The sequence below is a fragment of the Argiope bruennichi genome, chromosome 4 (assembly GCF_947563725.1).
Source record: "Argiope bruennichi chromosome 4, qqArgBrue1.1, whole genome shotgun sequence".
NCBI lineage: Eukaryota > Metazoa > Arthropoda > Arachnida > Araneae > Araneidae > Argiope > Argiope bruennichi.
The window spans coordinates 63,359,788-63,431,876 of record NC_079154.1 but is presented as its reverse complement, the minus strand read 5'-3'; the positions used below and the strand labels follow the sequence as shown (position 1 = coordinate 63,431,876).

The 72,089-nt window shown below is 29.4% G+C and overlaps 3 protein-coding genes across 7 annotated transcripts; 2 read left to right on the top strand and 1 right to left on the bottom strand.

Moving 5' to 3' along the window:
* Positions 1–17,420: 17,420 nt before the first annotated feature.
* Positions 17,421–32,522, top strand: LOC129967153 (uncharacterized). 3 transcript variants are annotated; one of them, XM_056081847.1, is made up of 4 exons: positions 17,421–17,550; positions 22,900–23,110; positions 25,093–25,396; positions 32,298–32,522. In XM_056081847.1, exons 1-4 carry the CDS (start codon positions 17,429–17,431, stop codon positions 32,381–32,383), a joined length of 723 nt encoding a protein of 240 aa, XP_055937822.1. In that variant the 5' UTR covers positions 17,421–17,428; the 3' UTR covers positions 32,384–32,522. The 3 variants fall into 3 exon arrangements, with proteins under 3 accessions (XP_055937822.1, XP_055937821.1, XP_055937823.1); XM_056081846.1 differs by lacking the exon at positions 32,298–32,522 and adding an exon at positions 29,090–29,790; XM_056081848.1 differs by lacking the exon at positions 32,298–32,522 and adding an exon at positions 29,090–29,790 and having other exon boundaries at positions 17,455–17,550; positions 22,883–23,110.
* A 1,752-nt stretch (positions 32,523–34,274) lies between these two features.
* On the top strand, positions 34,275–49,694 carry LOC129967154 (cuticle protein 10.9-like). 3 transcript variants are annotated; one of them, XM_056081851.1, is made up of 4 exons: positions 34,279–34,445; positions 46,134–46,358; positions 48,394–48,682; positions 49,423–49,694. In XM_056081851.1, the coding sequence occupies exons 1-4, from the start codon at positions 34,428–34,430 to the stop codon at positions 49,611–49,613; spliced, it is 723 nt and encodes a 240-aa protein (XP_055937826.1). In that variant the 5' UTR covers positions 34,279–34,427; the 3' UTR covers positions 49,614–49,694. The 3 variants fall into 3 exon arrangements, with proteins under 3 accessions (XP_055937827.1, XP_055937826.1, XP_055937825.1); XM_056081850.1 differs by having other exon boundaries at positions 34,280–34,445; positions 48,394–48,697; XM_056081852.1 differs by lacking the exon at positions 46,134–46,358 and having other exon boundaries at positions 34,275–34,445; positions 48,394–48,697.
* A 3,993-nt stretch (positions 49,695–53,687) lies between these two features.
* Positions 53,688–66,241, bottom strand: LOC129965350 (uncharacterized). The gene is made up of 4 exons (XM_056079179.1): positions 66,158–66,241; positions 62,797–63,015; positions 60,240–60,429; positions 53,688–53,891 (listed from the first exon to the last, which is right to left on the bottom strand). Exons 1-4 carry the CDS (start codon positions 66,170–66,172, stop codon positions 53,716–53,718), a joined length of 600 nt encoding a protein of 199 aa, XP_055935154.1. The 5' UTR covers positions 66,173–66,241; the 3' UTR covers positions 53,688–53,715.
* Between the last annotated feature and the right edge of the window lie 5,848 nt (positions 66,242–72,089).

Here is a 72,089-nt window from a genome sequence, read left to right as displayed (position 1 = left end):
CTACAACTTTCGAAAATGAAACTTGTAAGGGTAATTTTTTTATTATTTCTTCTTTTCTCTCATATTTGTATAGTACATAGTTTTTGATTATTTACACTAATATTCTGAATATGCAATAATAGTTAAATAAGAAATTAGGTTTTTTTTTGTTTATTTAAAACTAGTTTAAAAAGCAGAAAATCTGTTTATTTCAAAAAAATAATTTCGTAAACCATTGATTTTCGGATATTATGATGATATAGTAAAAATGCAGATAATATATTTTTAAAAAAATATGATATTCTTTTTCAGATTGCATGAAACTTGTTAGGATAAAAAATTTTATTCGTCAATTCTCACATATTTAGATAATACATGGTTTTTGAATATTTATACAAATATACTAATTTAATGTACAATAATAATTAAATAAGAAATTAGCTAACTATTGTTTAATTAAAATTAGTTTTAAAAGCACAATAGCTGTTTATTTAAAAAAATAACTTCGTAAACAATTGATTTGCAGGTATTATGATGATCTAGTAAAAAAAATGCAGATCATTTTTTAAAAATATGCGAGTCTTTTTCAGATTGTTGATTCTGCATTACGATTTTATAATAGACTTTAGTTTAAAATTAATCTTTTGAGTCTTTATTTTATATTTTATACGTCACAAAATAAAATTTTAATGAATTCAAGTCAAAATTTGCTATATTTATATTTAACCCTTTAAAAGGACCATTTTTTTCTAGTCATATTATGTTAAAATATTTTTAGACTTGAAATTAGAATAAGAATAGGGATTCATTTAACTTATTAGATAACTTTAATTTGATTGATTAATTAATTTGGTTAATTAATAATTAAGTAACAAATCAAGACACATCTTTTTGTTTAAGATAAAGAACTGAAACATCTAAGTTTCTGCCTTTCTAAAAAAATTGTCAGAACTTATAACTTGCATAATTTCGTACAAAGATTGATAAATTTGGTGGGATGCATACATCCCACGACCCTAGAGAGAGTTAAATGGAAAGAAAATAAATAATTTACTTTGAAACAGAAATTTAATAACTGGACTGAATCGAATGAAAAATCTATCTGATCAAGATATCAAGCAATTGGAAATAAAGTGAAAATATGTTGATATTTCTTTGAATTTTAAGTGAATTCCAAGAAAGGGAAGAAAATTTGAAAATATTATCGTAATCTTCGTTTGCCAATGTTATGGGACATTTCTGATTTAAAATCGCTAAACATTTAATTTCTGAAGGACTCTTATAAAAAAAACTTACGTTTTTCTAAAATAATATCAAGCTTATTAAAACTTTTCTCGTGCATGAAGAATACATTGTAAGTCAAAAACTTTGAACTCAAGATGACGAATCTGTTTTTAACTGTTATGTAAAAATATGCTTTTACAAAAATATTTATTCAAACATTTAACTTCTCTAATTAAACATTATTATAAGAAACTTCGCCAAGCTTATTAATGTAAAGATACACACCAATTAATATTCTAAAAAAACATACGATTTATAGTAAATAAATCACTCGTGAGACTTTAGATGGATACACAAATTGTTTAGTTGTAAGAGGCCAAAACTTTCACATAAACCATAATGCTAGATGTTCGAAATAACGCTTGTTTTAAGTTTTTGTTTAAACAAAAAGATTTACTCGGAATATATTTATATAATTTCTTATATTTTCCTGGAAGTTTTCAGTGATTGTAATGGTCATTGTTGGTCAAACTGTGGGTACTGGAGGAAGGAGTGGATCACAAGCGACATATTATAGATCGTCGTCTGCTAATTATGAAGCAGAAAAAGCATCTGCTGCCACTTTCGAAAATGGAAAATCAAATGCTTATGAAAGAAGAGACAATAGTATCACTTCAAGTGGATTCAGCCGATCTACAACATCGGCGGGTTTTCCTCGAGAAGTTTCACAAGATGTAAGTATGTATCAAAATTCAATTTCAATATTTACTAGAAGAAAATGTTTGACCTAATTACCAGAACACCTACTTCGCTGTAACTTAAATTTTTGAGTTTCGAGGGCTCTGAGTTTCCTCGCAGAAACAAAATGGTATGTTAAGAAATTCCTTTTTAAAACTCGCTCGTTTTTTTCCCTAACATCCTGTTTTTGAAGTTATATCACATCTAATTATGCCATCACATCTATTTTTTTCCGCTTTTTGCTTTTCTGGTCGAAACATCCTATTTACTGTAATATATTTAACAAAAAAAATCTTAAATTTTTGATGAATATTGAAAAAAAAAAACTATCATATATATCTATACTTATAATAAAGCTCAATGTGTGTGTGTGTGTGTGTTGGCGCTCTACAGGCCAGGTCATTTGACATACAGCTATCAAATTTGGTACATGTATACCTTAGAGGTCGGGAATGTGCACCTGGGGTCCCTTTTTTTGAAATTTTAATTAGAATTTTAATTATTCATTAAAAATTAACTTTCCCGCCCAAAAAATCTTCCATTTTCCCCACCGCCAAATGAGTAAGGCTTCAGTTTTTTTTCTCCCAACAGTAATGAGGCTAGGGTTAACATTTTTCGGCGGATTATTTCAAACGATTCTGTTTATTTTCTTAACGCTTTATGCATTTAAAATTAAACATTGTTAATTAATCCCTGTTTCAGATTCATTCTGAAGTACTTTTGAATTAAAATAACACAGAATAAAGGAAATTAAAAATGTATAATCTGCATAGCGTTACCCCAACTGACGTAGAAAAATTCACGCAGTTGCGTGACCGTAACAGGCGAAGAAAATTCACGCATGCGCATTATGTTCTGATTTTTGCCATGACAGCCATTATAAACGGATGATTTAAATTATTTTTTGGTTAATTGCCTGCTTTTGTAATTAAATTGTATTTATGTTAGTTATATATTTTTTTTGTATATGCTTATAGTTTTAAGTACATCGTTTTTTAAGTAGTTTCTTAAACCTGTTTTCGACCGATTATTTTAAACGATTCATTTTATTTTCTTAGTGTTTGATGCATTTAAAATTAAACATTGTTAATGAATCGATCTGTTCATGATGAATCTGAGAAAATTTTGTTGACAAATTCTTGAGATATTACATAAATTAAGAAAGATATTCTTTAGTGCCCATAAAGTTTAAACGCTCAATGACTCTATTATCATAATCATATTATTAAAAAAATGCTTTGTTTCAGTAAAAAATATTATATTAATTGCAGATTAATCATTTACACTTTAATTTAAAGCATAATTTCTACGAGGGGTAACAGAAAATCAGAGAGATACATATCACGCTATGACTGAAGGCCTTTATAATATTATGAGTGAATTATATGACTATCAAAATGTGAAGTTTTAAAATATTTTGCTGAAGAATCTATTAAAATTGGAATTGCGTAAAATATTTAATGGTACGACCGGAGTTTAACCCCCTGCTTTGGCGCAATTTTTAAAAATTGCCAACAATGGCCTTGCGAAATTTTCAAAAGCAAAGGAGCAGATGTTCAATTATAGTGCATAATAAAGATTGCCAGCTTTGGCGCGTTATCGCAACTTGGCAAAGAAGGGGGTTTAAACTACGGTTCAACCTATTTAATTATTAAAATTTAAACGAACATTAAGATTGGCGAACCGGCTGGTCGCCAAAGGCGGCTAGTATATATATAAATTTAGAGTTTTGAAATACATTTTACTCATATTATTTTAACGCCTTATATTGTTAAATTTATTATGCTATAAGCTTTCTGGTTTTTTTAAAACATTTTTCATAAAATATTATATGGTAATATAGTACTAGGCATATAACTACTGTTGCAAAAACCTTATACCTTTTTTGATAAAATAATTAAATATTAAAATTGAAATTAGTGAACATCGAAGTCTTTAAGAAATATTGAATAGTTTGATAATTTTTATAATTTGATAAAGAATTTCGTTTACTGATACGTTAAAAATTTCGTGCTCTTTAATAAACAAAATTTCAAATTAAAAAATAATAATATATTTTAAGCATTTTGTTACATAATAGAAAAGCCTTAGCATTTAGAAGTGTAACAGCTATGAAAACACTTAATTGCTTTCTTTTTAAATTGAATCTCATATTTAATAAGTGTAAGATTTAGAAAATGAAACGCTATACTTAAGCGTTTTAATAGAAAATTATTCACCAAGAAGAAAAATATTATTTATTTATATTTTGGCTATAAATAATCGAAGTAAATATTAAAAAAATATAATTTTAATGACAATGAAAATTATTTGAACTTCATTATTGTATAGAATTATTGTGAAATGTAACGAAATATTTTGACAACAGTAGGTTCTAAAATTAGCGCAACAGTTATATGGTAGGAAACTGGTATGATAAGAAAAGTAATCTTTGGAATTTTTCAGATGATGTAATATTTTTTATTCTACAGTATTTTCAAAAGTTATCATAGGAAACATTAAAATTTCATTTCATTTCATTTTTAATTAATTGCAATTTTTCAACAAAAATAAAAATATAATTTCATATACCCCTCTCCCATTCTTTTGAATTATGCATATGCTGCATTTCACAGTTATAGGTCCATATATATGTGTGTGTATTCTATTATAATACATGCAAAATAATGCATATTTGCAAAATAACTGAATATATTAATTTTGGACGAAAAACTAAATAATTAATAAAATTAAAAAAAATAAATTTTCCATTATTTTGAACCGACTTACATTCATTTAATTAAAAAACTGTAACGAATAATCGTAATAATTATTAAATTATCAATTTTTCTATTAGCACGAGAAATAAATGAGTATGCAAATTTTATATTTTATATGCATTAACCCTTTAAAGGGCCATCTTTTTCTAGTCATATTATGTTAAAATATTTTTAGGCTTGAAATTAGAATAAGAAAAGGGATTCATTTACCTTATTAAATAAACTTAATTTGGTTAATTAATAATTAAGTAACAAATCAAAACACATCATTTGGTGTAAGATAAAGAACTGAAGAATCTAAGTTTCTGTCTTTCTAAAAAAATTGTTAGAACTTATGAAACCTACATAATTTCCTACAAAAATTGATAAATTTGGTGGGAAGCATACTTCCCACAGCCTTACAAAGGGTTAAGAAAGTTTTAATTCTCATAACAGATTTCTTACAGATAATTTAACACAGCATAATTATAACGTAGCATCTAAAGATTTTAATTGACAGAATTTAGATAAAATAAATAATATTATTTGATCAAGATATTTTAAGTGAAATTCTGCTCTTTCACTCATATTCAATAGCAGAAAATAGTTTTTGCTTTTGTTTTAATCAATATTTGAGAAACGATTACTTTCGTAATGCTTAATTAGAAAATTCTCCGAAAAAAACATAATTTCAAATTATAATATGAATACTAAATTAAGAATTTTTAATTAATTACAATATTAAGAAATTTTTATTTTAGATTCTAAAAGAAATAAAAACTTTAATCGAAATGGCATTTTTATCGATTATGAAAAATGAAACAAACGAAAATTATATCTAATTATGTATAATACATATTAATTCTAGATAAAACTCAGAAAATAAACTAATTTTTAAATTTTAAAAATGGGAAGGCATTTAGGCCTTTTTATTTCTATTTTAAAAGGAGCATATTATTAGAAATATTGAAACTGTTTAATTTTTAGGTAAAAGAAAGCTATATATACATAATTTCTTGCTTACAGGAAGCTCCACAGCCATATAACTTTGACTATCAATCCTCTGACGAACAAGGCAATAGCCACTATCACAGAGCAGAAGCTGATGCAAGCGGTACAGTGAGGGGATCCTACGGATATACCGATATCCAAGGTCTGTACCGAGTGGTCGATTATATAGCTGACGCCAATGGCTTTCGAGCCAGCATCAGGTCAAATGAACCAGGTACCGATGGCAAAGAGAGCCCTGCAGACGTTCAGATGATCGTTGAACAACCTCCCTTTGGTATTCAAGATAGATACAAGCCATCTGTAGGAAGAGGTTCTGGTGGTAAGTAGTATAAATTAAAAAAAATGAACTAAAGATATTCTTATTGCAAAAACTTCTAAATGCACAGGTATTATCAGGTAAGATCTCGATGAAATACTGTTTTAGATTCATTATATTGTGCGACAAAAAAACGCAGACAAAGTTATTACATCATAGAATAGAAGTTAATTAATTTCTTTTTTATTTGTGTTCATTTCGTTTGTCTACCACTTCAATTATAACATTTCTATAATGTATCTTTTAGTTCACGCATTGTTTTTTGTCCTTTTTACAATGCCAAGCAAAAGATATGCTATTTTAGAGTTGGTTAAGCAAGGAAACGACAGTATGAATTCGCTCATTGGCTTAATATGCCTCGGCAAACTGTGTCTGACGCAATCTGTCGTTTCAAAGAGCTTGCTACTGATGATCAAAGTTCAGGAAGTGAACGAAAACGTAAGATTAACACTTTCAATAGCGGCAAGGTTATCAAAAAGCGATTTCAATAAAATTCGAGAGTTTCCGTGAGAGAGATTGCTCGTGAAAGGGAATAAAGGACCAATAAGAGCAAGGAATGGCAAAAACAGAGATTGGACTAAAGCCTTACAAATTCCAAAAAGTTCAGTTTTTCACTGAAGAAAACAAACTCGTGTGGCTCCAAAGATGCAGAAAACTTTTTAAACAGGCCGCAAGTCAACTCTGAGAGAGATTCCTTTAAAGTAATGAGAAGTTCTTTACCGGCCAAAAGCTCATACTCCTAGAACTATAAGATATAATCTGCAGACACTCCAAACACTTCAGGAATTGTTGAACATCACAAAAATCCAAAGTCGTTCATGGTCTGGAGCGGAATTTGGGCAAGCGTCAAAACTCCTCTGGTTTTTCTGGATAAGGGGTTTAAAATAATCAGAAAGTGTACCAACGCGGCATTCTAGAAGCTGATGTATTTCAGTGGGTCAAAACGCCCTTCGGCAATGTAAAGTGGGAGTTTCAACAAGAGTCCGCACCAGCTCATAAGGCGAAAGCGATATTAGCAAAAGCAATATTATCAAACAAAGCTGTTAGTGTCATTTGAGTAAAAGGAGTACATGGCTCAAATAATTTGATACAAACACATAAAAAGGTTCTTTTTCACCAACTTTTACTTATTTTTTGACCATATTCAGTTTGCCTGGCCACTTAGGCCCTGGTGATGAGTACGTGAACAATTGCATCGTTTGTAAGTTGATTTTCTGTGATGTCCTACAAAATAATTGAGATTAATAATATTTAACGAAAGGGGGTTGCAGTTGGCCCTATATCATATTTTTTTACAATTGACTCATATATAACGCTATTTCGTATCAACACTAGTTTTATATACCTTTTCGACAAAAAGGAGAAATAATTTGGCAAAGAAAGAAATTGTCCACCTTTTTGCAACTAAGCTCTAAACATTTTAATTATGATTACCTCTAGACGAAATCAGTTTGGATTATTTATGGAAAGTAAAACATGCATCTTAAAATATGTGAAACAATATGTTGAATATGAATTAGATGAAAACTGTATTTTCGAAAATGTAAACATTTGCAATCTTTTGACAGTATGTGATTTCCTTCATATTAATAAAAAAATAATATTTTTTCATTATTTAAATTAGTTTGTATTATTTAAATGCCACGAAAATACAACAACTAAATTCGTGATTTTATAACACAAGAATATCAAAAAATTAAATAATTAACAAAAACCTCTGTGTGAACAAAACATGAATTGATATAATTTAGATTGCTTTCACTTTAATTTTTACTTTACTCTTTTAATGAGTAGCATTTGCTTAAAACTCTTAAGTATTAATTTAAACAAGTAAATATTAAGTATTAAAACTTTTGCTAGTTTTAATAAGTAAGTGATAAATGCCGTGTTAATTTCATTAATAATTTAAATAAAAAAATAATTGAATGCATTCCCAAACTCTTTACTTTCTTTTAGAATTTTTAAACCCTTTTTTTTTCTTTTTTTTTTAAATTCTGATTCCATTTTAATTTTAGGAACGTGAAAAAATCTTATTTGGAAAGCAATTAACAATAAGAATAACAATTTGATTGCAATATGAATATAAAAAACGAAATTGGAAATAAAATTTCATTAACGATTGTTTTGTTCCATTTTTTAAAAATTTACAATTATTTCTTATTCCATAGCTGTCAGTGTTGAACCTGTTGTTCATGGAAATTTCAAGAGTGGATTAAAACCTAATGTAACAGAAGAAAGTGATCAATATGAAGAAGATAAAAACAATAAATCATAACCGTTCTATGAAATTAAATAGTTTCAAAATTTAACCGTTATTTAAATATATACAAATAATTTATTTATTCAATTAAAAATGGTTATGGTTTCGACGCATAAAAGGATTTCGATACACTAAACGTCTATTTCTTTTTTATAGTTTATGCGTTAGCATCTGTTTCAAACTATTTATTGAATTATGATTTCTATGTTCCAAATGAGTGTAGCAGGAATAAAAAGTACCGTAGAGTTTCTATTTTACATCATCATACTTTGTATTACCCTTAATTTATTTCGTTCTAAATAATCATTAAAACTTCCTTGATACATTTTATGGAATTTCTGTACAAAATATCGTAGTGTATTTTTGACTCATCTTTTTCTTTTATATATTACCTTGTACAAAGAAATAAAACATTTTTTCTCAAATTGCAGTCTATAGCATTTTTTTTTCTTTTTTTCGATTATTTATTCCATCGTTGCGCCAATATTTTGCTCTTCAATAAATATACAAAAATGTTTCGTTTACAGATATTATCCCCTTATCCCTGCATTTCAGATATAGACGGCTTCGGCCGATCTACTGATTATAATTTAAAGACGTTTTGATCTTATAGGACTATCTAGTATTCATACATCACTCTTGCTTCAGGATATGATCATCATTAAATCATAATTATTTTATATCAAACTTCATTTTAAGAACAAAAACTCTGCAATAATTAAAACAGCATAGAAAAAATTGAATATTTCTACATAGTTTCATATTTTCTTCCCTTATTTATTTCTAACTCATAATTTATATCAGGTTAGTTCTTATCCACTGTTTTTATATAGTTTCTTACATACAGAAATTCTATTCTTTATTCGCTTCATTGTATTCTGCGTAATAATTGATTTTATGTTGATGTAAATAAGTATCACCACTTGCTTGGTCTGTATGTAAAATTAAAAAGTGCTTTTGCATATTTTATGTTTCATAATTGGGTATGAGTTTTGTTTCTTCTTATAATATATTGAAAGACTCAATAAAATAATTTTTTTGAAATCAAAAGTTTTGAATAATTTTTTAACGCACACTCAATATTTTGCGTATTTGAATCGTTGATTCCATTACAATTAAATTTTACATTTCAAATAGAAAAGAACATACATTGAAGAGGAATAATTTATAAATGGCAAATAAAATGTCGTTTTTCTCTCCTGAATGATGTTCATTTTTGTTACTCAACTAAATTTTGTTGATTGAGGCTCAAGTAAAGACATAATGTTAAATTTCTTAATATTTTTTTTTCTTTAAAACTGCAACCAAAACATACTCAATATAATTCAGATTCTAAACTATGTCTTAAAATCATGACATCACAAAATATTTGTTTAATATAATACAGTAAATTTAAGTGTATGTTAATTACTAGAAAACAAAGAAGAGGTAACTGACATCATTATAACTATAACCATTATTTGTAAAGGGAAATGAAATAAGTGCTGTATATATAGAAATTTGTGGATATTTTTACCCTAAGATTCTGAATTTAAATTACAGAAAAATGTAATAAAATACACAACAATCATATCCAAAAAACTTAGCATCAATATCGTCTAAACGTATTTCTTTTGAAATAATACTAGCACCTACAATTTTCAAACTGACTGTGGAAACAGTGGTTTATTTTAGACTAAGTAAGGAAGTTAAAGAAGGTGAGGGCTCGGGCAGTTAATTAAAAAAAACTTTTTCCTACATGAAAAATTTTATAAAATAATGCAAAGTGAATGAATTTGAAGTATTATGATAATTTTAAACTTTGTAAATTATAAATGGTGCAATTCCCATCCGTTTCATTGTGTTCACTTATTTATTATAGTGTTTATGAACGTCAATGTCTGCTTCAGTAATATTGTGTATACGTTTGAATGCCGGGCTGTCTTGAATCATAAAATATAAAAGCAAACACGTTTTTGTAATGTTAATAATATTCTATCTAAAATGAGTTAATAATACATTAATCAAGTTAAAAATGTGAAATGACTATATTTTCAAACAAAGGCGTTCATGATGTCGCATCCCTAGGACCGCAAAACGTCTAAATCAACCACTATGTGCAATATTTGCTTTCTAAAGTTAAAATGTTTTGAGTATGTTTGAAGATTATTGAATTAAATAAGAAAATTATTTTAATTTTTTTATATTTTTATTCTATTAATTTAAATTATAATCTTAAATCAGTAGCATAATTCTATTTTATTTTCGTATTCATCGAATTTTTTTTTGTTATGGTATTTCTCAGTAATAGGAAAACTGCCAACTTAGAAATTCTAGAATAAAATTTCGCTAGTTTATTTGATTACTTAAAAAATCTATTGCTTTTCAAGTGCGTAACGTTTGACCCAAAATTGGATTATTATTGGATTATTATTTATACATACCAAATGACTGTAGCAAGTAATAAATGGCACTGTATAGTTTTTATTTCACATTATATTCTGTATTATCATTCATCTTTTTCAGTGTAACTAATCATCATAGCTTTTTTCATACATTTTATGGAATTTCTGTGTATAATATCGTACTATGTTTATGCAGATAATTTTGTCTCATATTAAACATTTTTATTTTACCTTGTACAAATTAATAAATTTTTTTCCAACTCATCACAGCTTACTACTTCTTCGAAAATTCTATCAATCGTTGCTCACATATTTTTTGCTTCAAAAAATATACAGAACATGATTCGTTTATTGATGATGCTTATGAAATTTTTTTGTTGATATTATTCCTTTACCTCTGCACTGTAAATCTAGGTGGCTTCGGCCGATCTATTGATTTTTCATTTTAAGATGATAAAAGGCGTTTTGATCTTAAAACGCATCACTGCTGTTTCCAGATACGATCATCGTTAAAACAATTATTTTCCATTAAACTTTCAGACACGAGCAAAAATTCAATAATTAAAATAATATAGAAAGATTTAAAAATATCTGTTTAATTTTCTATTTCAGTTTCTATCGCGGTTCCCTTATAACAAAACATTTGCTTTACGCTAAGATTTATTTATTATTTTGCCATAATTTCTAACACAGTGGAATTTCGTTGATTTAAAAATTTTTGATCCTAATTTATTCTTAGGTGTCTCTTAAATTTCCATCTTATTTAATATTAATGCATATTATATATATATAAAATTCAGAATTATGTTAGTTAACATTAAATTTAAGATAAGAATTAAAATTAAAATAACCTCTTAATTCTGATATGTTTCATTAGTCACATTTATTTTTCTATACACACACAAGTTTTATTGCACAACTGTTGTAATCAAAATGCTGCATTCTATGTATTTGTGGTGGAGGAGACGATGCATAAGGCGAATCCCTTTAAAATAAAACAAATGCTTTTATTTCATGTCGACACGTGGAATTGATATTAAAGGTTATTGCCAATACTGACTTTTATATATGCACAGATACAAAATACGAATTTATAGCTGAGATGAATGGTTACAGATAATGTATCAATATGAGAAAGTTAGTTGGAATGCTGGTGGATGATCGCTGGAATTAGAATCAGAAGTTCGAATCCCTAAATCCCCACATATTCATTATAATAATTTATTTAATGAAATTCTCATTTTTATATTATTGTTTCTTAACATTATAACATTATAATTACTATTACTTTATTAATTGTTATTAGTAATGAATTATCTTCCGAAAAGTGTTATTGGAATGCTGGTGGATAATCACAGATTCGAATATGGAGCTCGAATCCATAGATCCTCACATAATCATTATAATATCTTATTTAATAAAATTATCATTTTTATATTACTGTTTCTAAACATTATAACATTAAAATTATTATCACTTAATTAATTGTTATTAGTAATGAATTATCGTTCGAAAAGTGTTATTGGAATGCTGGTGGATAATCACAGATTCGAATATGGAGCTCGAATCCATAGATCCTCACATAATCATTATAATTTCTTATTTAATAAAATTATAATTTTTATATTACTGTTCTAAACATTATAACATTAAAATTATTATCACTTCATTTATTAGTATTAACTATGAAATATCACAGAAAGCTGATTTTGTATTGAAAACTCACTGTATTTATAAATGCTCAAGAGCTACTAAAAATCATTATCAACTCCTAATTCCGATTGTCTTTTATTCTAACTTGTGACGTCACGCTTGAAATCTCTTATCGTTTTCACTTCCATCCTCATAACTATTTCTTATGAAATGAGATAAAAAAGATATCCGGTTGGAGATTCCTCAACAAACGAAATCGACCTTCAGCTTCCTGCCTATCGACAGGAAATACATTCTTTCACCTCTGTTAATTGTCTTATGGCGATTCGACTCCAGCAATATTTATTCGATATTATTTCGTTAAATGAGTTTTCTGTTTTCAAATTTTATAATGAACTGTATGCCTTAATGATTTTTTAAAATTTCAATTAAAATTTCTGTGTAATTCGACTTAACCCACTGATTGCGTAATTCTTTAAAATCACTATGTAGATGTGATGTTTGCAAATAAGTTCAAATATTTTTCAAGAAAGTGAACTGATACTATATGTTATACGATAATAACAAGATATAATAAAAATCTGTAATCGTAAAAATAAATATCTCTGTAAATAGCAATATATTTTCGTAAGTTATAGAGGAAAATCGCAAAAAAATTTGCTTAACTTTACATTCATTAAAGGTTTAATTGCATTGAAAAAAAATCTAAATGCACATTTCAACCTTCCAAAACACACACAAATTATCATTCCAAGTAAAAAAAAAAAAACAGACAGCATTTAAAATTTAACAGCTTCTTTAAAGTTGGTGAGTTTAAAATACAAGGCAATAAATATCATGTCTATGCATATGTTTGCAACAAACTGTCAACCGTTTTTGCTTTTTCATATAAGTATATTCAAAAAGTAAGTACTGTAATCGTCAAGTTACCTCCAAATTTTAGATTCACTGCGCCTGAAAAAAAGGCTTTCATATCATATCATATCATGTCTGTCTGTCTGTCTGTCTGTCTGTCTGTCTGTCTGTCTGTCTGTCTGTCTGTCTGTCTGTCTGTCTGTCTGTCTGTCTGTCTGTCTGTCTGTCTGTCTGTCTGTCTGTCTGTCTGTCTGTCTGTCTGTCTGTCTGTCTGTCTGTCTGTCTGTCTGTCTGTCTGTCTGTCTGTCTGTCTGTCTGTCTGTCTGTCTGTCTGTCTGTCTGTCTGTCTGTCTGTCTGTCTGTCTGTCTGTCTGTCTGTCTGTCTGTCTGTCTGTCTGTCTGTCTGTCTGTCTGTCTGTCTGTCTGTCTGTCTGTCTGTCTGTCTGTCTGTCTGTCTGTCTGTCTGTCTGTCTGTCTGTCTGTCTGTCTGTCTGTCTGTCTGTCTGTCTGTCTGTCTGTCTGTCTGTCTGTCTGTCTGTCTGTCTGTCTGTCTGTCTGTCTGTCTGTCTGTCTGTCTGTCTGTCTGTCTGTCTGTCTGTCTGTCTGTCTGTCTGTCTGTCTGTCTGTCTGTCTGTCTGTCTGTCTGTCTGTCTGTCTGTCTGTCTGTCTGTCTGTATGTATGTATGTATGTATGTATGTATGTATGTATGTATGTATGTATGTATGTATGTATGTATGTATGCATGTAGGACATTTTCTTTGTGACCATTACTTAGAATTAATAGGGCTACAATGAATGAGCCAATGCTAATAACACACACATGAATTCTTTTTGAAATTCATCATTTTTTTATCGGTAAATGCTGAGCACATCTCGAGTTCACAAAGAGCAAATTAAATATCATTGTGATTTATGTGTTTAATCGTAGTAAATGAGAGATAAAAAAATTGGTTATAATGTTTCTTGTTGAATCATAGCATTCAATTTTCCTTACCATTTTAACGCTATTGTTCTGTTTGGTTTGAAATGTTTTTCAAGTGCCTATGAAAAACGACTATATGAATTCGTTTTATAGTTATTTCATAATGTTTTTGGTGAGGACTTTACGTTATATCTCTGAATAGAAGTTTCTTTTATTTACAGATTTTTTATAATTATTTAAGATTGTATAGGTGTCGTGTTAGGGTCAATATGACCCGATTTTGTTTTCCTGTTACCATAACTGAAATATTATATTGGATATTACTGTGTTAAAGTTACTGTGTCAACAAAAATATCGCACTAAAAATATTTTTTCCGAGTAGGAGTTTTGAAAAAAATGGCTAGGAACGCATTGAAAAAACAATCAAAACTGTTTTTTCAATGCAAAAATGTACAATAAATATTCAATTAGTAATAACAGCTCTTTTTGTGGACATTGAACAATGTATATAAAAAAAGTCATCTAAAAATTTAAATAATGTATTTATGCAACAGTAAAACTCTAATACGTCTAAGGGCGTATTGGGAAAAAAAGCTTGGGTCAAAATAAAAATAAATAAATACCATATAAATTTAGAAGGCAAATGAGCCGGCGTCCTGGCATAGGGGCAGCGGGTCTTCCCCTTGATCTGGGCGTCCTGGGTTCGAGTCCCGGTTTGGGCATGGTTGTTCTTCCGTTGTTCTATCTGTGAGATGTGCCCTCCTGTAAAAAGGGGTTGTGCAAGCGAATGAGTAATGCGTGAGTAGTAAAGCCGTACTCTTGGCCCTAGTTGGCGCTACTAAAAAAACTAGAGACGCTCCCCCACCAGCTTAAAATCGGTGTCTTCGTAACAGCGGGCTTGTCCATTCAGTTCGTTCTGGTTCAAAGTAATAGACATTGCCTTAAATTATACTGTTTTGAAGCTCAATGTCACGATTTCATATATTCATATCAGTAAACACTGTTTCAATGTTGGATGCAGATGATGTAAAAGAGAGAATCAAAAGTGATGTAAAAACAACGTATTTATAGTTTTGTTTCAATATATATTTTTATCCGAAATACTTTGAGAAAGAATAAATTAAGATATTTTTAATAATTATAATTTTATAATTTAATGAACCGAATTTCAAAGGTCTTATGCTGAAGTTATAAGAATATTTCGTGTATAACTTGGAAAAAACAATAGATAAAATGGCTGTCTACTGGTGAGTGAAAAGATATTCTTAGATTTTCACTTAATTTCTCCTTAAGTAAAAGCACTTTTAGATGAAATTTAATAGTTTGAAGTTATTTGATATCCAATAAATGGAGTTTGAATGCCCTGAGGGATCAGTTCTAAATCTTCTCCTCAGTTCCTCCCTGTTCAGAAAATGCTGATTAATTTTGATTTTAACAATGCAAAAAATCTTTATCCACATCATTTGTTTTGGATATGATAGAACACTGGCAAAAAAAGATTTTTTCAAGCAATGTTATCCAAACAATTTGCTTGATGCATGACCATTATCTGAAATTTGATCTGCTCGATGATTGTTTAAAATCCAGAGCAGGATATTACATTTTTAAGCTTAAAGTAAGCACTGAATCACGATGCTTCAGGTTGGTAATTTTATAAATAATAAATGTTTCCATTTCAATCTCTCACAAGGAAATAGTTTGAATTTAAAATAAAATAAAAAAAATATCAAGGTATTTTTTAGTGATTAAGATATTTCACATAATTGTAAAACTTTTCATTATATTTAATTTCTTTCATTCTTCTTTTGAATTTTAAACCATATAATTTAGGACGAATTGTAATTGACCTAAAACACTCTTTTACAAAAAGATGTTATTTCTTGATAATCTTTAAAAATTATAATTGGAAATTTGACCAATAATATCAAACTTAAAAGTTTTGATCCCAAATATTATATAACTCGAACAATGCCAAGATAGTAGATATTTAGAGTACATCTCTAATTTTAAGTAAAACTAATCTAGGCGACGGATGGCGTTCTGCTGAAGGTGGATTAATCACCAAATAGGTAATGCAGTTTCGCTTTCCTTCGTAAATATTTTTTTAAAAAATATTTTCCATTTCTTAGATTTTTATAATAGTAATATTTGCTACTTAAAGATCCCATATTGCTTGTGAAAGAAATTGCTTAGAAATTATTGGGATATTTCATTTTTTACATCATTATTAATATATTTTCACATAAATATATTTCATAAATTTTTTGAGACACTACAAAGTGATTTTTGTTTACATTTTATAATATCACATTATTCTTTTATTAATTTTTAGAACGTTTTATAGTTATATCTCCTTGAAATTATTGCATTATCTTGCTTTAAGCAATAAATTAATTTTGTTGAAAAAAGACATTTGTGAAAATTGTTGCTTTTTTATTTAAACTTTTGACATGCGAGAACAATACAATTCGTTGTAAGGTATAATGTTTACAGAAGTAGTATTTATTTCAATACTTTTTAAAATTATCGTTTTATAATAGCGCCTATTTTTAAAATATAGCATTTCAAAACATGCAGAAACATCATGAAAGAGCAGTTACTTTTTAATATTAACTATTTCATAAAGTAGTTAAACGTTGTATAGATCAATTAATAAATACAGTGTAACTATGATTAGAAATCCAATCACTTACAATAACAGCCAATCCTTGAGATAAAAACTCAAAGTTTATTAATTTTTATTATTATTAAAATAGTTTATTAATTATTAATTATTTAATTTTTTCATAATAATTTTAAATAATTTTAATGAACAAAGTGCACATAAGTAATTAAAAAATATCGAAATATTTTTAAAAGGTTTCTCATGTACGTCTTTTTAAAATTATTTCTGTATTTTCGTTACAGAACCTTCGTTACAGAACTTGAAACAAATTTTCTGACGCACCAATAATCTTCAGTTATAATGTTTAAATTGAAGGACACAATTATCTATTTTCTTCTAAAAAAATTCTAATGTTTATATGTTAATCATGGTAAATAAAGCATAAAGAAAAAATGTCCTTCAGCTTAAATTAGGATTCTCCAGTTCATAAATCTATAGATCTAACGGAACATCTGGAATGCTTACATGACTTTTTAACATGGAACCACTTGTAACATCAGTAATGCGGCGTTGGCGGGAAGGCAATATGAAACTTGTTTCCCAAGGTCGCTTTGCTAGTTCCACATATTAAAATTTTCAGAGAATAAATCTCCCTCTAAAAAAGCAATGTTTTGGCTTGGGGCTCTAAATTACTTATGAAAACTGAATAATAATAAGACAGTGTTGTGGGAAAACTTGTATTATGAACATGTGTGTGCGTGATTACGTTTCGAATTTGAATTTCAGAATGCAATCGTTATTTTCCGTTCACATTATAATGTCTATCACTCTCTTTGAAGAGAACCAAGAATGTATTTTGCCGAGGTAAGTTTCTTCTGTTTTCTGTAAACCTGTAACTAACCGTAAAATAAGCAACAACCAACGGGAGTGATCTCTCCGAAACTTTCTGGTACATTTTAGTAAATGTAGTTGTTTATTATTAACTGCATACCGAAAAATAGATACGAGAGACCCTATTAGGTGTCCAAAATACCAAATGTATATTTCGAACTTCTTTTTACGATTGATTGAAAACCAAAATTGGACATAGAACTACAGCTGTATTAACAAAAAATAAATCATATCTGTGTCATTGCGGTTTAGAGTTATTCAACCTACGTGAAATTCCACACTTGCCGACGGTTAAACTGTTGGTGGATTTTGTTCTATATTTTATTGGTATTTATACTTTAGATGCTTGATATATGTACCAAATTTCATTCATCTAGATCTCATTATTTTGCAATATTGCATTAACTTTTATGTGGACAGGTAAGCACATAAACATCCTCTGAATGGATTTAGTTCAAAATTTGATAGAAATATGCAACTTTAATTTATAGATCCAAATTATCCTTCTAGCATAATATATTTTTTAAAATTATCATATTCCCAGACAGACTTAGAGATATAATATATTCACCTTTATAATTAATGGAGATACGATCAAATTTCATATTAATATTAATAAAAAAAGCAATTATTTTTTACAAGGTTACTGGTTTTTCCCATATAATTTCTTGTATATCCAAAAACAAATATGAGGTAAGAATTTGAATTTTTGACAAATCGTAGCATTGCAAAGCTTTATATGTCAATAAAAATAAAGGACGACAGTCATACATTATAAGATAAAAAAATTTAAAATAATTACTTTATTAATTATCTTTTCCTAAAAACTACTTCAAATAAAATATATGGTAAAAAATCTATATTGATCTACATTTAAATTATTTTCGAAAAAATCTATATGGAGATTATTTGCATTTTCAATTTTATCATGTTAAATTTAAATCTGACAAAATAGCAATAATATGTGCAATAATAATAATTTCAACTAAATCTAATTGAATATACTATACCCCTTTTCTTTTATGGAGAGTTAATTTTCATATTAATAAGATACGTATTTATAAGAGAAAATACTGACAAATTATGAAAAAATAAAACTATCAAAATGAGAAAGTTTATTAAATAATCTTTGTTTTTTAATTCAATTGGTATTGTTATTAATGTGAATGTAATCACAGAACACAAGAGGAAATATAAAAATATATAAATATAACAACAATGTTAAAACAGTTTCATCCATCACTTCCATTTGTTTTTAAATACCATTTCCTTATTTAACAGTAAAAATTATTTAATAGAATTTTAAAAGGTGTTGAGACATGGGCCCATTCCACTGTTACACATTTCAAACATTAACCTATGATATAGAGACACTAAACGGTACTCCCCCCCCCCTCAAAAAAATGAAAGATACTTGAAACAAATATTCTCGGAATGAAAATTCATGCATCTTATTTTCTGGAATAAGAATATCTACTTATTAATGATTGTCGTAATATAGGATGGCAAAACATTTAGATTAATTTAATACCTTCAGACAATTCCACTTTACTGTCCATAAAATAAGACACGTGTATGCTGATTCTTCAATTACATAATACAATGCTGCTGTAAGATCAGCTACTGTAAATGCTGCAAGATCAGAAAACTTGACTGGGAACGATGCAAATCTGTGCCAAAACTGACACTATCGAAAGACATTTGAAATATCGAGAACATTTTGTACATCAAGTAGTTCGATCAAAAAGAAAATTAGTTTTGTCACAAAATTTTTAAACACAATATCAAGAAACTTGAATTTTATTATAACTAAAACATTTATAAGGGTTTTATTTCAGGATCAAGATTTGTACTTTAACATATCACTTATTTCATTTTCTTATATAATTGAAAATATTGTTATAAATCCAAGTAAACATCAACCAATTCGAGAATTACTTGAATCCAAAATTTATTATATGGATTGAAAAATTAAAATGCTCATATGAAAAAGATTCAGGTTCTTAGAAAATATCCGGAAAATTATAAAATCTCAAAAAATAGAGCAATGAATGATTTGAAAGCCATAATTCAGTAAAGAATGTTAAAAATATTTTTAGGAATACATTCATCCTCATATAATGATACTTAAGAAGTCAAATGATGTTACTTTTAGCCGAAAATTAGTAATATATATTAGTTTTGCTTATTTAAATAGAGTCGTTTAAATACAATTCTTAATTAAAATTAAGGAGAAACGTTAATTTGTTAAGAAATTGAAGCACATGTACGGTTTGTAAGAAATTTAAAAATTTCAGCTTCCAATATTCATAACTTCTGTTGCTGATGCTACATTTCTTTTTTTGCCATGTCTTTAAAGTTATATTTTAATTATATGTGAAAATTCATTTTGATTGCCTGTCAGCTTGCTCTTATACTTTATCTTTCTTGCTCTTTCACTATCATTCCAAAACATTATTTCATTATTATTAAATTCAGAATTATTAAAACATTATGCTTTATTTTGTTTACTGAATTTTCTTTTGTTTTCTTGTTTGTAGCAACTTGTAGAATGTTAGTTCAGAAATGTGTTATATTGATTTTATTAAGATATTTGATTACTTGAAAAAATTGCTTTTAGAGTTTATAATTACTTTTTCTAAATATTAGAATTAATAATACTTTTAAAGAATTAGAATATAATACTTTTAGAATTATATTCTATATTCTAATTATATTCTAATTAATCTTTAGAATTATAATACTTTTTAAATATTTCGAATGATTCTAATATTTTCTAAATATTAGAATATCATTTGAAATTCCAATTGCATTTAAAGATAAGGAATAGGTTTACCAACATTTAATTGGATTGAATTCGGCAACAAATTACCATAATCTATTCTCTCCTCGAAACCTTTAACATAAAAATTTGACCTTTCATCTGGAAGGTCAAAAAGGATGTTGCATTTTAATAGATGGGGTAGGGTTAAAATAGCGATTTTTATATTGTTAACTGAACAAGAACAACGTAGTTAACGAAATTGCACTCTCATTCCCACATATGCAAAATGCCTGACCCCCTTTATTTTCCAAAAATACATTTCTTTCTCTTAAGGTAACTGGTTGTTTCTAGTTAAGTGGAATCAGGATATAAGTATAAAAGGAATAACCAACTGCCAAAATATCTTTTTCAGCTTTAGAGATGTTTCTCTGTTCAGCTGCAATATAATTTCAAAAGATGAAATTTGTAAAGGTAAAGTTTATATTTTCTCTCCTCTCCTCTCCTATATTCAGATAAAAATTGATTTGGAAACTAATCATTGCCCTTAATGCTATAATTTTTTTAAAAATTGTATAAAATAAATAAATAGGACTTCAGATGAATTCTAATTTTTTATATTTTGAAACGAAAAGTACCATAGATATGTAAGTATTTGTATTTGTATTTGTAGGTTAGTAACATAATTAACTCTGCTATTCTGTTATCATTTAATATTCGAACGTAAAATTTGTGTCAACTATTGTCCGAATATTCAATATAAATATTAAATATTAACTTCTATTAATATATATGCACCCTTATTATAGAAAAATACTTCAGGTATAAATAAGAATGTTTTAAAAGAATAAATTTCATATAATTGAAAAATAATACAATAAGTATTTAAATATAAAGCATAAGTATTTATAATTTAAAAAATTGCTCTCGGCAAGCTGGAAGGCAAAGGTAGACAGACTCCATTACATCTAAGTTTCTATCTGGCAACATAAATTGTTGATGTCAGAAACAATCAATATGACGGTTTGAAAATCACTTTTCAGCCCCCGAGTTTTAAGATATTATAGTTATCGAAAAACGTCAAATGCAAAATTCGTTTGTCTTACTGAGGCACTAATTTGGTTAATACAGACTTTTGAAACTTTAAACATAGACTTGTTGGTGATTTTGGGTTCTAGGGAATATGATCGGGAAGGACGGAAAAAATTTTCCTCAAGTCATGTCATGAGAACCATTTAATAGGTAGTCTATAGGAATCTACCTAAAAAAAGAAGAATTTAGGATTTTTTTTCTAAGATTAGAAAAAAAAGGTTAAATAAAAAAGCGGTTTAAGATTTTTAAACCGTAGCTGTTTTATATTTTCCATTGGAGCAAAAATATGTTACATGAAGATTCGAGATATCATTCTCAAACGATATTTTAAAATTATCAATGTTCGATGAATACAACCGGAAACATACCTGCTTCCGTTTAAGGAAGTAATAGTAGAAGATGATGATAAATTATTTTGTTTTTTATCTTGAAATCGTTTGATTATATTAAGCGACTCTTTAATACTGGGGTAATGTTGTCTCGTTTCAAATTCTTCTAAAAAAACACTTCTTTCGGCTAATGTGCTTTTGTTCCATTTGTCGTTTACTGATACCCAGAAAATAAATACGTTGTAAGCAAAACTACAGAAGAAAACTATCACAAAATATAACCTTAAGTGCAATAATTTGTTTTTCTTTTAAAAGCTCATGTATTCAAAGCTGATGTAGAGTATTTATAGCTCCTTTACTGTACTTAGTATTTTAGGTCCAATTAAACCAATACTTTTGTTTCAAGCTCAATAAAAATATCAGGGTTACATACCTAAAAAGTATTAGGGTATAATATCCTAATATTTTTGAGATTTTGCAATCTTTCGCTAATAGATTTATTATGATAGAGTTTTTATAAGAATGCCGTTCTTGTAATTTTTTAGAATGCATTTCACAGCAAATGTATCATTAATACAGTAAAATTTTGAACCATGTATATTTTTGTTTGCCCTGTGATCTGTCTTTTTTGAAACAGATGTTCATTTAGTATGAAATTCGCACATGTATAAATGTACCTTCTAAGTTCGTAAGTTAGAAGCACTTACAGCTCGCATGCCTTGATTTTTTAAATTTTTGATTCGATTTTCTTTTAAGCATAAATTTTTGTATTTAGAATAAATGTATTTAGTTTGCTAAAAGGCAGCATTTTAATTACACATTTAGATTGTTTATTTGAGGATTTAGGGATTCTTTCTTATATTTCTTTGAAAAAAATCTCAGGCCTTCCTGTATTCTTAAGTACCTGAATTCGATTCCTTTTAGGAATGAGAAGGTTTATATCAGATATCTTTCGATTGAAAATCGAAAAAAAGTACAAATCTGACAGCTATATTGTATATATTCAAAACTTCTTGGACGCTTGAATATATAAATAAATGTAAAATCTTCAGGTCTAATCATATGAAATTTGTTTCATATTATTCATTGAAGAATTCAAATAGATTCTTTGTCTTAATGACAGTTTTCATTGCTTTTAAGGGCCATTCTTGGTCAAGCGGTGGACCCCGGAGAAGGAATTCGAGTAGACACTGGAAATTATGGATCATCTTCTATTAATTTCGGATCAGGAGGAACGTCTTCAACTAGTTTTGGAGCTGGACCAGCAGTTAATTATGGAGGGGGCAGCAGATCTACAGCATATAGGGGAACAACATCGTCACGTGCCTCTTTGGTAGGATTTGGACAAAATGTAAGTAACTTTTGAGACAAAATAATGCTTAGTATGTATATTAGCTTATATATTTACAAGTATGGAGAAGCTTTTTGATAAATTGTGAGAATGTTATGAATTAGGCATAATTATTTTTTTTTAACTTAAAGTAGCATATGTTTTGAAAAAAAATTATCCAATTCCTTTAGCAACATCGAGAATAATTACTTATTGTAAGTTAAATGTCTATTAACGACTATTTTTAATTTTAATATAGAAACTAATTGCCCTATATTTAAGATATAGGCTTAAAAATTGCACTTAATTGATAGTAAAAACATTGTCCCGTAATAACAAACTATTAAACATTATAAATAAAAACATCTATAAAGGGGAAATAATGTATAAAATTCTAAAAATTTGAAAACATTAGCATGTCATATATTCCTATAATAAGTTTACATATTAGAATGTAAGTTTCACTTATTATTTTAAGCATTTTATTTACAGATGGAAAATAAAAATAAACATTAATGTTGATAGAAAATGTACGAGTTGTTATTATTTCCATGGAAAAGTTAAAAACCTAAACAATTTAATCAATATTTAATTGAGTTTTTTTTTTAATAATAGGGATACTGCAACAAGTTTCATTATTTGCTTCAAAAGATATTTAGAAAGTATGCATCTAATAATTTTCAAGAATTATTAGAAACTTTTTTTAGATTTTAATTTTGTAGTTCATGAATTTCGGTATAAATTACAACTGTCGCATGAAAACAAACTAAAAGTAATTTATAACTAAATATGTAATGCATTTTGATTAATATTCTATAAAGGAAAAAAGCATATTCAAAGAGCCCGGGGATTAACAGTATTTGTGTTTTTAATAATTCAGTATTCGAAATTTATAAGCAACATATCATCACAATTCTATCAAATGCAGTATGAAATTGTCTATTACTTAGTTCATAGATAAAATTACACAGAAAAAAATAACCAAAATTACAAATAAGTCTTAAGTTTAAATGTAAAAATGAAACATACAAGAAAGAAATGGCGAATCCTGCCTGAAGACTTTTTTCAAGGGTCACTCTCAGGCAGGGATTGAAGCCATGATTTTTTTCTGTGAGGGGTTTGATTTTAATCTAAATAATGATCCCTCGTGTCTTGAAAATCTAAGAAATTGAGGTTTTGACGATAAGAATTAGTATCATGAAATCAAAGACAATGAATTACACAACAATAAGCAAAATATTTCAAAATTTAAATCTAAGCAAGACCATTGCAAAATTGAATCAAACCAAATTACATAAAGACCATTAAATCATCAAACCAAAAAACATCAATAAAATATAAAAGCAAAGCACATACCAGTTTAAAGCACAAATTCCAAAATTTTTATGAAGAAAATAAATTACCAGTGCAAATCCACACTGTTAAATTAAATTGGACTTTCCCGTGTTTAAAGCTGAATATGCCTATAATGTTTAGTCAAAATGCCTCGTTATCATAAGAAATAAATTGGACGATCTCAGAGCCATCTATTGAATTAAAAAAAAAGAATAAACTAGAAAGAAACTAAACAATGGTGTAAGAAAATAGAATATGTTAGAAAATAGATAAACTATCAATAAAAAAGAAATTCTTAGAAAATTAAATTAAGAATAAATATTTCCTGAATCCAAACTAATAAAAGATATATTGTATTTAGAGAGCGCTAATGCTGATACATCTAATAACTTATTCTTTTACTATCAGATATTTACGTTTGAACACGACTTCGAATGACTTTCATTAATAGAACTTTTTAAAAATGCATAATGCCTTTATTTATTCTAAAAAGTTGCAACATATGTTCAGATTATTCCAAGTCAATGTATGTAAAAAAATTATGGACCAACAAGGTATGTACTAGGTAATAGTTACTTGTTGTCAAATCAGGTGTTATATGAAATACTATAGATTTTATATACTAGTATAAAAATATTATATATATACAGCATATGTTTTTCTTACAGGAAGCACCACAACCGTATAACTTTAACTATCAATCAGCTGACGAACAAGGCAACACACGTTACCACAGAGCAGAAGCAGATGCAAGCGGCACAGTGAGGGGATCTTATGGCTATACCGATTTTCAAGGTCTGTACCGAGTGGTCGATTATATAGCTGACGTCAATGGCTATCGAGCCAGCATCAGGTCAAATGAACCAGGCACCGATGGCAAAGAAAGCCCTGCAGACGTTCAGATGATCGTTGAACAACCTCCCTTTGGTATTCAAGATAGATACAATCCATTTGCAGGAGCAGGTGCTGGTGGTAAGTAGAATAAATTTTAAAAAATGAACTAAATATATTCTTGTTACAAAAATTTCTAAATGCGCAGGTATTATAAAATGTATTTTAAATAGTATCAAGTTTTCTTCTAATAAAATTTCGATGAAATACTGTTTTCGATTCATTACATTGTACGGCAAAAAAAAAACTCAGATAAAGTTATTACATCATAGAATAGAAGTTAATTAATTTCTTTATTTGTGTTCATTTCGAGTGTCTACCACTTCAATTATAACCTTTCTATAATGTATCTTTTAGTTTACGTAGTGTTTTTTTGGCCTTTTTACAATGCCAAGCAAAAGATATGCTATTTTAGAGTTGGTTAAGCAAGGGAAACGACAGTATGAAATCGCTCGTTTGCTTAATTTGCGTCGGCAAACAGTGTCTGACGCAATCTATAGTTTCAAAGAGCTCGGTACTGATGATCCATGTCCAGAAAATGAAAGAAAACGTAAGATGAACACTTTCAATAGCCGCAAGGTTATCAAAAAGAGTTCAATAAAATTCGAGGGTTTCCGTGAGAAAGATTGCTCGTGAAAGGGAATAAAGGACCAATAAGGGCAACGAATGGCAAAAATAGAGCTTGGACTAAAACCTTACAATTTCCAAAAAGTGCAGGTTTTCACTGAAGAAAACTAACTCATGCGGCTCCAAAGATTCCGAAAACTTTTTAAACTGGCCGCAAGTCAGTTCTGAGAGAGATTTCTTTTAACTAATGAGAAGTTCTTTACCGTCCAAAAGCTCATACTCCTGGAACTGTAAGATATCTGCAGACACTCCAAACACTTCAGCAATTGTTGAACATCGCAAAAATCCGAAGTCGGTCATGGTCTGGGGTGGAATTTGAACAAGCGACGAAACTCCTCTGGTTTTTGTGGATGAAAGGTTTAAAATAAATTAAAAAGTGTGCCAACGGGACATTCTAAAAGCGGCTGTATTTCATTGGGTCAAAACGCACTTCGGCAATGTCAAGTGGGAGTTTCAACAAGATTCCGCACCAGCTCACAAGGTGAAAATTAAGCAGAGTGGTGTAAGACGCATATTGCGGTCATGATATCATCTGGAGAGTGGACACAATACTTCGTCGAATATCAATCCCATGATTACAGTGTATGGTCCATTTTAGAGTCTAGGACTTGCACTAAACGACATAAAAGTTTGGATTCTCTAAAGTAATGGCTTCGACGGGAATAGAATAGATTAAAGGTAGAAGATTAGCAACCCTTTGCTTAAAATTGTAACAAAATGAGATGATTTAGAATTATTAGCTATGAGAAAAAATAAACATGTGCCTTTCTAATACAACAAGCATCAATCATTAAAATTCACATAACATTTTTGGAAAGATAAATGAATACTTTTAAAAAAATGCAACTGCTACAAATATTTGTTGTTGTTGTTATTTATCCCCCTTGAACTGAACACCGATTCAAACTAAGTCCAAGAGATCGTTTCGCATAATAAGTGATAAACTGACTCCCCCTCATTCATCAGTTGCCTCACAAGGGCGTCAATACAGTCAATGATATGAGGGGGAGAAGCTTCCGCTGAGCAGTGGCAAGGGGTATACATCTTTTGGACTCTGATGAAGAGACTTTTTATATGGCTAGACCTTAGCCTAAATAAGAGCGTTTGAGCAGTCCTTGGACTGGTGCAAGCCAGAGACAAACCTGTATACCAATCGGCATACCAATCATGATCTGAAGGATTCCTCCATTTCGTTTTAGTTTTTAGATTAAATAAGGCGTGGATCTCTAATGCCTGAAATCTAAAAGAGGTGGGGGGTAGGGGAGGTTGAGACTTAGGCTTCCTTCCTTGGCCCGGGAATCTTCAGTTTCTCTTCCATTTATGCCCACATGAGAAGGGGTCCACTGTATGCTCACTGACCCTGTACTTGTGAATGTAGTTAATTCGGAAATAATGTCTTGGTCCAACTTGTTAAGAATGTGTGGCCATTCCTTTAAGTATTATATTGAGCTCTTGCTGTCTGTGCGGATCCGAATTCGGTAATTATCAGTTCACCAAGGCAAGGTTTAAAGCTCTGTCAATAGCAAGACGTTCAGATCAAAAAACTGAGCTGTGGTCTGGGTTTCTAAAACAATGCATCGATTCCCCTCTACTTGATTTTAAAAATATGACACTTCCAGTTCTCTCAGATTCCATTTTGCTTCCATCAGTTCAGATTTTCAAGGCTTGATCGGGTATATCACTAATGACCTCGAGGGCCACAACTCTCGAGGTTCGCTGTGTTTTGTTAAGATTGATTCTCAAGTCTTCGTTCAAAACAATATTATCAAACAAAGTAGTTAGTGACATTTGAGTAAAAGGTGTACATGGCTCAAATAATTTCATACATACACATAAAAAGGTTCTTTTTCATCAATTTTTACTTATTTTCTGTCCAAATTCAGTTTGACTGGCCACTTAAGGCATTGGTGATGAGTACGTGAACAATTACATCGCTTGTAAGTTGATTTTCTGTGATGTACTACAAAATAATTGATATTACTAATATTTAAACGAAAGGGGATTGCATTTGGTCCAATATCATTTTTTTAAATTGACTCATATATAACGCTATTTCGTATAAACATTTGTTTTATATACCTTTTCGATAAAAAGGGGAAATAATTTGGTAAAGGAATAAATTGTCCACATTTTTGCAACTAAGCTCTAAACATTTTAATTATGATTACCTCTAGACGAAATCAGTTTGGATTATTTATGGAAAGTAAAACATGTATCTTAAAATATGAGAAACAATATGCTGAATATGAGTAAGATGAAAACTGTATTTTCGAAAATGTAAATATTTGCACTTTTTTGACAGTATATGACTTGCTTCATATTAATCCAAAAAAAGAAAGAAAATGGTATTTTTCATTGTTTAAATTAGTTTGTATTATTTAAATGTCATGAAAATACAGGAGCTAAATTCGTGATTTTATAACATAAGTATATCGAAAAATTAAATGATTAACAGAAATCTCTGCGTGAACAAAACATGAATGGACAGTAATTTAGATTGCTTTCACTTTATTATTTAATTTACTCCTTTAATGAGATATCACTTGTTTAAAACTCTTAACAATTAATTTAAACATCATTTTTTACTATTTCAATTTGAATTATTTAAATGTCAGGAAAATACACAGCTGAATTTCGTGATTTTATAACGCAAGTATATTAAAAAATTAGATAATCAAGAGAAACCTCTGCGTCAACAAAACATGAATGGGCATTAATTTTGATTGCTTTGATTTTAATTTTTATTTACTCCTTTAATGAGATAGCATTTGCTTAAAACTCTTTACAATTAATTTAAACAAGTAAAAATTAAGTATTAAAAATTTTGCTAGTTTTAATAAATTAAGTATAATAGCCGTGTTAGTTTCAATAATAATTTAAATAAAAAATAATTTAATGCATTCCCAAACTTTCTTTACTTTCTTTTAGATTTTTTTAAAGCATTTTTTTTTCTTTTTTTTTCTTTTTTAAATTCTGATTCAATTTTAATTTTAGGAATGTGAAAAAATCTTATTTGGAAAGCAATTAACAATAAGACAAAAAATTGATTGCAATATGAATATAAGAAACGAAATTGGATATAGAATTTCAGTAACAATTATTTTGTTCCATTTTTGAAAAATTTACAATTATTCCTTATTCCAATAGCAGGCGGGATTGGACCCGCTGTTGGAGGTACCTACGAGAGTGGAATGAAACCGAAAGAGAGAGAAGAAAGTGATGAATATGAAGAAGATAAAGACAATAAATCATAACCGTTCTATGAAATTAGAGATTTTAAAGTCAGATACTTCATCGCAATTGTGAAATACGAAGACGCCTGTTGTTCATGTATAATTAAAATCATAATTTTTGGGAAAAGTTAAAAAAAAAATTACATTTTGTAAGAAAATTTTGAGTGGATGCGATAAATACCATTTTTCTAATTCATACACCAAATATTTTCTTTCAAGAAGAAAATGAATTACATTTTATAAATTTTAATAGTTCATTAAAAATTTTAAATTGCTTTAAAACTTAGTGCTTTAAAAATTTCATAATACATATGTATTCATATTTTATTTTCAAAAAAATTTGCTTATCGTTTCAAAATTTAACCGTTATTTAAATATATGCAAATAATTTATTTATTCAATTAAAAATGGTTAGAGTTGCGACGCATAAAAGGATTTAGATAAAATAAATGTTTATTTCTTTGTCATTGCATATGTTTCAGCATCTGTTTCACAGTATTTCTTGAATTATGATTTGTATGTTCCAAATGACTGTAGCAGGAATAAAAAGTACTGTATAGTTTTTATTTTACATCATCATATTCTGTATTACCATTAATTTTTTTCTTTCTAAATAATCACTATAACTTCCTTGATACATTTTAGGGAATTTCTGTATACAATATCGTAGTGTATTTTTGCATATATTTTTGTCTCATCTTTTTCTTTTTTATATTAACTTCTACAAAGAAATAAAACATTTTTCTGCAGATCACAGTTTCTAACATTTTTTTTTCACTTATAGTCTTTTACTTTTTCGATTATTTAATAAATCGTTGCGCAAATATTTTGCGCTTCAAAAAATATACAAAAAATGTTTCCGATATACCGATATTCAAGGTCTGTACCGAGTGGTGGATTATACAGCTGACGCCAATGGTTATCGAGCCAGCATCAGGTCTAATGAACCAGGCACTGATGGTAAAGAAAACCCTGCTGATGTTTAGATGATCGTTCAACTACCTCCTTTTAGTATTCAGAATAGATACATTCCACTTGGTAGAACTGGAGGAGGTAATTCTGGTGGTAATTGGCAAATAATCTTGAATTGAATAGAACGAAGAATATCTCACTTTAAACATACCAGCACTTTCAGTTTCAAAAGTATTTTTACCTGCTTCTTTTTTGATAATAAATAGTTATTGAACTTAGCTCTAATAATATTCAAAGCCTTGCTTTTAAATAACAAATGCTAATGCTTAATTCAATAGAAAGCCCTAATTTCGTAAATTAATCTATGATAAAGGTTCGACGTTTCAATGATATTATGTAACATTCACAGTACAATAAACTAGAATGACTTGGCTACATAGGGGCAACGTTGGCAGTTGTTTTTTGAAAATGATTTTGGTTCTCCACTAAGTTTCTGAAGCAAGTAATAAAAGTGTAAATGATTTCTTCACGGAGAGAAACATTTAATGATATTCTTTCTTCATATTTTTATTCTTATTAGTTATTTATAAATCTTGTTGTTGTTGTTGTTTCTAATGGCACTTGCCATGTACAAGCCCGCTACCAATACAGCGATTTTAAGCCGGTGGAGGAGCGTCTCTTGTTTTTATAGTAGCGCCATCTAGGGCCAAGAGAACGACTTAGCATTCATGCATTTTATTCACTCATCCACAGATATAAATCTTAATCAGTACTTTTTCTTCAACTCATTGAACAAGCGTTTTGATAATCAAATGAATGAAGCATCCGATTTATTCAAATATAAGTAACGAAAAAGAACTATTTGTTTAAACTGCATAAAAGTCCATTTCAGATTAGATCTAAATTTCAGGTTACATTTCAGTTTAATAATATAACTTGGCAACGTTCTTCTAGAATTATGGGCGATTTGATGGATAATCCTAATTGCGCAAGATAGTCTTAATATAGTGGATCTGGGGGGGGGGGAAGGAGCAGTATAACAATCCATGAAAGACAGGATATATGGCTGACAGAAAGTTGGGATAAGATATTTGCTTTTTGTTCCTTAAATTGAAAACTTTTCCATCTTACGTACAAAAAGCAATCCTCACTATGAATTTTCGATTTTCTCCAAACCATTTTTTTCCAAGATTGAATTTTTATCTTGCATCCATTGTCTTAATCCTTGTAGAGAAATGCAACAAACTTTCATGTTTTGTCTTGATCCTATAATTACATTCCAAAATAAACATAATTGAGGTTTTTTACAAAATCTAAGACGCTTTTTCACTGTATAATTACCATAAATAAATCAGAACTAATTTGGTGAATTAACACATTTTTTCTGGAAGCCACTGATCTCTAACCCTCAAAACTAAATGTAGCCAGAAATTAAAAGCTTAAAAAATATAACCTATAACTCACAGATCAGTATATAAGCACATGTTTACAGCACGCAGGAAAGAGTGTAAAGGAGATCTGTAAGGCAAATACAAGCAAGTAGGAGATATCTTGTTTTAATTTGTCTTCGCTGCCTTCAGTATTGTGTTTTTTTTTTTTTTTTGTTCTCTACGTTTAAACTCCTTGTGTGCCAACAAGTATACCACAAGGCTTACAGATGTAAGTCAGTACGCAATCGACAGTAAGTAGACGATTTAAAATTCAGAGGAATATTCTGGATTAAAATAATCTTTTCTGTCTTGTTTTGTAATTCTCCAACAATTTACTATTTTAAGTCAATACATATGTTTATCGAACTCATATAAATAATACTTCTTTGCCTGAAATATAATAAATTCTAAACAAAAGTGAGAATTGGTATAAAGCGATGCGTAAACATAATATTTCCAGTATACAGCATCCAAAAAACTATAAAAAAAACACCGCTTGCTTTGTCGAAAAATTTTTCACTGCAGACGTGTCATTATCTAAACAAATAAATATCTGTGAGTTCGAAAATTCTTAATTTTTTAAAATTTAGATTACATTTTAAAATTTCCTTCTATTTTCAGTTGATTCTAGTTCAATTTTTATTTTAAGAATCTTAAAATGCTTATGGATGTAATTGAACAACTCATGGACAATAGAAAATCCTTTAAAAAATACCTTAAAACATACCTTTATTAATGAGCTCCACTATTCTATATTTTCATTCTCTCCCCAAAAAATAGGAAGTGGGTATGCAAATGCTGCATTAGGAACCTACAAGTCTGGTCTCAAACCCAATGTAACTGAAGAAAGCGATGAATATCGTTAGACTGGAGCTAGAATTCGAGAAATGTCTGCCAAAATGGAACACCGAAGCCCATCTGTTCTGTGAAAATGGAGCACTTCAATTACAAAATACAAGGACGCTGGTTGTTTTACTTTATAACTGAAACTGTATTTTTTTTTCTTTTCCTTTGAATGTTTAATAAATTACAAAGTTTTGAATATTCTGCAAAAACAAATTTTTTGATTGAAGTGATTAAATGCAAATTCAGAAAAAAAAACTGATTTTTAAAGAAAAAGCTTTATTGAATAATAAATTATATTAACAATGCATCATGTCGCTAGATCGCATGTTATTTGAAACTCTCTTGACATTTATGTATTCATGTTTCCTTTTCGAATAATTTTGTTTAGTCTTTGGAAATTTAATTATCAATTATAAGAACTTGAAATTTTAATAATTTAATTGAAAAAGGAACTGCACATAAAATAATATGTAGTTTTTGCTATCAAATGTAGTTTTTGTTCTGTTTTCATTACATTAGTAACTGAATGTGTTTCAGCATGATGCCAGTACTATAGATTCTATGTAGCAAATGAGAGTTGCATGACATTTATAGCACTGCGTAATTTTTATTATACTGCATTATGCACATTACAATTATTTAATCCATATTAATAAACATGCGTTTCATGCAGCTCCTGTATATAAAATTGCAATGTATTTTGTATGCAAGATATATTTTACATTGGGTGTTCAAATGAAAAGCTACGAAACGTCGTAACAGCGTAAGCGTTAACATATTTGCCTATGCTGCTATGGGAGAAAGTAGCGAGACACCTAGGGATGCGATTGGAGTCTCCTGCGTAGATCGGAGTATGTGCGGGCGCCCGCATGCTCAGGAGAGAGCAGCGGATCTTATAAAGAACGCCATCGAAAGGACGCTATTTGTTGAATTCCTCGAGCACAGAAGAACCATCAACTTTGATGTGTACTGTGAGACACTCCGAAGACTGCGAAGATCCATTAAGAACAAAAGACTCACAGCTACTCAGGGTGTGATTCTGCTCCATGATAACGCGCGTCCACATGTCTCCAGGGTCACACACGCGGAACTGGCCAAGTTCGGGTGCAGCTCGATCATCTTCCCTACAGCCCGGATATGTCGCCTTGAGAATTTCATGTGTTTCGTTCCCTGGAAGGTGAACTCCAGGAAGCAGTGAAGGACTGTGTCTCGTCACTGTCACAGGAATTCTGGGAACAAGGAATCCTTCGGCTCATTAATCAATGAGATCGTTGTGCTGAGACCTATGGTGTATATTTTGAATAAAGTCTTCATTTATACCCACAGTGTCTTTTCGTACCTTTTCATTTGAACACCCCTTGTATATATAAAGATGGTGCAAAACTAAAGTGCATATTATCATATTGCTCTTCAATTTTGCACCATCTTTATATTTTTATATTATCTTGCAAATATCAATAAATTTGTTTTCTACTTTAATAGATTTCATTCTTTAAACAATTTTTATGTACATATTGGAATCTTTAATCCATTATTATGACTATATTTTACATTTCAAATATAAGACAAAATGTGCAAAATGGAAGTCGTTTACAGAATGTAAGTAACGCTTATATTGCTGATATTTCTCCCTTAAATTAATTTACATATAGCTGGTTTATAGATTAGGATACAATTTTCGTATTAAAACTAATATGAACAACAACAACAAGAAAAAAAGCCAATCCCTAGCTTCAACTGCGTCTTTGATTGCACCAATTTTAGTTTCAAATAACTCACGAAATCTTGTTAAATTTCCAGTGATCGAATATCCCTGACGTAAAACTCAAGAAAACTGCAATTCACTATACATCCTCTGAGATAAAAGCCCGCAACAAATTTTCCGAATCGAACTGCAATATCAATTCCGTCATTTTTATTTCCTCTGAAAGCTCATGACGTTCAAATACGTCCGCAGCGGTCGTCTGCATCCTTTGGTTTTTAGAGAAGGCGCAATTTAAATCATGTCATAAAGCTAATAAATAAACCGATTTCGCCTCTTTGTATGCAAGCTAATCAGTCGCAATGCTTTTTACTCATTGTGTAAGTATGATTTCAACAGATATTTTCTTTTTGTTTGATAAATTAAATTAAACAAATTGGGTTACTTTAAATTTATATTATTGTTACTTTGAGTGAAAATTAGCCATCAAAGGCGGCTAGTTCAGATGAAATTATCGTTATTCTAATTTATCTTGTTAAATGAAGATACCCTTTATGTTACACCTTTATTCAGTTACCCTTTATGATATTTATCTTGGCATTCAATCCTATCACTATATTTATTTAAGTTTTATTATACATATCGCGGTATATAGCTAGGAATCAGAGCCCTCCTATTATTATCACGATAAATTCGGATTTAAATATTTATGCTTATTTTCCTATTTCCGCTTGCTACTTGATATTCTTGTAAATTTATTTACTTAAGAAATTTCTTTGATCTGTTATTGCCATATTTTTTATAGAGAGAATCTTGGCTAATTCTTGCATTTTTAACTTGAATTTATTCTCTGGACCTTTTATAAGGCCGCGGTGGCCTGGTGGTAAGGTCTCGGCTTGTGAGCCTTAGGGTTTCAGGTTCGAGACCCGATTCCACCGGAGAACCGTCGTATAAGGGGGTCTGTTGCACGTTAAATCCGTCATGCCCAACGTCCTCCCGCTGGTGTATTGTGGTGTGGAGAGTGGGGTGCCAGCTCAGGTGCCGTCCTCCTCATCTGATTGCGGTTCAAAATTACGAGGTCCGTCCCAAAATAGCCCTAGTGTTGCTTTACAACGGGACGTTAATGTAACTAAACTAAACCGGACCTTTGATCGAAATATAAATATTTAAAATAGTGTTAAAGTATCATTTACATTTCGAATATATCTTGGTAAAGTCGAAAATAAAATTACAAATTATAAAACAACATTAAAAATCGTACTAATTTTTATTTTTTGAATGCTATTATTGCTTAAAAACGTTTCATACGTTCACCTCAAATTTTGTTGTACAATTATTTCATTCATAATGCACTATACTTCATATTCCTTAAAGCTAATTATTTATTGACTTCAAATGTTATTTACAAAAATTATTATTTTTATAATATTTATTACTTTAAGAAAATCTATCTGGCTGTCTGAAAATAGGTGAACGTGATAATTACAAAACTTTTTGACGGTCTGTCAGTCAGTCAGTACCTTTGCATGCATGCAAACGCAATGATTTAAATGAATAAAATTCGATATGTTATCTCGTGTCTGCAACTGTCATTGCGTGTCAAATTTTGGTGTTATCGGTGAGCATAAAGACTTCCAAAATACATAATTTCACGACAGATTTAGTAAAAATGTTAAATTCTTGCAAAGCAACTATATTTCGTAACTATCGTTCATCAACATCATTCAAGACTTCACTCACTGTCCAAAATTTATGCAGCGGTGGCGGCGATAAAAATTTTATTGCAGAATAGAGGATAAAGTTTTGAGTAACTACTTCCACTGGTCTGCTTTTTCATATAAGTATATTCAACGACAAAGCACTGTAAGCATTAAAAATGCTACCATCTGATTTTGATTCTTCTTTAAGCTTTAGAATTCTCTGAAAAATAATTTAATGCAATTTCTCTCTGTATGTGGACAATTTTTTCTGTAACGGTTCCTCAGAATCCCTATTTCTACAATAAATGAACCAATATTGATAGTACAAACAGGAATTCTTTCTGAAATCCATCCTTCTTTAATTTTTAAGTGTTAAGGAGATCTCAGATTCATTTCGTGTACAACGAATTAATTTTCACTGGGATTTATGAGTTTAATCGTGTTAGGTCAGAGACTAAATAATTGGTCAAAATACGTCCTGTTGAATCATAGCATCCAATTTTCATTTTGCCTGTTTAACAGACTGCTATATTTTTGGCTTTATTTCCAAACACATGCCGCTTTTAGAAAGATGTTTTCTAACAAGTTATTCATTCATTTATTTATTTTTTAAATTGTACTTTGACGGTGATAATTCTCTTTTTTTTTATAAAAAAAATATTATTATCTTTTAGGAAATATTTCAACACGAAAATAGAATCTTTCGTATATCTAAACATTGCATTAAGCAAGGATTACACCATAGATATTGGCTCAAAGTTAATCTCACGAGTTCATTGTTCTTGCTATCATAATAGTATGTCTTACAATGATATATTAAACGATTTATACATTGTATATCGATTAAAAAAATATTTCGTGAGTTCCTTCTTCTCTTACCACGTTGTTGCTATAACTCGAATTAATGTCATAAAACTGATGAATAGTGCAGTGCCGATAGCTTATCTTTTTTCCTTGTCTCTCACTTTCACCATGCAGATCTGAATGAGATTTAGTACGCTGGTTCTCACTTTACCTACAGTGTTTTTTTGTCTGATCCACGAGTAGTACCTCCTTATCGATGGGTTTATGCATTAAACTGTGATGCGAATGATAATCCTTATTGCGTTCAGTGATGCTCCGATAATCCAGTATTATCAAAAACGTCCAGTAACATAGTGATTATTATATTATGGTTTACTTTTAGGACTTAACCTTTCCGTTGGGCTGAGAATTTTTTTGTTTAATTCCTTTACAAGTTTCAATGATTTTGAGCTCCAATTCAGATTTGCTACTATAATTTTTAAAAAATTCAGTTGTTGAAAGAACTGATATAGATTTTAAATGCCAGAATCCCCCACATCATATAGTTCTGGTATCGGATTTTACTTCGGTGGAAACGACATTACCGTATTTTGAAGATCAATGTCACTATTTCATATATTCATAGCAGTGAAAAATGATTCATTGTTGGATGCAATTGTTGTAAATATAGGAGTCAAAAATAGGGCAAAAGGTTTAGATTATGCTGCTCCAAGAGAAATTGTTTTGTCTCAGACACTTTGAGAAAGAATAGATTAATATGTTTTTAGGGATTTAATTTTAGAATTTAATAAATAGAATTTCAAAGTTACTCAAGTTATGAGAGTTTTCCCATATATTTCGTAAAAAAAAAAAAAAAAAAAAAAAAAAAATTGCTATTTGTTATTTAGTAAAAATATATTCACAATTTTTTTTTTTATTTTCCCTTAAACTAAAACATCTTTAGATGAATCGTTTCATCGTTTGGAGTTGTATGATATCTTATAAGCGAGCTCGAAATCACTGAACGATAAAAATTCTCCACTGACATCTTAATACCCTCATGTTCAAAAATATTTGAGTAAAAATCTTTCTTTGCACTATTTATTTTTATTACGACGAAGCAGTAGTAACTAAAGATTTAGCCGGACAAACGATTTGCTTGATGTATGTTCTTTAATTGTAATTTGACCTGTTCTCTGATGGTTCAAAGATCAGAGCAGAATATCAGAATTTTATATTTAAAGTAAGCTTTGAATTGGTAGACACGGTTGATAATTTAACAAATGACATTTTAATAATTTTTTTTAAATTTCTGACAAGGAAACTCTTTGACCTCTGTAATGGCACGAACGTGTTATACATCTTAGGAAAAAAACTTATAACTCAAACAAAACGCAGCACTCAGACTTTTCTTTAGAAATATCTATTTAAAATCAAAGCAAAGTTACAACCATCATTCTCCCTCCGCTACACAAGTTTCTTCTCATCATATCATATATAAAAAAAACAATAACCCTCAACTGCGGTGACGAATCTCGCCAAACGTTTTTACAGACGTCGCCAATAGTGGCCAAACATTACACCTTTCCCCCATAATGATAATGATTAATCTCAATTTAATTGTTATCTGAAATTAGAACATTTTATCCACCATTGTGACGAGTTGTCGAAACGTTACAATACAAATATACTACTTATAAATTCAATATAAAGAGAAAAAAAATTTAAGAATTAAAAAGAATTACAATAATATTTACATACATATATGCTAAAATTATAAATAAAAATACTATTTACATTCTTCAGTAGAGACAGGCAGTCTAGACAACGCATCTGCATTCACAACTTTGCTTCTCGAGCATGTTCTATTTCTAGGGGATACTATTGCAGGGCAGGAGTTTATCGTTGTAACTTTAATGACTGCGAGGCATTCCTAACGATGTAAGTTAAAGGATTATGGTCACCGATGATCCTAATAAATGCTCCAAAAATCCATGGTTCAAATTTCTTCAAGGCCCATTCTATTGCGTAAGCCTCCCTCTCTATCGTTGGCCACTGAGTTCGTGCTCGAATCAATTTCTGACTCGCATAGCAGACAGGATATTGCTTTCCGTTGTGGCTCTGTGATAAACACGCTCCAATGCCTATTTGAGATGCATCTGTAAGGATCAGAAAAGGCTGCTCCAGTGATGGCGTATGAAGTTCTATAGTTTTGGACAATTTATCTTTCAGTCCTCGAAAGGATTCTGAATGCGCTTCTTTCCAGTGATCTTTTCTACGTCAAATCTGTGAGGGGATGAGCAGTTTCTGCGTAATTTGAGATATAATCTCTGTAATAGTTCAGCAATCCACGCGTATTTTAAGTTGGGTCTTTGTTCTTGGTACTTCCAATTCTTGTATTGCTCTTGTTTCTTCTGGATCCAGTTGATGCTTCTCAGAACCTATTATGCGTCCGAGATATTTGATTTGAGCTCTCGCAAATGAACATTTCTTCGCGTTTACAGTGAAACCAAGTTCATGTAATTTTGCAAATAAGCAATCCAGGTGTTGTAGATGAGTTTCAAAGTCAGGGGGAAATATTGCAATATCATCGATGTAAGCTCTTGCGAACTTACTACATTCTTTAAAATATTATTTATGAATCTTTGAAATGTGAATGTAGAATTTTTAAGTCCGAAAGGTAAAATTTTAAATCGATATTGAGCTCTATAAATTTTAAATGATGTACAGTCTTTACTTTGCTCTTCCATTGGGATAGTCCAGTATCCCTTTAATAAGTACAAAATTGTGATGTTAGCTTTACTTATACTATACATTAAATCAACAACATTTTCCATAGGAAAGTCATCTGGTTTTGTAACAGTATTCAGGGTTCGGTAGACTACACAAAGTCTCAAATTTCCATCTTTCTTGCTAGCACAGATCACTGATTGAGCTATGTCGGTATCACTCTCTTCTATTAATCCGGCTTCCAATAATTCGTCCACCTGTTCATCAACTTTTTTCTTTAAAACCTCCGGTATCCTATAAATGTATGGCTTCTTCCGTTCCATATCTGGTGTCAAGCGAACTTTATATCCTTCAACATTTGTCTTTGAGTTTTCCGGTAAATAATCCTTGATGTTTTATAATCAGCGCTTTTATATTCTTTCTCTGTTGTTCATTTAAATGAACCAATTCTATCTCACTTTAAAGGCACAGAATAATCTTTCTCGTGAACTGTTATAATTTCTACGAATTCTTCCCCGTCTTCAAAAATAACTCCCACAGCATTGACTCTTGTCTGGAATTTTCGGATTGTGTTCACATGAACTCTCCTTTCTTCATCAGGTAATTTGACTGTGAAGGAATGTGGCGGAGCGACTCTGACTATTTCACCAGATACAATTCACCGAGCGTACAATATTGTTGCTGGAGTTTGGAATGAGTAAATACACAACATCTCCAATCATAAAGCTTTTCGATGCAATTCCCCTATTAAAATAATCAGCGTATGATTGTTATCTCTTCTCGGCAAATATTTTCACTAGTTAAGAAGCTTCCTCCATTTTCATTTTACAGAAATTTTTCCCATCCTGAGATAGACCAGGCCAGAAAAATGAATAAAGAATCTCTGAAGTTTTTCGCATTCTCGTGTCAAATATATATACCCATTATATATAAAAATATTAATATATTAAATATATATAAAAAATATATACCCAAAAATATATATCTTCTAAAATCATTTCGGACCTCAGTCTTGCTCCAAAGTAAATGTCACATTCCTTAGAGAGATCCTGTGATTTGAACCATTTTTCCCCCTGTCATATGGAAATATGAGATGCAGTTTCACTATACAGCGTATCAAACAATTCATGCGAAATTATAAATTCTTTCAGGGCCTGAAAATCATTTACTTCTCTCAGTTTGCAGTAATATTCCCACATAGACGTCAATATGGATGCAAATGGATACGAGTTTCTCCCAAGTTTCTCTTTGCCCTTAGGGAGTTTTCCAGACAAACTAAGGTGTTGATTCGAATTCTTTTAAAATTAGAGTGTTCACTTCAGCGTAATCCTTCACAACTTCTTCATGAATATAGACCAGCACATTCGAAGCCTTGTCACCAAGTGATCTCAACAGGATTTTCGCTTGAAATTCTTCTGTAATTTTCTTATGTCTAAAAGTTCGTTTAATGGAATCGAAAAATATATTCCAAGATTCTGTCTTTTGTGGTAGAGAAATTGTCAAAATTTTCACTCCTTTAATAAGTTTACCTAGGGACATTTCATTTTCATCTCCTCTCGATCACTACCACTCAAACTTGCGTTTTCATTATTCCGCAATCTGGCCAGTTCCACTTCGCATTGTAATTCCTCCATTTTTCTTCTATGGTTTTCCTCTGCCAGTTTTCGATTTTCTTCTGTTTTTCTTCTATTTTTCTCTTCTTGTCTTCTATTTTCCACTGTCGAAATCAAATAACTTCTAATAAAATTTTCATCTTTCTTATATGCTTCGTTATCAATTAGTTTATTCTTTAGCTCAACTAACTTCATGTCAGTCGTTGCTACTTCTCCAATTTCATTCAGTACAAGCACTAAATCTTCTTTTTTAACGTTCTTAAACATTTTTTAAGTCAGAATTCTAACTAGCAACTTCACTTTACTAACCTCTGGTTCTCGAAATAGAGCGTTTTGTAATGGCACACGCTCTTCTTAAAAAAGACACATAACTCAAACAAAACTCAGACTTTTCTTTAGATATACTTATTTAAAAGCAAAGCAAAGTTACAACCATCATTCTCCCTCCGCCACGCAAGTTCTTCTCATGTTAAACCATTTAACTTCGAACGATTTGCATTTAACATAAAACCCATTTTTACAAATATATAATACTCTTTGTGAACTTTTGCAGACCATATTTTGGAAATTCAATCGGTAATATCAGGTTTACATATTTTGACCACTAATAAATAGCTCGAAAGATCTTATTACAGAAGATAATTGTATGACCCTAATCTAAAACAAAACACAATTTTTTATCATTTTCAGGTTCTTATAATAGAATTTACTCTCAACGAATACCTATTGTTCGTGAAAAAAAAAAGAATTGTTCAAAAATATATTATATATACATCACCATTAATCACTCGATATAAATGTATTTCATATTTTGAAGAAACTTCCAAGATATCACTGTTTTCATTTCGCAATAGCACATGATTTTATACATTAAAACGTTTTCAAGATCTTCATCGCTTTAGAATTATTGCATTATCTTTCTTTAATCACTAAAAATGATCTTTGTTTGTAAAAATTGTTATTAGCCATCTTTGAAGATTTGAAATGCGAATACAAAACAATCCATTGTAAATTATATTATTTAGATTGCTAGTTTCACATTATTGCCTATTTATAAAATACAAGACAAACCAAGATAAAGGCAAAAAATCGTATCAAGTATGCACTGTCAAATCTGTTTTTATGCAATAGAAAGGGCCCTCATAAAATAAATCACAGAAAAGATATTCCGAAGCTTCATAAGTAATTATAACAAATAATTTTTTATAATATATTAAAGAAAATTTTTTCATGTGTTGGACAGGAACTGCATAAAAAAAATTCTCATTTAGAAAGTCTATTGAAAATTTACAAAATAATAAGAAAGTAGCTTCTAAATGAAATAAATAATTAATTTACACATGAAAATTTTGTTTACAATTTTTTTTTAATTTCCCATTTTAATTATGAAGAAATTTTTAAAATGCACTTTATTCAATACTACTCATCGTAATCCAAAACAAGCATCTCCTTGATCTGTTACAAAGTAGCTTTCATTACTCGAAGATATTAGAATTGATTTATTTTTGGAATATATTATTTATTCTATTTTGGAATACTGGAATTAATTAACGTAAAATATACATACATTGCAAACTATACACATTGCATTGGTATACATATGTATACTGATACAAAACATTACAACGGTGTTATAACGCCAACTCGTTGCAATCCATATACCGCATAAAAAATCGCACAAAAATAAAATTGACTAAAAATTATCAAGTTTGGCTGTAACAAATATTGCAATCGATACACATGAAAACTCGTTTATTTTTAAATCTAAATATTTTCACAATTATTTAAAATTCGGACTTGAATTGCAAATCTGGAAGAATTTAAAATTAATAAATGCTATATAACTGTGATTAGAAATGAAATTTCTTTTAGCATGAGGTAGTATATACGAAAAAGTGTAAAAAAAACTCTACATTTATTGAAAATTTATATAATGTTTTAAAACAATTTTAATGAACAAAGTTCGCTTAATAATTAATAATTATAGCAATGTTTTAAAACTTTTCTCATATATAACATTTTAAAATTATTTTTATGTTTTCAGGAAGTACTTCATTCTATAAATCAAAATCGGTTTCTAAATGATATTCTAAATAGAAGGCATAATAATCTATTTTCCTTTTAAAAATCAATCCCATGTTTATCTGTTAACCGTTGTAAATAAAGCATAAAAAACGAGAAATTCTTCAGCTTAAATCAGGATTATCCAGTTTATGAATTTGAAATCATTACTGAACATCTGGAATGCTTACATGATATTTTAACATGGAATTATTTCTAACATCAGTAATGCGGTATTGGTGGTAATGGAATTCGGAACTAGTTTTCCAAGGTCGCTTTACTAATTCCACATATTAAAAGCTGCAGAAAACAAATCTTGCTCTGAAAAAAGTAATGTTTTGGCTTGGGCTCGAAATTACTAATGAAAAACTGAATAATAATTAGATAATGTTTTGCGAAAATTTGTATTACGAATATGTGTATGCGTGATTACATTTCGAATTTCAATTTCAGTATTCAATCGTTCCATTCACATTATAATGTCTGTTTCTCTTTCTGAATGCGTTTTGCCGAGGTAAGCTTCATTTGTTTTCTGTAAACTTGGAACTGAACATAAAATATCTAAACAACAATCCGGTAGAGCGTTTTCTCCAAAACTTTCCCGCGTATTTTTATAATGATATTTGAGTATTATTAATCGCATGCCATTTGAGAACAATAATTTCGAAAGACCCTATGAGCGCATAGTATTTGGCTATTAATTATTGGAATGCAATTAGTAAAAAATGACAAGAAAATCGAATGTGTGTTTTGGGCGTCGTTTTTCAGAATATTAAAAGCAAAATTAAACACAGAGCTACAACTTTAGTCCGAAAATCACAAACCAAATTTCGTATATTTCACTAATTCTTCTTTAGAGTTATCGATTTAGCACGCTAGTGAATGTCACGACTGACCAGTGGGCAAATTCTTAATGGATTTAGTTCCAACTTTTATAGATGTTGGGATTTCTAGGCCCCAAATTCAAATATATCAAAATGTAAGAGAAAATTCCGTCTTACCTTGTCATTCCGGGAACTTCAAAATCAGAAGAATCGAGATATCCAAACATGAATTAGATAACATAAACATCAAAATCTTTAATCCAGGCATTTTCTTTTTTATAATCCTTTTCATTTGCTGGACGAGGAGACAGGCACGATAATTATTTTCAACTGTTTATAGACTTCATTTTACGTGCACGAATTCTTTATAAAGCAGACAGCCATCTTTGATTCCATCATACACACTTTATCAACCTAAACTTAAACTTACTTCTCTTTCTCTGTGGGATCATGGGATTTTCCTGACGTCACCAGCGCATGCGCAAAAGGGTTGCTTCATTATGTTTAGGTCAGGAATTCCGTCAATAGATATCAACATTTTGGGGTGATTAAGCTATCCACCAAATTTTATTCATTTAGATCTCTTCGTTTTTTTAGCTATTGAATTATATTTTGGACAGATAGGCAGACAGGCTTTCTCTTAATAGATTTCGTTCAAAATTTTAATAGAATTATATAAATTCAGTTTAAAGGCTTTATTTCAGATTTCAACGATTTAGCACATTGCGTCTTAATATTAATCGCATTAACAGAAAGACAGCCAGACAGACAACCATAATTCTAAACCGTATGTCAAATTTCATCTTCTAGCTCAAAGTATTTATAAGTTATCGTATTGGCAAATAGACATACAGACATAATTTTAAAAGGGGATTCGGGGAGATCTGAAACAGGGATATTTGTCAAAATATCGTGTGCGAATTTTTTAAAATGATAGCAATACTTTTTCTTTATATACTTCGTATATGAGAAAGAATTATTTTTACTAAGAAGTTTACCTGCGACAAATCGTTGGAGAAATTCTTATTCCAAGCGTTTCCTATATCTAAGCATTTATTTTTAATATACCAGTCACATAATTTTATCATCCATTGTCGAAACTAATTTCAATTACTTTTCTTAAAGAATTGTTTAAATACATTTGTCATTTTTTTTCATTTAATTCCCTCACTGCCAGAACCGATTTGTTGCTATAACTTCTTGAATTCTTTGAAGAAATTCACCTTGAAGATCCTTGATCCGATGATTGTCATAAATCTCCAGAAAATTTATGATATACATTTAATCGATTATGTTATACATTATTTTGAAACATTTAATCGACTGACCTTGGACCCACAATTTCATTACTTTGTACAGTTTTCTTTTATCATTAAAAAATACTAATGGATAATGGAAAAAAATTTCACATTTGTCGAGAATCTTAATCCGCGCATTCGTTATAAACATATTCCACATGAATCAGTTTAAGAATGGCAAATAATAACAGGATTGACGTTATACTCCAACAGACGGGGGTGGGGGCAATATTCTCGAAGTGAGGACAAAATTGTTATTAGGAGAGCAGTATAATGATGGCCCCTTCAAATTTTCATCAGATAATTATTTATTTTCTAGTTGAATAATCCATTACATAAATTGAATATAAAATATTTTCAAAATCTTAGAGATATTTTTTCTATATTTATATAGCTTATTCTGATTGGCCACATCTCAAAAGAGACAATTACTGTCACCACTAATGAAGTTAGCATCAATTCACCTTATTCTATTTCTTTAATTAGAGCCATTTTGAATTTGACCCAAGCTGAAACAAAACACAGAAATAGGATCTGACGATTTAATCATGTATCTTTGAATTCAAATGCGATAACATGCATTTTGTATATCTGAGCAATTTTTTAAAATTTTAACAATTTTTCTACTATAGTCATTCCAAGGAATTTGTATGTAAAAATATTAGAGCACAGAATATATTTCATTTAACTAATTATTATTATTATTAATAATTGAGATACTGATTGGTAAAACACGTTATTCAAGCATATCAAAAGTTGGGGGCTTTTTAAAAACTGATTACATCTTTAAAACAATAAGAATTGTTTTCATCTGACGGATTGCATATGATTTTATTTCAGCTGTTAGTCGACTTTGTATGAAACTAATCAAGGAGTACTTTTAAATATGAAAATAGCAGACAGACAATTTCGAGAGAAAAAAGTGGTTTATGCAATCATTAATTTACTGTATGAAAAAGTGAATGTGCAGTTTATTAGCAAATGTCTCGCATCCATTTTCGTTTTGCTATTTTTACATTTCTTTTTTTTATCATTTTTTTAATATATATATTTTGACAGGTTTCATTACTCTTGGTGGCTATTTTTAATTGTGTGATAGCCATTCAAGAAAGAAATAACAGAGCTTTCCCAGGTACTATTAATTCCCGAGGCAGAGCAACTTACGTTGATTATAAAAACAGAATATCAACATCTTCCTATGAGCATGGAGCAGCTGATGCGATTCCAACTAGAGGAACGACACTAAGAGGAAATTTAAGATCATCCAGTGATATCGCCCATAATGCAAATATTTTTTTTTAGTAATACCTTACTTAACTGTAATGCACTGAAAAATATTAAAAACTATGAATTCAAATTTATTCAAATTCAGGGAATTACTAAATTTACTGGGTTAAACCAAAATCAAAATGAATGCTTGTTTTTTTTTACTTTTTTGTATTAAATATTTGAATTCGAATTCGAGATTTTGACGAATCGCCACGTTTTAAACCTCCCGAGTTAGAAAAATACATTTTTAGAAAATGTCCATCTCTCCGTCTCTCTATGACAAAGATAACTCAAAAATGCTTTAAGCTAGAGTTGAAATTCGGTATATGGTCTTTATACAAAATTTGTAGATTTCTATAACACTTTGTGTGAAATTCGCTCAAGGAGATTCGTCTATCTGGCTGTTGGAATGTAAGTTAACATGAAAATTACAAAAGGAAGAGATCTAGATAGATAAAGTTAGGTACATAAATCTAACATCTATAAAGTAGACACTGTGTCAAATGTTGAGCTAATTCCGACTAAGGGTTGATTGTTTGTACTTTCAGAAACATGTAAACGCCATAATTCAAAAGCATAGTGACTTAAATATATCAAATTTGATATGAAATTTTGTGACTACAAGTGCAATTTTGTGTGATTTTTTTTTCAATCTGTTGGGAAAAATATGTCTAAAGCACAAATTCGGTTTTTGGATACTATGCGCATGCCAGGGATTAATCGCCAAATATCTCGCCATGAATATCAAGATAGATTCAGTAAAAATGCTAAATTCACGCCAAAAGTTAATATTTCGTAATTATTGTGCGCCAGTGTCATTTAAGGTTTTCTCTGGTATGACATACTTATTAGAGAATATACGAAAAAGTTTTGGAGAAACTATTACCACTGGTTCTTAAATGTAGAACGTTTTCTTTTTAATTGCAATGTCCTGACATAGATATCGTGATGCGAAAATATTTGAATTCAATTTTCTTTCTAGGACTCTTTGTTTTATTAAAAAAGTAGATTTAAGATTATCTGCCTTAAATGTTATATAAAAACTTCCTTGGCGATCAAATCTCGGACTTGTTAGCAAAAAAATAGACGTCTTGGAAGATCTTATATATCTTCTAACGACTTGAAAACATTATTTTATTACATCAGTTGATTCAAAAAATTATTTGATAATTTACTGAGAATATAAACTTATTCAATTTTTTATGAAATATGATCACAACAAGAGTTAATCTGATAGTGAAACAGCTAAAAAAACAAAATATCATAGTTTGCAAGACACCATGTTATCCAGGTTCTTGTTGCCGAGCAAAGCAAATTTACTGTTTCAAAATGTACATTGATGCTTAAATGTTTTTGAGCTCTGTGTTGCCTTACTATTCATGGGTTGTCAAATGTTCACAAGTTCAGGTTATATGCAAACCCTCCTTTACCCTCCCTTTAAAATACAGTTTGAGTTGTGAAAAAATAAACAAGCTGAAAAATTAGCCTCATATGTGTCTGTTTCTATTATATAAGCTAAGGAAACTTATAGTCATCCACAGTATGTCAGTGTTAAATGTACTTGATTTTGCCTTCTACTGGCCTTCTTACAAATTATTCAAAAATTCGTCTAATTTTCCTACGTATATAAGAAATATCAAATTAAAGCTGAGATTTTGTTAAGAGTATCGGAAGTTTTTCTTTCCACCTTTTTTTGTCATTGACAGCTAACATTTATCTTCTCTTTCGAATGTCTTGGATTAGTCTTTCTTGCCTACACGTCATCTAAATAAATTTAATTATGACATTTGTGTAAAGACTATGCATAGAATTATTACACTTCCTAATTCTCCGAAGTAATACAAATTTGAAACAATTATTTTACATAAAATATTTTAAATAGAAACTTTATCTGAAGCATCAGAAATATCTGAATAGAAAAGATTAAACATTGTTAGAAATTATATTATCTTACGAGTATCAGTTGCTTTTATTTTTCGTAGTTTACTTCAAAACTTAAACACCAGAGCATTTTACGTAACTGTACGTTATGATGCCATTTGACTTACAGGATATTCCTAAGCCATATTCTTTCGACTACAAGACTGCCGATGAGGATGGTAACATGCAGTACCGTAAAGAGGAAGCAGATACAAGTGGTACTGTAAGAGGATCTTATGGGTATATAGATACTGAAGGTCTGTACCGAATAGTCGATTACGTTGCCGATTCCACTGGATTTCATATTAACACCAAGACAAACGAACCTGGAGTAGATGGCAAAGAAGACCCCGCAGATGTTAATTTGATTGTCAGTGAACCGCCGGCTGGTATACAAGAGAAATATAACGAATTTAAAGGTACTGGAGTTGGTGGTAAGCACAAGCTGTTTTGGCATTTAAGTTTATAGGAGAAATTGTTCTTTAGAAATATCATAAGCTACGGATAATTAATCAGAATTTGTTTTTTAACTCTTAATTTACTCAATATATTATAGAAGAGAATTGTTAAAAATTAATTGATGCAGTCTTCAACAACAACAACAAAAAAAGTACACCTTTGTAACTTTGTTGTTTGGTATCGATGGAATTAACTTGAGGAGACAGTTTATTGAGATAGACAAACTGATTAACAAAGTTAATTAGCGTGGTTAATTATTTCCATCGACATTAATTTTGTGAAAATGCCCTAAAAAATAAAAAAAAAGCTACAGAGGTATTCCTTTTTTGGACAACTGTACAATTACTATAATTTTCGTTTAAAAAGAAGTCTTATTACAATTATGAGGAATTTCAGAACATAAATATAAAAAACTAGACATTATTTTGTTTTGTATCAATTGGATACCATGATACAGTTTCGACCTTTCATTAATTTTTTGCAATATTATTTATTATACTGAAAATCAATTCTTGCCAAATACATCCGTTATTATTTAACAGAAATAAATCCTCTGTTCAAATAGCCGTGCTCTTAACTTCTAAAATATTCTTCTCAAGATTTAGGAAGGGTTTTATTATTAAGTTATAATAGATGCCTTAGTAAAACTTTGTCAAAAATTTTGCTTTGGTTGTCATTCATAATGTAACAATAATTTCAGGTACTGGACCTTCCACATCAAGAACTAGAGCAAGAAGGAATGTCTTCAACATACGGAAAAACGCAAAGTTACGCACAGCTATTTTTGGAATTAATTATCCCCACGACACTCATCATTTAAGTGGTACCATCCATGGCTTGTTCAAATCTGGAATAAATTCCGCTGAGAGCAAGGAAGATGAATATGAATAATATAAGAAAAATGATTGCAAGTTTTCTATTTTTATTGTGATTGCAAAGTGCATGATGGAAAATAAAGATTATGCAAATGTCTTTCATAATTGTGGTTTAAAGTTGATTTTAACCATTTTAAAGGCAAGTCACAGATCATGAGTATAAGACAGCCTATATATTACGATTTTTTTATAATTATAAAGATTGGCAAAATAACTTTAATAAAACATTTTTATAATTGTTTATTTACTTTTACATGACATTTCATTTTCGCAATCTAATCAGGTTCTAATAAAAAATAGTTTTAATTAAGCATTCAAAATAGTTTTAAGTAAACACTTTTGTGATTATTTATTCACTTTATTACTACATGACATTGTATTTTCTTTAAAATTAAATAAATCTCTGAAAGTTTTAAAAAGGTAGGTATATGAAGCTAGCAGTAGAGATTTTGCAATGCACTTCAAGTTTAATAAATCTAAATTTCTACAATAAATCCATTTTTTTCTGTTAAAGAAAATTAAAAAAATTACGTATTGAACGATTTACTAAAGAATAAATTTTGCTTTTCATAAAATAATAAAAATAATAAAATGAATAAAAAAATTATAAATAATAAAAAAAATAAAAGTAGTAAAATAATAAAAGTAATAAATTGTATAAACAATAGAAATAAATAAAGAAAATATAAATTTATATATTTAATACATATTGATAAAAAGGGATAGTAGTAATGCTACGTTTCATCAAAACATCAAGTTTGATTATCAGATACAAATCGTAATTAAAAGTAATTAACTTTCTCTTTCTTCCCTAAATTATCTTAAATATAAATAGGTTTCAGTTATATCTTAATTAGAAATTCACTTCAACTGAATTAATAATAATAACGAGTTATATATTTTATCAATCATGCGATTTTCGTAAACAATATTGTGAGTTAAACGGTATGAAAATAGCCAAACATAGGTTTCCGCAACTAGTTTCATTCATTCGAAACGAGAAGTATAAAAATGCGTGGAAAAATACATAACAGCAGGTTTATTTCTTTAAGTTTTTGGTAAATATTCGTTGCAATATTTCGAGTCGTAATATTTCTCGCCAGCATGTAATATTTATAAATAATATAGGGAAATAACTTGGAAGAAAACTTCTGCTGATAACTTAAAGTTGGCTATAATATCCTTTCAAATAACGTGGTTTATAAATCCGACGGCTAAAACAACTCGTATATTATCTACAATACAAAGAAGACTCTTTCTACTGCGTCTTAGGAGTATACCAGATTTAACCAACATTAACGAAACAAAAAAAAGTTACTAATATAATTAAATTGTCACAAACAAATATCAAAATATGGAAAAAATAGATAACAGCAATTATACAGGGTGTTCATTAATTATTGTCGGGGTTTCCGTACCTCATAACTTTCAAATAAAAAATATTACGCAAAAACCGATTACGTATTCGTAAATTACAACTCAAAGAATTCTACGTGGCAACAATGTGATCTGATCTTAGCGCATTTGCAGTCTGGGTAATTATGACGTCGTAAATAAAAGCGATCGTGCAAAAAAAGCAATGTGTGTATTGTGGTTTTTCGAAACTAAATCAGTCATAACTACTCAGCGTCGCTTCAGGACCACGTACAAGAAAGATCCTCCTTCGGATAATTCTATCAGGCGCTGGTTAACACAATTTCAGGAAACTGGTAGCGTTCTGCACCGAAAGGGAGCGGGAAGACCGAGCACCAGATATAACACCGCTGGACTTCTTTCTATGGGAGTTTGTCAAGAACATTGTGTACAAGACCCCTGTGCCCTCCCTTGATGAACTGAAACAAGTCCAAACAGAATTGTTACTGCGATTTAAAATGTTACCCCACAAATGCTGAATATGTGGATTGAAATCGAATTTCGTCTCGATGTGTTACGAGCCACGAAGGGCAGCCATGTGCAAATTCATTAATCTTTTTAATATCATTAATAAAATTCTTTGAGTTGTAATTTACGAATACGTAATCGGGTTTTGCGTAATATTTTTTATTCGAAAGTTATGAGGTACAGAAACCCCGACAATAATTAATGAACACCCTGTGTATCTTTAATTTGTGAGTATGTCATCTAAAACAGGTCACTATATTCATCCTGGGATATTAAACTAGATATGAGAAGAGTGAATGTAGGAAAGATGAAATATAGTGTAAAAATAATAATAATAAAAGCCTATTAATCTAGGATTAAAGGATTAAATAAGAAATTATAAGTAATGAAAAAAATATAAAAAGGATCGAATGCTAAGATTATTTAAGGAGGTGTAAATTCTAAAAACAAAGCATACATTTAGAAAAAAATTTTGATTCTTTTCTGATTTCAATGAACTTTTTTTTAAATTCCACTTATGAGTGAGTTAGACAAAAGAAAATATCCTGTAAAAATTACAGATCGATATTTGAAATTTTCACTCAATCTATATTTAATTGATAAAGGATATTACACAAAACTTTAATTAACACATGTTTTGATGGAGGGGATAGGTCATCTACGTCAATGGTAGATAACAAGTATAATACAAACCATTTTTTATATCATTCTTTCAACAAATTAAAATGAGATATATAAAGAAAATGAATTATCTTCGTTTTACAAATGATTTTAGCATTAATTTGCTCTAAATTTTATCACATGGAAAAAAAATCTAGTTGTTCTATTTAAAAATTTATTTAAAAAATTTAAACTAAAATAAATGCTCTATTGGAGAGTTAAATCATTAACAACATCTACATTCAAACTGTCACATTTTTTTTTTTTTGTATTACAATTAGCTTCTCAATTATGAATTCTATTCTGTCTGAAAGTGGATTCAAGGACTAAAGTTGCCAAGTGGAACGAAATACGGTTGAGTTATAAGCACTGATATGAGGATAGATTAATAATCATTTATTTTTGTCTTAATAATTTGTATGTTGATTGTATGGATTTCTATTGAAGACTCCATTTACTTAGATTATAGCAGATTTCGGATTTATTATTTCAGACCGTTTAAAGAAACTTCGAAGAAGTAAATATGATGTTGATAATCTCAGTTTGAACAAAATAATATACTTTTTTTTTTGAAATTATGTTATCTAAATGAGTACCAAGAGATGAATCCATAGAAAACTTTCTACTCAATAAATAGATAACACCATACCATGGCGAAGTAGTTACCAGTGAATCGAAGCTGGAATCAAAGCTCGAAAACTAAGCGAAGACTAAGAAGTGAGGAAACATAACGTATGTTTCAAACTCTTCAGAATCTGTGTTTCGAGCTGTAGGAGCATTCTACATGCATAATCTTATCTTTGTTCCGCATTTTTCTTAAAAAAATGTGTTGTCTAAATAGTTGCCAAGAGATGAAATCCACAGAAAACTTTCTACTGAATAAAGAGACAACACCATACCATGATTAAATAGTTACCAGTGAATTGAAGAGGGGAACAAAACATGAAGGCTAAGCTAAGAATAAGAAGTCGGAAAACAAAACATATCGTACAAACTTTCAGAATATGTGTTTCGGACTGTAGGAGCATTCTGCATACAATCCTGTCTATGTTCCGTAATTTTTAAAAAAAATTTTGTTTTCTAAATGTGTAGCAAGAGATGAAATCCTCAGGAAACTTTTTACTCTATAAAGAGGCAACACCTTTTTATGGCGGTATTCTATTAAGTATTATAGTTACCAGTGAATCAAGGTGGGGGACAAAGCATAAAAGCTAAGATAAGAATAAGAAGTCAAAAACATAATATATCGTTCAAACTTTTAACATTTGTATTTCGCTCTTTTGGCGCGTGATAAATCAAATAACAAAAGTTTTTGTTTTTCAAGGACAAAAAATTGCGCAAAGATGAATGAAATGCTTTTAAAATCAGAATGATTGTGTCGGAAGATTAAACTATCTAAATTCTATACTGTTGTTGAAATAAATTATAAGAAATGAGTGCAAAAACTTATTGATTTCTACTTGTATCATATCATTTGAAGAAATAATTGAATGAAATAGTAAAATAAGAAATATTTTATTTGGATTCTTCTTAATATTTCTGCCTTAATTAGTAAATGTATGCTGTTATGATAGATTTCATTTTTCATACGTATCATCCTCTTCATCGCCGTCCTTTTTAGAGTCTTTTCCTGGAGTGTACAGTTTAAGTGCAACACCTACTGTGCTTCGTACTGCCCAATAAGAAATTAACACCCTTCCATCTTTTCTTTCTGCATTGATTCCAACATGCTTACCCAAAGAATCAGCTTCATCTGTAATTATAAGTTTAAAAAATATAATTAAAATGCTTTCCCAAATTTTTTAATAAAAATGAAATTTATGAAATAAAAACCCTTTTATATTAATTCCTTAAGCTAAATTACGTATTTGTAGACTTATTTAATTCGAAATTATAAATTTTATTGTAATTATAGATAACTGTAGTTATAATAATTGAAGTTAACTTATTCCGTACTTTCATAATGTATTAAATACGAGACTTTTTCAGTAATTTTTCTGAAAATCATAATAAAATTATGACGTATACATTGATTTCTGCTGGCTTTTTTTTTCCTGATGAAGAATCAATCGATATTTCAAAGTAAGCCAAAAACTATAGCAAGAGTTAAAAGATTTGAAATGCAGTACTTTTCTGTACTACTAAAGTGTATTATCTCTAGTTTATAAGCTCGAGTCAAAGATGTAAAAAGTTTCAAATCAAATTCAAACATCTAGTCCGAAACGTACATTATGACTGTACTTTATTTACATTCAACCGTTATTGTTTTTAAAAAAATGAATAGTAGTATTTATTACGCAACAAAAGTTGACTTTCTTACCACTAGTAAAAATGTCTCAATTCAAAGAGGGGAAAAAATTTCATGTATCCAGACCGGAATTTTGTTTTACGACAGTCTTGATTTTAATTCCACTATTTTTATTTTTGAAAATTTGAGTAGCAGTCTTTAGTAAACTACAAAAGTTCATTTCAAAGTCACTAGAAAAACATCTTTAGTCAAAAATGAAAAAAAAATTTCAAAAGAGAACCAGATATCTAGTCCAATATAAGTATTATGACAATACTTAAATTCGATTGTTTATAGCTTTTGAAAGTAGCTTTATAGTTTTTATAGTGCAGTAGTATTTACTACACTAAAAAGTTGACTTTATTATCACAAGTGAACTGTCTGAACACAAACATGAATTTTTTTTAACTTGATTCAAATATCTGGTTTGAAATATAATACCATAATAATGCTTTACATTCATTCCAATGTTTTTACTTAAGAAATTTGATTAGCAAATTTTACTGAACTAGAAAATTGACTTTATTATCACTAGTAAAAGGTTCCCTAGTCAAAGATGAAAAAAAAATCAAATAAGATTCAAACATTTATTTCGAAGCATTGCATTACGATACTGTTTAAACACATTAAACTGTATTTTTTAAAATTTTGAATCGCAGTATTTGCTATACTAAAAAAGTTGACTTTATTATCATCTATAAAATGTAACCAGCAAAAGATGAAAAAGTTTCAAATGAGATAAATGTATCTATTTCAAAGCATAATATTATAACAATGTTTTACATTTATTCAACTTTTTTTACTTAAAAAATTAATACTAAAGTTTACTGCACTACAAAATTTGTCACTATTATCATTATTAATTTGTCACTATTACCAACCACTATAAAATAAAACGTTTCGAGTCATGAATAAAAAAAAAATTCAAATATCTGTACCGAAACATTATATATAAGTTGATAAAAATTAAAACACCTTTTTTCTGAGCTCTCTATGCATACTCTTATATTCAGTGTAAAGTCTCTAAAATTGGTGAACATATTATTCAAAATGGATTGCGTAAAAAAAATCATTCCTGAAACATTGATAGATGGCGCTGTACAACAGAAAACATGCTAAAAAGATAGAAATAATCACACACACACACACAAAAAACATGTGGTATGGAATTTTTCCTTTCTAGTTTCTATTGCTGCAATGAAAAAAAAAAAATGAAGAAATTGAAACTGTCATTGTAACTGCAATTTCACACTGTAAGCACAAAAATTTGCATAAACCGTTGGTTTGCTGCTACTGTTCTAGGCATAAAAGGGATAAAGCTAGGAAAATGTTCTTATCAGCGATGGCTTCGTGCTTTGCTTGTGAAGTTGTTTTATGAAAACAAAGGAAATGCTGCAGCTGCACTTCGAGAGTATCGTCGTCTTGAGAATTTATACAAAGGACCAGTATGTGTCAAAACATGTTCGAAAGTTTTGCTGTACCTGCAACAGCACTATTGCAAACGCAACAGCGCCAATGTCTTGATTCAATTATCTTTCTGCAATAGGAAGCACATCCACACTTTGGACTCAGTGCACAGCAGTTTCTTCGGCAACATTTTACTAATGACAGAGTAAGTAGTCGCGCGTTGCCGGCACACTAATTCTCTCGTTTCACACATCTTAATCCTTGCAATGGGATTTTGGCTTTAGGGATTAAAAAAAACTTGTTTATCGAGGACATCTAGTAACCTTGGCAAATTTGAAAGACAGTTTCACTCTGCCTTTGAGAAGCATCTCACTCGACCCAGTCTCCAGTCAAAGCTGAAATTTTTTTTAACGCAAATCATATTTCTATTCCAAAACAAAGTATTATGGCTAAGCTTTACATTCATTCACCTGTTTTTGTTTTCAAAATTAGAATAGCAGTAGTTACTACATTACAAAGGTTGACTTCAGTATTAGTAATGTAAGGTCTCGAGTCAAATATGAAAAAAATAAATGAAGCTAGATATAAGTATCTTATCTAAAATATAGAATTATTTCAAAACTTTCTTTCATTCGATTTCTTTTATGTTTAAAAAAATTTATAGCAGTCGAATGAAAGAAAAGAAAAATTTTACTGCACTACAAATCTTGAATTCATTATCACCAATAAAATGTTTCGAGTCAAAGATGAAAAAAAAAAGTATCAAATGAAATTTAAATATCTAGATCAAAAAATTTGTGAGGCCAATGCTTTTATTTCATTTCATAATTTTTATTTAACAATTAAAATTTACACTTAGTTATTTAGTAGCTATAACGAGTACCCAAAAAAATTGATATTACTTCATTTAGTTAAAGTATTAATAACGAAAAGCCTTTTTTTGTAAATTCATAAATTTATTAAAATTAGGCAAAAATGTGAGGAAGTAAAATTATACAGAAATAAAATTGAATTTTAAGTTTTATTAAAAATATTTTTGTGTAATATTATGATTTGAAGTTGGTGAAGAAAATGAATAAATTGGATTAATATTTGATGTAAAATAAGATTGATATTTTAAAGAATCCTTTCTTAATGAACTCTTATTATTCAACATTTAATTAAGGGATAAATTTTGTATATGTATGATATACAGGGTGTTTCAAAACTCACAGGGAAAAATTTAAGGGGTGATAGGAAATATCTAAAGAAGCATTTTTCACCATACAATACATGGGCGGAGAGAAAGCAGTGAACCTCTAGGAGGTATCCGCTACTGTCACATGAAAGAACGAAGCACTAAACGGATAGAGCAGGTATTAAATAATTTTATTGAACAACTTGTATGGCAAAATTACAGAAACTGCTCAAAAGAACGACTGCCTGTGGCAATGCAGGTGTTACATCTGCAACGAAGTGAGCGGCGCACTTTTTTCGACAGCAACAGATATCCTAGGTCCTCGTCGGTGACGATGGGGCTTTCGTAAACGAGACTTTTCAAATGGGCCCACACGAAAAAGTTCAGACCCGGAGAGATCGGGTGAACGTGCCGGCCAAGGTGTGGGCCCACCCAGACCAATCCATCGCCCTGGGAATTTAGCGTCTACAACGCTCTGCACATCCAAGCTGAAATGGGGTGGTGCTCCGTCGTGCTGTAGCCACATACCTTTTTGTATGTTGGCTGCAACAGGTTGAAGTAACTCTGGCAATACCTGTTGCAAAAATTTGAGGTATTTTCTGCCGTCTAGTAGGAATGGCGGAAGGTATACGCCGATCAAATGGTCACCCACAATTCTAGCCCAAACATTTACACTGAAACGCTTCTGACACGCACGAGCACGTATGGCGTACGAATTGCTAGATGCCCACACATGAAGGTTGTGCGTATTAGAAATGCCTTCACGAATAAAGATAGATTCATCCGTGAATAACACAGGTGCACTAAAATCAGGCTGCGCTGCTAGCTGTTGCAAAAACCAACGTGCAAACTCGACACGTGGCACATAATCTGCAGATATCAAGGCTTGCACTTTCTGTGCATGGTAGGGGTGTAATCTTTCATTCTGCAGTACTCGCCAAACAGGCGATTGAGGCACATTTACGGCACGGGAAACCTCTCGCGTGCTAATATCCGGACTATCTTCCACTCTTTGTAGAATGTCCTCTACAGCTTGTGGCGTCCTCACACTTCTGTCACGCTCTCTATCATGTATGCCGGTGACAAAGGAACCCGTTTCATACAGGCACCGATGTAACTGCTCGAAATTTTCCGGTCTGGTATGTGTCTTCTCGGGAAACGCTGCCTGTAAGGTCTTGAGGCTTCCGAAGCATTCCCATTCTCCAGAAGAAGCATCAAATGCATGTCCGCCTTTTCCTGATTACTATACGTCACCATACCTTCTGAAATCCACGGTAGAAATGACGATGTGTAAGAAGACTCGCGCTTTATTACTCGCACTTTCCATTACTAGTAATTCACCGCTTGCTCTCTGCCCATTTATTGTATGGTGAAAATTGTTTTTTTAGATGTTTTCTATCACTTCTTAAATTTTTGGCTATGAGTTTTGAAATACCCTGTAGTAATTTCAATAATTTTATCGTCTTCATTTCGCATTTACTAGATGGTATATCATTCTCTGAATATTATCATAATAAAACAATTGTTTTATGAAATAAGTAGATATAAGATTGTTTGGAATATTGTGATGTTTCCCTGGAAGTCAAAATTCTAGGTTCAAATCATTTGAAAAATATCTTAAAAAGATCGTTTGGTAATTTAACTTTAAAAGAGATGCTTCGCAGTTATCTTAGTAGCATACATACATTGTACAATATTATATGATTTTAAACAATATTCTCAATATTATAGAATATTGTTGATTAATGAATCCTATACTATCGCACATATTTCACAATACATTATGATATTAAGCAATATTCTCAATATTACATAATGTTGTTGAATATTGAATAATATAATATTGTACAATATTGTGCAAAAGGTTTTAGTATTTGGATAATGGTTTAGAAGGTAATGAAATGTTGATATGCAAGCGAACAATTATTAAATCAACTAGTATGATAATTTACTTCACATATTCAAGCTAATGTATTATATTCTATTCATTTCAAAAGAATAGTTGCACCAATAAATGGATTAAATATTTGCCGAATGAATGCTGAACGTCATTTAGCATTAAGAAATAAATGCTTTCGTAGCCTTTTTTGTGCAATAATCAGAAATCATCATATACGAAACATCATTAATACACTTTAATTTTCAATCAATTACACTTAAAAAAACTCTCGTCGAGATGCATATTCTCACTCTTCAAGGTATGCCAAATTTAATTACTGTTGGACGAATGGTTTGACCTGTAGATTAACAACGCACACATACACACTTTCAGTATCATTATTAGTAGAGATAATTTATAATGATTTTCACATATCTTTTAGACTCCTTTTAGTTAACTTGATATAGTCACGCTTTATAAACTCTTGATCTCAAGTTAATTAATGGATAGGAGAAATACCCATTAATATAATGTTGGTAAAAAATTGTATTACCATATACAAAAAAAAGATATAAAATATATCAATATACAATTACTATTATTGGACTAACATTTGCAAGATGTAATCATTTGATCCCTTTTATCTTCATCAATGAATTTAAAATAGAAAAATTAAAAATGTGTTAGATAATTTTGAAGCAAATTTTATTTATTATGTGAAAGCATGATGTTGTTTTGTTTAGGGAGGTTATAAGCTCGAAATCGAGTAGGCAATGAATGAAGCATAAATGGCAATTTACATCATCATCTTTTAATCGCATATATTTTTTAACTGCCTTTACCAGTATTACATTATTATTATGTATACATCTTTGAATGCAGATGCGCTTTTAAAAGGTTGACCTGCTTTTACCAGTATTGCTTTATTATTACGTAAGCTTCTTTGACAGTAGATGCATTTTTAAAAGGTTGACGTAGAACTATGACATCATAGCTGTCATTTCATCTCAAAATCGGCCGAGCTCCAAAACTTTGTTTGGCAGCTAGAAAGATTGACAATGAAAGTTTTAAAAAAATATTATATATATATATATATATATATATATATATATATATAGAGAGAGAGAGAGAGAGAGGGATGAATAGAGATCGATAGGGAAGTCTCGTGATTGTTTGAAACCAGTTTGAACTGGTTAATGACTTAAATTAATTAAGACAAATTATGACTTAAAAATAATAATGTTCTCATATGATAACTTTAAATTTACAATCGTAGATTTCCTTTTAATTTTACTTTATTATTTTTCTTTTTAAATAAATTCACAGTAAGAGAAAAAAATTATTCCCTTACCTTTAAAGATTTCGGCACGATATCCGTTGGCGTCAGCTATGTATCTAACTGTCATGTGCCTTTTTCTGTCTTCTCCAACTGCATAGAGTCCTATTACCGTTCCATTTTCGAATCTTCGTTGAATATGCAAATGTAAATCTCCATTTGGTTCTTTGACCAGATAATCAAAATAATAAGCCCCAGAAGAATTCTGGGAAAAAATTGTAAATGGATTACACGTTTCATAAATCATTTCTAAATGATTAGTTTTAAAATATTATTTCTGATTATTTAAAGCAACTTTATAAACTTCAATTGGATGAAAAAAATTTCGATAAATGTCTCGTTAATGATTTATATTTGTTTAATTCTGCTCAATATTTTTAAGTCAAAAAAAGAATATGATATTGGAAGTAAATTGGAGAATGCATTAGAGTGTTCCATAAGTTTCTTTCCTATTTCTAATATGAAATGAATACACAATATTTACTGTTTAAGATATTATTTATTTTGTTATATAAGAACCCTTTTACTCTATTACCTTCTTCCATCTCTCAGGAACCCTCATTATGCTTTCTTTCCAAAATTGTTGTGTTTTGGACAAGAAAGAATTCTTGTGGCGTGCTTTCATTCCGCTAATGGATTCAAAGCGCTTATCGCGAAAAGAATTTTTTAAGGGCAGAAAGAAGTAATAATTAGTTGGTGCGAGATCTGGAGACTATGCAGGATGCAGTAAAACATCCCAATCAAACTGTAAAAGCTTATCTCTTACGACTAATGCAATTTATGATCCTGCGTTGTCATGATGAAAAACAACGCCCCGTCGGTTCATTAATTCTGGCCGTTATTTTGCTATAGCAGCTCAAGTTGATGACAATATTTCGTATAATTTATGGTTTCATTTTGAGGAAGGAGCTCGTAGAAAATTGTGCCTTTCCTATTCCACCAAATGGATAAAAGAACTTTTTTGGACTGTAGTCCCAGCTTTGCGACAGTTGAAGGCCTATTGTCCTTACACCAAGCGCGTTTTCTGTGCCCATTTTCATATAAAATTCAAGTTTCGTCTCCAGTGACAAGCCTCTTTTAAAACGGCCATTCATAGCGCGATGAGAAAGAAACTTTTGTTACACCCTAATATTATGTAATTTATAAAATACAATTAATGTGAAATGTTTATTAATATATTGTTCAATATCCTTTATTATTATTAACTGAATTTTGCAAGAACATACTTTTGAGTACCATCTATTTATGTCGTATATTCTACTAAACCTTAGATTCACCCTGAAACATTTCATAATATCGCTTAGACGATTAATTTAAACCTCTCAACTTAACAGTTTTTGTAAAAAACGCAAACGATAATTTAAAGAAATTCTTTCAGAACTCTTTTTTTTTCATAAATATTTGTTTTTTCATTAAAAATTCTTTTTTTACAACTGTGAGTGTTATTTTATCACACAAGCAAATTTGCCTAGTTCCATATCAATTTTACTGTTTAAAAGAATCTGATGTTCCAGCATTTTGGTAAATAGCGAAATTTTATTTACAATATTTAGTCGATACTAAATGATGATGCAACACATAAAGTCAATCTGAACAGTAAAGCGATCTGGCTGCAGAATTAACATAATATGAATGGTTATCGATGTGTTCATTTTACCATCGATGTATATAATTTTTAATTAATTATAAATAAATTTTATTTGTAATTAAATACTAATTTCTTGGCTTCAAAAGTAAAAATATAAATATTTTTTAGCGAAGTTTAAATTTTCAGTTTTTAAAAATAAATTCTGTAATATATAGAAAGCGATGTTCTTTCCTCTCTTCACTTGGGGTCGCTAAGAGACCTTGGAGAATGTCTTGTTGGCAGTATATAAAGCCCTTCCCTTTAGTTACTTGTTGATCTTTAATAAAACTGGGAAAAATAATTTGGCATAAATATCAAGAGTGCGCATGAATTCTCAATTAATAATTCTACTTCAAGTTTTTTTTGCCTTGTTTTAAGGAAAAAATAATGTTTAGTAATCTTCAGCAGCGATTTTTTCAAAAATAATATTGTCCATATTTTCTAAGAAAAAATAGTCAAATATTATTAAATTATTTATGAAAATAAAATAAAACAATTCTCATACATGTTTTACTTGACATAAATGAATTTAATATTATTGTAATAACAAATAATTAATTACAAAATTATTGATTATACTTCTAATTACCAACTAATTACATTATTAGAATGATTAATATGATTTAAGTCATCAAAAATGAAAAAAAAAGAAGTAAAAACAAGGAAACATTTTAAAATTAATTTTAAAAAAGTTGTTAAACCTATTCCTCATATTCAATAGTATATATTTTACTTTTCAGTTACATATATTAAGAAAATGTTTTAGTTGTAATTTTTTTTAGAAAATATACAAAATATTTTAATTGAGAAAGTTGAAATATTTAATTACTGATATCCTATTTTTACTCACACAAATTTACCGTTTTACTGAATTTTATCAAGTTAACGTCTTGAACAATTGATTGTAATAATCAATTGTTCAATTGCTTTAAATACTGTTCTTACGTTTTTTCTCATTCTCCCTGATGAATTGCTGTTCGTTGCTGCTCGTGTAAATCTCCCAGGCTCAATTTCTTGATGTTTCTCAGAAATATTTCTATTTGATCTGTATTTATAAGCAAGCTCTGACGATTCTCTCACGTAAGCCACAATGGTGTCTTCATGCTGAAACAAACTTTGATCTACCGCCGAAAGATACGTTACAACCATCAAGATGACTGAAATCTGAAAAAAATGTATATATACTTATATAATGTATGTGAATCCAAAATTTACTATACCGGCATAGAAATGAAATATAATTTATCAAAAACAACTTGTTTATCTTAAATATACTTTTCTACTGTTAAAAATAAGATTTAAAATTTCAGATTACCGCATAAAAAAATCTAACACATATAAGTATTGCATGGATTTAACTAAATAGGGTTTTAATATATCACGCAGTTTTTAATTTTAAGTATATTTCGATGTTATTGTATGTCTTTAATTCAAAGAAATTTTCGGTATCACAGTTGATTTACAATAGTATAAATACCATCAAATTTAAACACACTTATTTGTTTTAACTCAATTTTTTATAGATTTGCTATTTTTTTAATTTTAATAGTTATTTGAAGTCTATCTTAGGAATACTAGATTATTTTTAATGTATATTGTAGCATATACATTCAAGAGCGTATGAATTCTGTATATTTAAAGGTAAATTTTGAAATATTATGGGTAAAAATTCTATCCTAAAGTTGCTTCAAATAAATATAAAATAATAGAAAGAATAATAGAAAGAATTAAGGATTTCTTTCATAGTTTGGTGAATAAGGCATACATCTCATATTAACAACTATTTATGTAAACTACTTTTTCCATCTCCATCAAAGGATTGCAATTTTCGGAAAATTTAATAAAAATTTAATAAAAATTGAATATAAGAGAAAATTATTAGAGAGCAAAAGAGAAAACACTAACGGCAAATTTTTGTTGACAATTTTAACGATAAAAGTTTATTTTAAATTTCTGAATTTTTAAATTTCCATAAGATTTGACGAAATTTCTCAGCGATCAACCGAATAACAAAATCGAAAACATTGCATAAATTAGAAAATTATAGAATTATAGTTTAATATAATTTCTTTTATTTTGTTCCTTATTAGATTGCAATAGAAGACTGATAAATTAAATATGATGGAATTATACTAAAAATATAATTGTTGCAAAAATATTCATTTGAGATAAATCGATTGTAAAAATAAGTTTAGTAGGAAAAAAACGGAAATTTCCAAGAGAAAAAAAAATTTAAATGTTTAATAGATATTATATAATACATTAATAAACAACTACAATTTTAATAATTTTTTAATATATAAATTCGTAATTATAATATAAATTTTAATTTATATTATACAATTATTTATATAATTATATCATTTCAATAGGTAAGTAATTTAATAAAACATAGTATATCACATTTTGGAAACAAGAATTCTTCTTTTAGGCATCAAAATAAGCATTGTAATCCTTATCTAACATATTGAAATCTTTGAAAATTTCATAATTCATTTTCGCTTAATTGTGTGCATTGTACGCCAGTTAAGCTCTCAAATGAGTTATTGATCCTAAGAAATATTGACTTGCGCTCCTTGAAAGCATGAACCTACTTAAATAACAAAAATAATTCAGAAATACGAGTAATAATTTGAAATTTTTTATTCTTCGACTGAAACAAAATAAAGTCACATTTTGAATCAAAGTCACATTTTGGGAAAAAGAATTCTTTAGTAAGACATCAAAATAAGCAATATGATCCTTATCTAACATATTGAAATTTTGAAAAGTTTAGAATTCACTTTTGCTGAATTGTGTGCATTGTTCATCAGTTAAGCTCTCAAATGAATTATTTACCTTAAGAAATATTGACTTGCGCTCACTGAAAGCATGAACCTATTTATATTAATAAAAATAATCCAGTAACATAAATAATATTTTAAAATTTTTGATTCTGTTTCTAACTGAACAGAAATAAATTCGAAATACAGACAATATTTTAATATTCCGTTAATAGGAAACAAAAGGGTCGAAGGATTAATACCATCTGGAGATATTCTGAGATCGCACTGTTTAATATAGCAGATGTGATGTTTTCATGCTCTTTATAGGATTTTTTTCAAATTATTACTTTCAAAAAATTTGAAATTACAAAAATTAAAATCTTTTAACATTTTTAACAGTATATTTATTAACTCACTCAACATAAAATATAATCTTTATGTTTAGATAGATTTATGGATCATCGGAAGTATAACCTATTGCTAATGGTTTAGAAATTAGCTATTGAGCTACGGTTAGAGTGGGTATTCTGCATATTAACGACTATAAATGATTAAAAGAGAAACAGGGAAGTAATTTATGAAAATATCAGTCAAAACATCACAAAATCTCAATATACAAAATCTCTGTTTATTTCTAGCGTAAGTGGCACAGAAATCGCTTTTATTTCTAATTACGTGATGGCAACAATGAAATGTAAACATATCGAAGTGCGAAAGTTTCATCAGACTGCTTTATACAGCATTTTTATAGTTATTCTTAAATCAAAACTCTCTAATTATATAAAATTATTATATTATAAATGCTGCTCGCTGTGTCAAACACTTTATTCAGTCAGAAAATGTAAAATAAATTAAGGAATAAACTTTAATCGGAAAATTTAAGAATCGAATCTGAAAATAGGCTTACTCATCACTATGGATACTCGCTATGACTTACCTACTGGAAATAAATGAATTCTAAAACTATTAATTTCCCAAAAAGGTTTTTGCATTATCTTAAAACTGAAAAAAAATTATATCTATAAAGATATCGATTTCATTTCTATACAGTTTCTTCTATTCTTTTAATAAACAATTCAAGTTTTATTTACAATGTTACGATGCTTTTATTGTTGGGTTTGACTAAGTTTGATTCGAAAAAAGCATTTTAAGAGAAATGCTCTCTTTAGTTGTTTTTTTTAATGTTATGTTAAATTCAAACTCATCCATCAAAATATTCAATCGCGTGCTTTTGCTAGTGTTAAAATTAAGATTAAAAATTTACTTTTTTATCATTAATTTCGAAATAGTATTTTAATTTCCGCTTATATTTTATAATATATTGTCACAAGTGCGTAACAATAATTTGCTGCAGAATGATTCTTTTAAAGTCCTCATTTTAAGTCGTATCAAATAAATTGAAATTTTGAAAAATGATTTCCATATTAATCATTTAATAAGCTAAAAAATCAAAATCTTGTCCAGCAAGCTGATCACTAAAGGCGGCTAGTATCACATATTACAAATATCTTCTAATAAACTAAAAAGATTGAAAATTTTACCTTAATGAGTAACATTATGATCAAGTAATCCAGATTCCAATAGATAATAGTCTTTGATATATTTCTACAACTTTTATTGGTCTGAAGACATAACTCCGTTGCTTCCTTCTTTTATATGAATGTTCAAAGGTTAATCTGCGCAATGGAATAATCACTAATATGCAATACCCAAACACATTCTGATTCGATACCTGAAAATGAAGTTTCCTTCTTGAACTTAAAGGTCGGCACCTTCAGAATATGTAAAAACTTTATTTACATTTTAAATTTGAAAGCTTGACTAATGTCTTCCTAACTATATAATGTCTTTTTTTTGTTAAATTATGTACGCTGTGGAAAAAAAAATGTCTTCAAACTCTATATAAGAATTTCAACATTGTTATGAGTTTGAGGAAAGATTGTTTCTGATGTATGCTAATAATTTCAATAAAAAAGAAGATTCAAGAAAAGAAAACACATGACAAAGAAATTGAGCACAGCTATGTACGATGCAATTAATTGTCCGCTTCTATGAAAATGAACAGAAAAGTGTTGTCGATATGTATTTAAAAAATGAGAACCTTTCAGATAGAAATTTAAACGATTATTGAACACTAGCCGCCTTTGGCGATTATTTGGTTTATAGGGATAAATAATTGCTAAAATTTTCAATTAAATATTTTATCTAACTTTATTTTATTGGCTTCTTTAAGAAAATATTTTTTTAATATCAGAGTTTGATTGGTATGGAATACATACTGTTTTAAATGATTTATCCGGTTTTGTTCATTGTATTGTGGATGTCCTTAATTTCCTGTCATCCCGATTGAAATTTGAGTTTAAATTTCAAACTGAAGTATTGAATCTTCAATTAACGGAAAATCTTTTTGTTGAAACTAAATATGTTTTTAAAAAAATATGAAAACAGAAAATAGCATCATTAAATCCTATGCGAACGGCAGAATATTTTTATAATGTATGCAATATTATTCAATAAAAATTTCTCTAATTCAACATAGAATTCAATTTACTACAAAAAATCAATAAATCTCCAATAAATAATTCTCATGTGATAAGAACATAATATATTCTTATTCATACAATTATATCATAGGAAAGAGCAGCAGTCTTAAATACACAAAATAAATACATTTAAAAATTAAACTTTGTGAATTTAAACCTTAGCTGTAAGTACAACATAGTTTCAAAAAACACATTAAAACGCGCACTTTAAACAGAAATTTACCCATATGGGAAAATAAGTCATGTCTTCATACCTACATCATGAACAACGGTGGAAGAATCCAGGGTGAAATATTCATAGAATCAATGAAAGCGATTTGAGTTTCATTCCAATAGATAAATATATTGGTAATTATGCCTGTGAATTATCGTTGTCTATTGGACGTTAATAAAGCTGAAAAAATAATATTGGCAGAAAAAGAAAAAAAATGTTCAAACAAATAATTTGTTTCTTTTATATAAATAATGCTTAATAATGTTAAATAATAATTTTTTTTTCCTTCAAAGTATACTCTCCAGAAAATGTCTGCGTACAATTCATAATTCTGGCTACTGTACAATATCAAAAATCAGTTGCATACTTCTCCACAATCGTCAGACTGAAACCCCATTGAACATTTATGGAACTTATTGGAACGTATGTTTCGGCAACATAACAAAACGTCGAAAGATAAACTGAAAAGAGTGATTATGATGGAATGTAATACTTCTTTCATTCACACAAACATTTTATCTTCTGTTTAAAACTATTTGAGTTTTTAACTTTCGATAGAATACTAATGTGCAACGAAATGCACATTCGGTTCTTTATACAAAGGATATGTATAAAGAAAATTTTTCTAATATTATCCTATTATCTTTGATGAAAAGAAAAATAATCGGTTGTTTATACATTATATAATCTCGAAATTAAAGAACATGTATATAGAAGAATTTCTAATATCTTATTATCTCTGATGAAAAGGAAAAAAATTCATTCATACCTCAAATGAAAATGCAAAAATGATCACTTCTTAATATACATGTTGTTGATAGTCCTTGCGCATGTTAGAATATATAGGAAAAACAGCTCTGCCCTAACAGCTGAATTTTCGAATTTCGTATTTTTCGAAATGTATTATAATAGTAAAACTGGTTTGTGTTTTTTTTCCGTATTTCGATCTAAATCATTTCATTTCTTTCCAAAATTCAACGTTTTTATATTCATCAATTTCACTATAGAACAGTTACAAACAATAACGGATTGAAGTACTTTGCTGTCCTAGACACATTATCAAACCCTGTTTCAATAAATTTGGTAATTTAGTTTCACATTTCACTTCTTTTTTGACTTGCTTAAGTCCTATTATAGATTATTTTTAAAAGTTCTTATTAATTTTATGAAAATACATTTTTTTTTACTTATTTTTTATGATGGTATTCTCGTGGTATACCGTGGTCTCTGCATAGTATTTTCGTTTATGTTTCACATTGTGTTGAATGTGTTTATGACTAATAACAAAGTTAATGTAATAAACATTAACAAAGTTTCATCTAATAACAAACTAAAGTTTCATCAATTAATTAGTAACAAAGTTTCATCTAATAACAAAGTTAATGTAATGAAACATATAAGAATCTGATCAATTACATTTAATAAAGCATTAATATTTTATAATTATTAGAATATTTATAAATTTATTTATTTTCAAGTTTATTTATTTGGCAACTAGAAAAACAAAGTTGTTTAATTGACCCACTGGGAGCCCTTTTTCATGATGTTCGTCTTAAGCTGTGGTCTATTCTGCCTTGTTGGGAATCGGCCATGATTACAAAAGTGGAAACACTAAAAAATGTTACAGGTCTCTATTGAAAAAGTCAATGAAATTCATGTTATCTCACCTATTTAAATTTCAAACATATAATTTTTACAGACTGGCATTATATCTGTAATTTATAGTATATTTGATTTAAAATCAAGTGAAACATTCTGTAAAATAGATAGCTAGACCAAAAGCAACCAGACTTTACTTGGACGTTGACTATTCATTAAAAAAAATTTCAAATTATTAATTCAATTTTTAATTAGAAATTAAAAATAATGAAATTAGTACATAGAAAATTACATTAGTATTAGAAATACAATAATGAAATTAGAGATTATTCTATCTCATCCTAGTGCCATTTATTCAATTGCTGCTGAATTAAGATCAAAGAATGGAAGATCTGACCTCACCCAGAAGGAACAGTGTACGTAGGTCTAGTGCAATTTCGTAACATGCTCTTTTAAAGATATGGAGAAATCAGCGAGGATAATCTTCCTTTAACTTTCTTACTTACTTGCATCTCCCTCCCCCCCCCAGAAAGGCATAAAATTGTGGATCTTGAGTTAAGACACAATTTATATCCCAACGGAAAACAATAGTTAAGAAATAGAGAATTTTATCGAGAATTTAGCAGTTCCACTTAATTTAGCGTACTGATGTGTATTTTGAAGATTCTTTCTCTCATCGATTGAAAATCTCCCATCCATCACAAAATCGCATGATTTCTCCATATAAATTTCTGTAAGTATCTGAACATTTTACTTTATAAAAACTGATTATATACGGCGTCTAGAGATATTAAAATGTTTGAAGAATTAGAAAAAATTACTATTTCGGAAAAGGAAGTTAATCAAGCTCAAAATCATTAATATTACTGTAGTCATTTTCCAAGTTATTTCACATATAACACACCGAAAGAAACTTTTCTCCCAACATATCAAACGAAATGGCGGAAGTGTTACTTCCAAGTGTAATATGAGCTTTTATTAAGTTAGTTAACCTTCTGATCGCACGAAAGAAACTGATTACAAGTAATCTCCAAAATATTAAATCTTTCAAAAAACAGAAGTTCTTTTTCAGTTAAATATAAACTTCCTCTTTCTCTTCTCGGCCATTCCCCGGCTTCCCCTACCTCCTATCTATCCCTTGCTTTCTTCGTCTTAGTACCGGATAGAGAAAGATACTTTTTGTAGACTTTGAATAGCGAAATCAAAATATTATTTTTATGTTTTGCGTGCATTTTCATTAAGCTATATTTTGTTTTCTCCATTAAAAGTCATATTATTTATAATGCAATAAGTAATTGCACACATATTTAAAAAATCATTTAGACATCAATTACAACTTTTTTGTCCTTCCCTTCCCTTCCTAATCGGTATTATTGACAATCATTCATTTGTTGGCTTGATAATAATTATTGCTCATGTTTTGATTGTTAATGCATAGAAAATATTTCATCAGTCTCTTTTGTTATTGTTGTCAACAGCAATGTAACAGCTTAAATGTTTAACAAAGTTATAAATTCTAAACAATCTAACAGAATAAACAATGGATTCCAGTTCTGTTGCTTTCTGCTAAAATTCATTCACTGTTTTACAACCGAACGTTGTGCGACTTTCTTTGCTGAGTTATAATGCTTAGTGCGCTTTTCGAGAACTTCAATGAGGCCTAGGCCATCGTTGTGTTCCTCGTCTTAATGACGATTTGGGAAATACTAGAATATTTCCTTACCCCCAATTCACCATCTATTGGGGATGTAGATTCAAATCTCGTTTTGGATCTTGATACAGTTGTATCATCTGACCCGCCTGTACCCAGAGTTGCTGTAGTGCGCTCGTTTGTCGTTTATAAAATCTGCCGGGCTCTGGAGCTACCTGTTGAATTGGCTCCCATTCAAGTCCAAAAGGCTGAGACTCCGATCGTAAAATCTGTCATGGTTTACGATATGTGCTGTGCGTTAAAGTTGCCAGCACGACTGGCTCCTATTGGAGTGCCAGTTGTGGAGTCATTTGCAGTTTACCAACTTTGCATGGCCTTGGACTTGCCGGCTGAATACCGGCAGCGGCAGAATGCTGTTTAAGATCAGAACTGTATATCGATGCTGTCTTAAAATCAGGACTGTCATCGGATGTTGAAGGGAGGGTTGGCGGGCGGGGAACGAGAGTAGCACACCTCCACGTGGTGTTCCCTGGGCAACGGGGCAGTTCATTCGAACTGCAACGGCTAAGATGCTACTCAAATTTGAAAACATAAATAAAGAATTTATTGAAACATAAATAAAGAATTTGTTATTTAGTCTGACAAAGTTTACACTCTTATTTTTATTATTATATTTGTCATAAGTCATTTCATTACTATTATCTTGTTTGGTGTAAAAATTCATATATAGATGGCACACCATTATATTGTGAACGGATGCAAAGATTCCAATTAAGATTAATTAGAGTAGCTATTGAAATTCAGTGCATTTTCATTGAAAGAAGGCTTATTATTCTTTGGTATGAAATCTGAGGACCTATGCTTTTTGTTTCAAAAATTATATTTGACAAAAAAAAATCAGAATATGAAAAACATTTTTGAAAATTACTGATTCCTTTAGAAAAGGATTTATACAAGATTTACAAACTCGAAAAATGACCAGAAAATTCTAAAACAAAACCTTTAAAAAATTATGAAACAAAAATAGATGTCTGAACAGGCTTAGTATTATTTATAATATTCAAATGTTGAACTGAAAATTATCAGTAATTTTGAAACCTCAAAATTAATGTTAATTTTTGAGTGAATACTGAACAAAAGCGATTTGCATTATATACTCTTCTTATCTAGGCAATACAATTCATCAGTTGTTTAAGTTTCTATCAGTTTCCTTAATAGAAATAGAGTTCTTTAAATATTTGAAACTTTCATCCTTTTGTTTGCAGTTTCTTTTAAAAATAGCCTACTTTGAAACATAACATTTGGTAAATCGTCATTATGAGTTTTAGTGTTTGAGGAGAAATCTTCGTTATTATGTCCAATTTCGATATCATAAGTTAATGAATATAATCCATTCAAAGACGATTATCTGATATATTCCTTATGTTATCTTTGAATTTATTATATTTCCAATCAATATTTATTTG

Coding starts and splice junctions, on each gene's coding strand:
- LOC129967153 (XM_056081846.1), top strand. CDS start 17,429: ATGAACATGTGTGTGCGTGATTACGTTTCGAATTTGAATTTCAGAATG. Junction 23,111..25,092: donor TGGTAGGATTTGGACAAAAT/GTAAGTAACTTT, acceptor TTTTTCTTACAG/GAAGCACCACAACCGTATAA. Junction 25,397..29,089: donor TGCAGGAGCAGGTGCTGGTG/GTAAGTAGAATA, acceptor TTATTCCAATAG/CAGGCGGGATTGGACCCGCT.
- LOC129967154 (XM_056081850.1), top strand. Junction 46,359..48,393: donor CCAGTGATATCGCCCATAAT/GCAAATATTTTT, acceptor TTTGACTTACAG/GATATTCCTAAGCCATATTC. Junction 48,698..49,422: donor TAAAGGTACTGGAGTTGGTG/GTAAGCACAAGC, acceptor CAATAATTTCAG/GTACTGGACCTTCCACATCA.
- LOC129965350 (XM_056079179.1), bottom strand. Junction 60,430..62,796: donor CAGGGAGAATGAGAAAAAAC/GTAAGAACAGTA, acceptor ATTTTTTCCCAG/AATTCTTCTGGGGCTTATTA. Junction 53,892..60,239: donor TCGTGCCGAAATCTTTAAAG/GTAAGGGAATAA, acceptor TTATAATTACAG/ATGAAGCTGATTCTTTGGGT.